This window comes from Anthonomus grandis, chromosome 4, assembly GCF_022605725.1.
Source record: "Anthonomus grandis grandis chromosome 4, icAntGran1.3, whole genome shotgun sequence".
In the NCBI taxonomy this organism is placed as follows: domain Eukaryota; kingdom Metazoa; phylum Arthropoda; class Insecta; order Coleoptera; family Curculionidae; genus Anthonomus; species Anthonomus grandis.
Window position 1 is genome coordinate 40,281,963 of NC_065549.1, and position 72,089 is coordinate 40,354,051.

At 31.1% G+C, this 72,089-nt stretch overlaps 1 protein-coding gene across 1 annotated transcript; it reads left to right on the plus strand.

Annotated features, from left to right (window-relative positions):
* Nucleotides 1–38,269: 38,269 nt before the first annotated feature.
* LOC126735690 (uncharacterized) lies at nt 38,270–44,920 on the plus strand. The gene is made up of 3 exons (XM_050439753.1): nt 38,270–38,775; nt 38,863–39,310; nt 44,910–44,920. Exons 1-3 carry the CDS (start codon nt 38,593–38,595, stop codon nt 44,918–44,920), a joined length of 642 nt encoding a protein of 213 aa, XP_050295710.1. The 5' UTR covers nt 38,270–38,592.
* The last annotated feature ends 27,169 nt before the right edge of the window (nt 44,921–72,089 follow it).

A 72,089-nucleotide genomic window follows, 5' to 3' on the forward strand; every position in this document is an offset into this window, starting at 1 on the left:
GGAATTACATAAAAGTTTTCATAAAGTTTTCAAAATAAATGTTACTTTTTTTGAATAGGTTTACGTTTGCGTGCGAACAATAGAAAATAAACTATGCTGATGGCATTAATTTATTAGTGGTAGTACAGTTCAAAACATAATACAATTAGACGTCAAAGGTCAGAGTCTATTGCATTTATAATAGTTTTTTTCATAAGGTATAAACTATTATTTAATTTTCAGTCCTAAGATTTATCACTTGAAAATATAAAAAAAATCCATTACTAAGAAATATTTTGAAATAATTCTGCATAACTTAAATGGATACTATTCTTACGTTACTTTTATAGTGTTTTCTCTTATATGTAATATATAAAGAAAAATAATTGGATTTATAATTAGTTTTAAGTTATTGAAATGTATAAATAACAACACACGGTAACTAAATTTAGAATAGGGAAAATGCATAGTAGTTGTTCGTAATAGATAAGTGAGAATATTAAACGAAGATAAACTAAATATCGCATAGATATCCCAAAGAAACCACAACAAGTAAGAATCTCTAGTTGCCTGTACTATGAAATACAAAGTCACCATCTATGGTGGATTATTACAAAAAATAAAACCCTAAGTTTAGTATTTATATGGGCCAGGTCTGGGAGTATTTTCCAGCAGATTCCAGTCTGAGCAAGGCCAATTTTAGATCTTAAATTAAAAAAAAATCATTCGTTAATTCTTTATTACATTAATCTTTAAAGTTTCTTAGTTGCTCAGATTGATTTTTGGCATTCATTTAAAAGATAATGATACGTTAGCCTTTATCTTTTATATTTTAATTTCAAATAAAGTAAAGTCGTACCTGTGACGCTTCAGAAGTGACTCTCTACAAAAAGTACATTTATTTTTGCTATATTATGTCATTTTATCTTTATGTCATTAAGCATCAATTGCGAAGCAATATATCGTATTAAAAATTGGCTTCATATGGGACAAAAACCCAGAACGAAATAGAATTATAAAGGAGTGGTTATTATGTCTTTTAAGTCAATAGGAATCTGGACTTAGACAAACAGACCTAAACACAGTTTGATGACCCAAAATAAATCCTCTTATATCGAGATACTGCCAAATTCACAAATCTAATCTAATCTGATGTTCTATTATTGGATTAAGATATACGGAAATGAAATTGGTTAGCAAGTTAAGATTTAAGCATCCTAAATGTGAAAAGTCTTGATCGATAGTAATGGAAGTCATGAAACATATTTAATGAATAATTCTTTCTAAGGATTATAATCTACAGTTCACCTTTAAAAGTAGTATTTCCTTTTAAAGCAGTTTAAAAATTAAAATAGCAAACCGCGTAAAAAGCATTATATTTAGTTAATATATTTTCTTAGAGAACCATATATGAGCCGTTCAGCGGAAAAGTGGTCTAACTCCCTTAAAGTAGAAATTTAGAAAATTGATATTTTGCATCTGGATGAATTAAAAAATCACAGTAACATATTCTTTACTTTTTTGTACATATTTATAATAACCCTGTACTAAAATTTCATATGGTAAACATTTTTACTGATTGCGCCCATTAATTACATTTTTGCCGCCCAATGTCATTCTTCCAGTAAGTTTTTTTCAAAAAAAGCGGAAAAGTGGTATAACTTGGAGAGTTATATCACTTTTCCTCGTAAAAGTTAACCAAATTTCACAAAACTGATGAACCAAAGAAAAATAATAGCTGTAGTATGTTTACTATGATATCTATTACTGATAAAAGTGTTCAAAAAATATAGAGCTTGAAGAGCAAAACATTACTACTACTTATCTTATATACTAAACTTACAGTAAGGAGAGTAAGAACAAGTTATTAAACAAATTAATCTTCATCAGAATCGGATAATGGACCACTGTCAACAGCATCTTCTTTTGACAGTAACTCCAGGAAGAACTGATGCTGAATCGGGGGAATCCACTGAAGAAGTTCTATCATATCTTTTTTCTTAGCTACAGTAACTGATCTACACATTACGTACCATAACACTAAAAAAACCTGACTAAACAAGAAAAAGCGAGTTTATTAGGACCTGGCGCGACATGGGAATAACGTGGTGTCTTGACTTAGACCACTATTCCAGCGAACGAATCTATTATGTTCAGAAGAATAACGTTAGGAAGCTCTTATCTTAGCTAAGTTAAAATTTTGACTTAAACCAGTTTTCGACTGAATATATTAGACCGGTAGAAACATAATTAATGGTAAAACTCAAAAATTAAAAAATACTGACATTTACCACTTTTCCTCTGAGCGGCTCATATTGTAAGTGTTCTTTTAAAAGTTTAAAACCAATTGTATAATTACCAATAAAATACTAAAGGACATACCGCTTTAAATTGAAAATCCACGTTGACAAGCTAAAAAATGGCATACAGGTGTTTTGCACCCTCGAGGTGGATCTTGCGAATAAATTCGCCCTTCTATAGGCTCTTGAAGGGACAATCGAGGGGACGATCCAGTTGATAAATTATTTTGAGAAATAAATAGCACCCCATAAAATGGCTTAAAATGAGGGGGGCCTTGGAAACTTTTTCCTTAAGTATTTTTTTCTAGTCTCAGGAAATTTAGAAAGGAAGTTTTGCTTTGGACGCTACGAGAATGAAAAAGTAACACTTTATTATTTTTTATACATTTTGCAGAGTATGTACATGATTACCAATATTTTGAGAAAAAATTGCATTATGCATGCAACATAGTCAATATCTTGATAAGACAGTTAGGAGCTGTTGGAATGCTACAGAATGGTATAAACAAAAAGAGCACTATAGCTAAAAAGGAATCTCTTAAAGAAACTCAAAATAATGTTTTACAAGCAGTTATTGAAAACCCCGAGATATCAACCAGGCAAATTGAAAATAATGTAGGAGTGGCCAAATCTACAGCTCAGTTTATTTTACGTAAAAACAGATATTACCCCTACAAATTTAGAATTTGATTAGATTAATATTATATACGTTTAATCTTTCATCGTAATTAACCTTTTGTGATATAAAAAACGTGTTATATATCTCATGCTTTAGATTCTTATGCTGAATCTCCTATACGATAAATTCTTACCCAATATCCTAAGCAATTATCAAATAATGTACGCCCCAAAAAGACATAAAGAAAACAAGGATCCCTCCGCAGCAAAAAGCCTTTTTCTCGGCTCATATCCACCACCTGGAAAACTAATGGATTGTGTCTCGAATAAAAGCAATTTATCACTTCGGTCTCCTTTGTGATTATCTTCATATTATTTCAAATAACATCGGCCTTCGGCCGGCTTGCCTTTATCATCAGCCGCATCATTTATGGTAGAGATCCAACAGGATGAAGCTAATGGACAATGGATATTGTGTCTGATATGATAAGGGATGCGGATGCGTGTGTATTGAAAAGGATGGAGAATTGGAAAAAATATAATAAACATATTTTTGTGTTGTTTGATGTTATTTTTCTACTATTTAGGCTTCGTTATTTAATTCGCTTAAGTTTCGATTCTTTATGTTACAGTTAATTAAAAAAAAAAGTGTTAGGGCCTTAACAAAATAAATATGACTAAATAATTATCGTCATTTTTAACGTATACACTTTGAAAATAAAAAGGTGTAAAGGTAGTAATTTATTATTATAAATAAATGAATAATGACTTTTATTAAAACAAAAGTCTACATAATGAATAAATGCTCGTACAATACCTCATTTCTGTTTTAATGCAGTTTAAGTCTGGCAACAACAAGTTTAGCTTAAAGCTACTCAACTGAACCAGACATAAACACTATAATAATATTTTATATATATCTATTAGCTAAACTTAAATATATTATTCCAGTAATCTTAATGTTAAAGAAATATTAATTTTATTATTAAATTTTGTTACTTTGATTAAATAAGTAAGTCTTGTACCTCCTCTTTAAAATTTTAGGGCTTAAAGTAAGATAACATTCCGGTATTGAATTGTATTGCTTCACAACTTTTGTAAAAATAATAATATTACTTTAATAAATAATAAAAAATGAAATATTTTTTTATCACTTAAAAACTTGTATTTTAAATTAAAGATTGTAGAAGTAAATGTTTAAATCCTCAATTACATTTTTATTAAATTGGGCTGGCTTTTGTACTAAATTAATTAATAAAAATGTTATTATTTATTATTAAAATTGCAATAAACTAAAAAAAAAACGAATAATTACTAGAATAAAGAAAGTTTAATCAAATCTGAGCAACATGTCCAAGGTTTTTAATTTTTTGTGCGAAAACCATGCATCTAACGGACAAAGTCCAAGGAATCAAAAATGTTGCAAATAAAACGGGAAATTTAAAAATGTTTTTTAATATGAGAAAAACCAGTGGCGTACCATTTTTCTTTATAAAAGTATTCAGCGGAAAACCCGCACACACGCCACTGGAGAACATAAAAATGTTAAAAGTATGTTGGTAAATAGCTCTGGATACACAGACCTTGCATACCAATTTTTGGACAAATATCTACAGGCGTATTTAAGTTATCAAAAAAAAATATATTTTTTTTAAGCTTTACCACCCTGTAGCTCAAAATCTAAAAGGTTTAGGACCTATGTTTATAGGAACTTTTTTGCGAATTTTTATCCAAAGAACACGTTCCTGAATTTTGTCGCATTATATAAAAAACACCCTGTATAAAAAGGATCGCCGGAAGATTGCAGTAGTATACAGCGCCATAGTTTACATTTCTAATTAAATATCAACACTATGAATGGTATTTCGAAATACTAAACGCTTTTTTATTGAATTGGGAGAAGACGGATTATTTAGCATCTTTAATAGGAAACAAGAAAAGTGCAAAATTCTACGATTATTCATCTTTAAGCACCCAAGGTCCTTATATAAGTGTAAAATATGATTAAATTTGCGCAAACCAGAGATAAACCTCAAGCAAGATTCTGCACATTCTGTATGCGATTCTTGCTCTCCAAATCCAAAGAAAAACCATAAACGTAATGACAGTATGTAAAATTAGATAACACGAGAGTTTCACATAAGCTTTTGTTAAGGGATTTACTTAATATGTGCCTATTAGTGTATAAAATTTTAAAGAAAAAACTGATTTTTGTATAAGTTTTCTTAAATTTTCTTGAAATCTTAGTTGAATCGATAATAACCCCCAAGTTTTTAGTACTGTCAATAAATAATAATTTGGAATTATTTATATATATATATTTGAGTTATTCTTTAAAAGCTCACAATTTTTAATTATACATATACAGGGTCCTGCAACAGTGCGTCGGTCTCCCATAAAGTCTGAAAAAATTAGGTTAAAAATTTCTAACCTCTTAAACAAATGTTGGGACCTGATAGCGCATATCTGGAAAATATATTGAAGTATACAGGGTGCTTCAAAAAAGTAGGGTGATATAAGCAGCATTTTTTTAAAATGGAATACCATTCTTTTTATTTTATTTTTAAGACCGCCTTAGGCTACCTAGTATACGCGCTAAATATGGATGCTTTGTCATGCGCAGTTTGACTGCAATAATTTTTTTTATAAAAAAAATCTAAAAATCATTACATCATTTAATTTCATCTTGATACTAGAAATGTTAATTCAATGTCAATATTGGACTTAATTGGGATTCTAGAAGAATGGAGAATTACTTTAACTTAAATTGTTTCTTTCTGTCATATACAGGGTGTTCGTAGTTAGCAATTATATTTTACGAATTTCAAAGCTACATTTCTCGTTTTTTTTAAAATGGAACACCCTGTATATTTTTTTATTCATTTAATGAAGATTTAATACATGAATGATATCTTTAGTCCTTTCTAAAATATTCACGATAATAATTAAACAAGCATATTAAAAATATTTATCATTTTATTATTATTACATTAAGTGTTCAATATGTCCTTCGTTTTATTCAAAACATACATTAATACGTTCCTGAAAACTTCTTTCTACTTCATGTAGCATTTGTGGAGTTACTTGAGCAAATGCATCCGGTATTCTTTGCTCCATATCTACTGCCGTTGTAGGTAGTGCCGTTCTACTATAAACAATTTCTTTTACAAAATCCCATAAAAAAATTTAATTTTGTTAGGTCAGGTGATCTGGCTGGCCAATTAATAGGTCCGTTCCTTCCAATCCATTTTTCTTCAAAGGTTACATTTAAATATTCAGTGACATTTCGAGAAAAATGTGGAGGAGCTTCGTCCTGTTGAAACCACATTCGGTTTCTAGTAATTAATGGAACATTTGCAAGTAGTCTAGGCAGTTCATTTTGTAAAAATTGAAGGTACATTTCTCCATTGAGATGACCATTAAAAAAATAGGGACCGATAATGGTGCTTCCAATAATTCCACCCCACACATTTAATGACCACCTATGCTGGTAGCCGATCTGCCGCATAAAATGGGGGTTTTCAGATGAATAATAATGAAAGTTATGTCTATTTACTGATCCGTTTTTATGAAATGTTGCCTCATCTGTAAATAGGACATTATTAAAAAACGGGGGGTCGTTTTGTAATTTATTTCTGCTCCAAGTACAAAATTTAGGTCGGTTTTGTATATCCCTATCAAAAAGTGCTTGATGTTCATGGATGTGGATTTCTTTTTAAAATTCGTTGCACTGATCTTTCACTTATTCCAATTGCTGCTCAGATATTTGATTGACTTAGGTAAGGATCTTCGGTTACCGTTAATAACACATCTAACTCTTGCTCCTGATTAGTAACAGGCTTCATTCTATCTTGCTTGGGGTAACAAACACTCCCTGTCTCCCCATATCTTGCTAGAAGGTTACTAAAAAGATTTTGCTTCTGGACATCTTCTATCAGAATAGCGCGCCCCATACATTCGAGAGGCTAAGAGGCAATTCTTTTCAGATTACCCCAATACAAATGTCAACAAGTTCGTCTTTGCTAAAATGCATTTTATAAGTATGCAATTTTCGTTCAGATTAGATTTCTGAAACAAAACTCCAAATTTCTTTTACAAACAAAGTTACGATAACTCAAATAACTAAATACTTACGCTGATAATACACATACAAAAATGATATTCTCACCAAAATGTCAAAAATTTATTTTGAGAAACAGGTGAAATATTTTATTAAAATACCTATTTTGCTAAGAAAGCAGATTTCCTGGTTCTTATTTAAACATTTTATTATCGTGAATATTTTAAAAACGACTAAAGATAGCTAATATGTTTACATAATAAAAAATTTCATGTATTAAATCTTCATTAAATGGATAAAAAATATACAGGGTGTTCCATTTAATAAAAAGCGAGAAATGGAGCTTTGAAATTCGTAAAATATGATTGCTAACTACAAACACCCTGTATATGACAGAAGGATACAATTTAGGTCAAAGTAATTCTCCATTTTTCTAGAATCCCAATTAAGTCCAATATTGACATTGAATTAACATTTCTAGTATCAAGATGAAATAAATGATGTAATGATTTTTAAATTTTTTTTATAAAAAAATTATTGCAGTCAAACTGCGCATGACAAAGCAGCCATATTTAGCGCGTATACTAGGTAGCCTAAGGCGGTCTTAAAAATAAAATAAAAAGAATGGCATTCCATTTTAAAAAAATGCTGCTTATATCGCCCTACTTTTTTGAAGCACCCTGTATACTTCAAAATATTTTCCAGATATGCGCTATCAGGTCCCAACATTTGTTTAAGAGGTTGGAAATTTTTAACCTAATTTTTTAGGCTTTATGGAAGACCGACGCACTGTTGCAGGACCCTGTATAATTAATACTTATAAATGAACATAAAATATTCGTCCTTAATAAATGTCAACAAGATTTTATTTCAAATGTGATACCTAGGAAAACCAGGGAATAGCGTTTTATATAATAAGTGTGTAAGCTTAAGTGCATAAGCTTTAGGTGAATATGACAATTCTTACCAGAAAAAGAAAAAAATTAAATAAAGACACACAGGAAAAATAAATAAAATAATTTTTTCAAAAAAAGAAAGAAATAATACTGAGAACCTCAAAAAATAGTTTTAGCATAATAACCTATTTTATTATTAAAAGAACTCGCTTATTATCTCAAAGAGACCTATGTAACTAGAGACAAAATAAAAACACTAAGTGACGGTCTCAAAATATTTTTATGTTTCGAAGATTACATGTTTCGCTTAAAATAAAGCATCATCAGACCTACAATAAACAGAAAAAGACACGTAATTACAATAAAAGCCCTACACAAAAACAAAATCAAAGTTAAAAAGTAGTTAAAATTACCTTTTACACTAGTAATATCTCTCACGAGATGACCTGATTTGTACTGACAAATAAAATTTAAAATCGGAGAATACAAACATATTTTATAATAAAAAACAATAACATGGCACAGAGATTTAACAAAAAAAAATGTTAAATCTCTATGCCATGTTTTTATTGTAGTTTTTCCGTTTGTTGTAAGTCTGATGATGCTTCATTTTAAGCGAAACATGTAACCTTCGAGACATACAAATATTTTGAGACTTTTATTTTGGTTTTGTATAAAACTCATATTCAACCCATAACTAATTTTCAAACATCCATAAAAATTAATTAATTAAAGTTATTTTTGTCAAATTTTATATATTATTGTAAATACTGACAACCCTTTAAAAAAATATAGTAAATATCTTTATCTATGAGTAAACTTAACATATTTTACCTTTTAAAGAAATCACTAATAAAAGAACAGGTTATATATTATTCATATAATATTTATATCGTTTTATAGAAATAAATTAATAAAAATTTATACATATAAAATATGATTTTGTTCAAAGTATATTAATTTATAATAATATATTTTAATATTTATAACTGGACATTAAACATTTTATTCAGTATTCAAACGGCGTATAAATAATTTAAAATTAAATTTTAATGTGCGTTTCCACTTTACAATGTAACGTGTTTAAATGATTGTAATTATGTAGCAAAATATTTGTTTGCTGTTTTTGAAATAACGTAGCGCTCTTTGGTTAATTGGCTTCGCATTTGGTTTTTATTATAAAATACCCATTTAAAATGGTACATGGTCGCTATAAAGCTTAATTAAAATTATGCTATATTGTCACACCGGGGGTTGGCCCGGTCTAGGACAAGGCCGTGTGACGGTTACATACATTGTATGTAACTGGGACCTTAAGGTACGCTTTAGCATTGAAACAAAATATAGTTTACTAAATACCTTGTATTGACAGCAAAATATAATTATAACGATTTAAGTAGAGTTACCCAAATAAAAGAGCTAATTTGACAAGAGATAAACTAAGATCGACATAACAGGATTAATAATTTAAGTACATGGGAATATGTAGCGAATTCTATAATTAAAGTGAAAGTAATGTTACGTAACTTAATAAAGTGACAATAATTGTGATCTTCTTCGATATGATAAAATGTTGTACTTACATTATTATTATTCTTGGAGCAAACATTTCACAAAGCTTTTCCGCACTGCTTTCGGTTACCTCTTCTTGATTTTTATATTAATAAAATAAAATTTAAAATGTTTTTTAATGAATTATCTTCGTTTGACATATCCCCCGGGCATAGAAAAGCTGGCCTCCAGCTTTATTGTTAACAATCGAAATCATGATCGAAGAAGACCCAGAAGAAAAAAAAATTTACAATTAGTAAGATCAGAACAACGATGTACCTAAATAACGTATAATTAATTAGAGCTGAACCCTTGTTATTCATTAAATTTTAACTACAATTAATGTAACTATCGCTTTTGATGTCCACATTTTTTAATACTACGTAGTCTCTGAACACAAAATGTCTTCAGCATCCGGGTCCGGTCGCCGGGTAAGGTGGCGACGTTCATAGCGTTGTCGCCTGCCCCTCGTCTGGGACGCCTACAGGTTTGACGCCTCCATGTGTCGTCCTAGGACACCTTCACCCATGTATGTCTGACTCCTCTTCTGGAACGCCTACGGGTTTGACGCCTCCATTCGTCCGTTGGCAACCCTTGCGACATCACATGACACCCCCTTGTATGCCTGACTTCTCCCTTGTTTTGTACCAGTCCTTCAACGCCGTCGGTTTCCTGGAACCTGTAGACAGAGACTCCTTCATTGCAACTGCTGTGGCGTGACAAAACTTTTGGTTTTTGTTTTGTCCCTTCTTGACCATTTCCAGTGAGCTATCCCATAAGCTTACTGTGTTTTATGGATGGCCCCTGCCGTATCTTCAGCTGAATCCATGATTCGTAATGTTGGCATCCCCTACTGGAGATCATAGGTTGAACACTTCAACCCGCTGCTGGTAGCGTCGTGAGTTCGGGCAAGTTTGGACTTTGACCATTGGCGCAGTGGTAACTTAGCTTGTCCTGGGATGGCCATGGCTCTGGCATCACCCTGTCTGCGATTGGGATGGTCAGGACTGACAACAAGGCAGTGCGCGGATGTGGGGTGTTCCTGTTTGGCTCTGGTTCTGGTTCCATCGGCTACTTTCTGTGGTTCTGGTAGGAGCGTACCCTTATTTTCTGTTCAGGTCGAATTTGTACGTGTGGCATCTCATGGTATGTTTATATGTAAAGAAAGAACAAAGTGTAAGTATGTGCTATTATATGGTGCTTAATGGTTTTATATTTAATCATTTTGATTTCATGTTAAATCTTTATATCATATCTTGAGAAATTGTTGACTTCCTCGCAGTTTTTGTATTATATATTTTAGGATAATTTGACTCATAATCAAATTTTATTAATTTTCCTTTGTCTCAGATCTTTTGAAGTTTCTTGTATTTCGAGTTTAGATAACAAAGTGTTTTATTTATAGAAAACCCAAAAAAAATATATTTTTTATTCATTAATTGTTTATCCCCTCTCTTCTAAATAACTTTTATTTATGTATGTCTTTTTAACTTTTATAGATTATTAATTAGACCCTTTCTTTTACATTATTTTTAATAATATGTTTTCTTTTTAGCTTCTACTTAAATATTTATGTGCCTTAGGCTCGCTGTCCCTCGCCTACCGGCGATATATTTATAATATTTCCCCATTATCATCTCATTTTAATATATTATTATTTCAATAAATTTCATTTCGAATATGTATATACGCGCGTAAATCAAAATTATTTATACGTTTTCTGATGTGATTTGCAAATTACTATGATATTTATCCTTAAATTGTTTAGATTGTCATGACTACAATTAAGGCTTAAATAACATGGTGAAATGTATCATCTTCAGAGGGGCCCCAGTATATACTAACTATATGCAAGCTTGCGTAAAATAATAAGTAATTATTCTATTTCGATGCGTTCTATACTAGCATCTACTTTTTTACCAGGGGACAGTGATAAAAGGCTAGCACTATTTTTTATATCTAGCCGGAACCTTGACATGGCGTTTGGTTCGACGCTCGGTTCGGGGTCATTGCCTGGGTCGGGGATTGGGTATAATATTGTTTCGTCAAATGTTTTTGCATTTCTAATGGACATGGGATTTTGGGTTGTAGTTGAATTTTTTGGAATTCTATAATTAAAGTGAAAGTAATGTTACGTAACTTAATAAAGTGACAATAATTGTGATCTTCTTCGATATGATAAAATGTTGTACTTACATTATTATTATTCTTGGAGCAAACATTTCACAAAGCTTTTCCGCACTGCTTTTGGTTACCTCTTCTTGATTTTTATATTAATAAAATAAAATTTAAAATGTTTTTTAATGAATTATCTTCGTTTGACAATATCAAGATTTTATTTATTTTTAATATTTTTTGGATTTTTCAGAAAAACTCAATCACGCGGCTCGAGTCTTAAATTAGTATAAGTCCGAAATTAAATATTAGTTTTTTTATTAATCACAACCGATACAATAAATCCCCCCTAACAAATAAGAGGTTTTCTGATTACCTATATATAAACATCTTTTTAAAAAGACAATATGGGCTTATACAGAGTATTTCAAAATTCACTACATATATTTTAAGGGCGTATTCCTGAGGTCAAAATAAGACTTTTTTCCTATAAACATGGGTCCTAAAATGCACCCCCCTTCAAGCTACGACCATCGAAAGAAGTGTAAAAAAAAATCGATTTTTTTAAACTGTGTCTACAGTTTTGCATCAAATTTAACGAAATTTGGAATACCCCCGTTATTTTAGGCGGTCTATTTACTCTTTATCTTAAAAAAGGCGTAAAACTAATTTTAAGGGGTAAATTGAGGGGTCCACACTTTTGACGGCCAAAATTTTATGTGTACATATATTTTCTTTTTAAATTAAGCTACACCAAAAACTAGACCATACAAAAATTTAAATTTTTGGCCTCTTGCATTTTTTTCATACGACTATTAGTTTTTGAGAAAATCGCCGGTGAATAAAAGGATAACATTATCGTAAATTAAAAATCAAAGATAAAATTTAGGAAGTAGGCAATTGTTGACGCAATTGTTGACATTTTTATTTTTGAGGTTTTATTATTTTAAACTGATTTTTTTTTTGCACCACAAGTAAAAATCGAAATTTTATTTGGATATCAAGATAGAATCTCGATTATGTTATTTTTTCAATCAAATTATATTACACCAATAACCGAACTATAAAAGGCAGCAGCTCCGACTTTCGAAAGTATAAAATTCGAGTTCGAGCGCCCGCTTTTCAATCGGTCGGTCGCCTCAAGAGCAATTCCGCCAACAATGATTGTAAGTTTACCTAACCGTCACAGTTTATTCTAACTCGATGGAAATCCGCGATGGAAAATCCAATAAATCGTATGAAAAATACATGACAATCTAGACGACGAGCCGGCCGCTGCCATAGCGCGCTTTTGCACAGTTACAATGGAATTTCTTCTCGAAAATGTGTATATACGCAGCTAAGCTTGGAATTTATTAAATTTGTCACCGTAAATTTGTGTTAAAGAACAATTGAAATTTTATTCTTTTTAAATTTGAATTTGGATATTTTATGATTTTGAAAGATTTGTCGCCGATTTCTATAAAGGAATAAGTTATTGCAAGTAAATTGAATATAGGCGGCGCCTATTAAGTGTATTGGCCCAGGTTTTATGCTTCAATATCTCATTCAACTGGCAAGAGAAAATAGATGAATTGAGACTATTGGAATTTTAATTAACAATATACGTACGCAGAAAATACAGTACACGTTTTGGTCTTAAAATCAAGGGTATCAAGACCAAACTTATGGTCATAGTTGGCAGGCCATAATCAATACTGCATTGATGGTCTATAAACATAATATAGAGCTTTTTAGAGAATTTCTTTATAGAGAATTTCACAGCCAGGATATTTCTGAAATCTCCAGAGCCAATAGCATTCAGGATATCATAGCTCATACAAGATGGAATGTTGAAAAAAGTCTGAGAGAACATTGGTGGAGAAAAAAAACAGATATTTGACAGCCCTTGCTTGAAAGTACATTTAAAAACAAAGTTCTTGAGACTGTTTATAGCCGTAATATTAGAGGATGTTTTGGATGTGGTAAAGCTTTAATAAAATTCAGAAAAAAGTTATATTGTTTGGTAATGCGGATGACGTAAGGATTTAATTTCATAACGGAACAATATAAAATTTAATTCCAACTACGTAAGCAAGTCTGACTTTTTATCACAATTCTATTAACAACACCTAGTTTTCGTAACATCATTAGTTCAAATGATGAATTTCTTATAGTTTATCTTATCATTAAATGGTTTGGTACTACGAAAAGTTCTCTTAGTGTAAGTTGTAACGTGGTTTTTTATGTAACGTGCAGCAAAAAGAAGTGATAGCTTAAAGAAATACCCCATAAAAAGTTGCGTTCAACTAATTCAATTCATTTAGGACTTTTTAATACATAACTTAAGTTGTTAAAAACTAAATGTAATGAGGATTATGATATTTACACAGAATTACGAATCTATAATAACTCCCAGGCTTTTAATTATTTAAAAAATCACATACAAGACCTTTATACCCACTGTGTTTAGATGTGGTGGAGTTGAAATATTAAATTAGAAAAAATGAAGCATTACCTCAATTTAGGTAAATCCCTTTCAGAAAAAAGCGATCATTTAGGAACCCCTATTTATTTTTCTAAGAACACCTATATATTACATCGGCCCATTAACATTCTTTGTAGCACTATTATAAAGCAGTAGATTAAAACTTTATTTGGATAAAATTGTTTTAAAAAAGTTGGTATCCAATTAGAATTTATCGGATAACAAATTGATATCATATACATGTAACAAGCCCTATAAAAAATATTTGTCTAAAGGTACTTGAAACCTACTAAGAGTTCTTACGGATCACTTACACCATAAAATAATAGCTTTTAAAGGAAAAAAACGCCTGTTGGTGCACCCTTTGATCGAATTGCTCTACTATTTTTCTTGTTCTATGGAAGTATTATTTTCTTATTTTAATCTTCATTCGTTTGTAGTATATTCCATCATTTTCATCTTATTACCTCAAAGTATCGTTCGACAACGAATCTTTGCATTCACGTCATCATTAAAACATGGCCGATATTCATCCGATACGATCAGCTGTCAATTCAGTGTCGTCGGTTTGAGGGATTCTACTTCAAATAAACTATTAATTAAGTTTTAAAAAAAGCTTTGTTTTTTACATTATCTAGTTAAAAAAGTTAAAGAATTCGACTATATTGATTTTAAATATACCTGCCTATTCGTTTATGATATTTGTTTACCAGATATGTTGTCAATGGTCTAAGCTAACCTCAAATCCAAAAATAGGCTCGTTGGTTCGTCGCATTAATTTTTTATTAAAGAGTAACTATATAGTATATATTGTTACTCTTTGCTTTTATTATAAAAATCATGAATATTCCTAACTATTTATAATTATAAAACATTTAAATTATAAAATATTTTCGTATGATTATATAAATGGTTTAATTGGTACTGCGAGGTTTTTCTTGATGATAACCAACCATTGAATCTATGCGTTACTTCTATTTTTAGTGATAAAACTGATAAACAGATACAGAATTTGATTTAATAAAGCTCTCATAATACCATATTTATCACCAGAGTAATTAAAAGTATAAAATCAAATAAAAAAATATTAATTTCTTTGGAAAGTTTTTTTTTAATAATTCTAAAATGAAATAATGAATCGTATGTAAAATATTTAATCACATACTTTAAAAATACACAGAACATTTCATTTTGGGTAAATCACTTATTAGGTTATTAATATTTTCTAGTAATGTTTAAATTTTATTTTACATTAAACTTCAACCATTTGCTTGTAATAATTGATCTATTTTATATTTTTTCAGTTTTTTGTGTAACTTTGCTAAGGTCAATAATTCTGTTTTAAACATCTGCTTATCAAATGGAATTTTATTCTTCTCGAGCCACTCAACAATTTTGCCTCTTTTCCAAGAACATGATGGTTGCTTTTCCAACTCAACTGAATGATATGGAGCATTATCCATTACAATTAAAGATGGTTCTTCTAAATTTGGAATTAATTAATTTTCACTCACCCAGTTTGGAAAGTTCTCACTATTCATTTCTCCATGATAATCCATCAGTTTCGATTTACTAGCAAAAACCAAACTGGCATTTTTTATAAAACCACCTTTGTGTTCACCATGTAATACAATGAAGCGTTTTCCATCAAATCCACCTGGTCTACAAATACTCTTTACATTATCATCTTGCCATGATTTTATTTTGTTGCCCTTTGAGAAAATCCATGTTTCATCGAGAAAAACTAGTTGAGGTGTAAATTCGAAATATTTATTTTCCATATATTTTTTGAAAACTGCTGCTCTCATTGAAGCTATATTAGGTGTCTCCGTTAGTGCTCTTCGGTTATCATCTTTCTTGCATTTAAACCCCAAATGACAAAGCAGGAGTCGTAAAGATCCATAGCTTATATCAATTATTTCTTTTTGGCATAGCTCTTCTTTAAGCCGTTGTATGGTTACATGTTTCTCTGAAAGTATAATGCCAACATACAATTTTTGCCATTTTTTAAAATATATAACTTACTTTGAGCATACATATTATGTAATACATTCCCAACCTCCATTTTAGTATCCTCATTCAGGCCGAGGGTTTTGGTTTTTCTTCGAGACCTATTTTTTCCATGTCTTGAAGGTATCGCATTTTGATCTTTGGATACTTTGATGCCGATTACAGTTCTTAAACTGATTTTCAGGGCATGAACAACTCTCTATAAAGTTTTTCAGTTAATTATATTATTAAATATTGAATAAAAATAGTATTATTTACTTCTCGGACTGCGTTTAGAGAAATAACCATTATTATCTCTTTCAGCCTTGAAATAATCAATGAGATTCCCAACAAGGACACGTGCTTGAGAATTCAATCTTATTTAAACACTAGTAAAAGTTATGAAAACAACTGCTTAAATATAATAATAAAAAGAAATAAAATTGTGACCGCAAATAAGCAAACAAACTGCTAAAAGCCTAAATATCAAAAAATAAAAATACAAAACAACAACACCAATGGTCTGTGTCAAATATTGAATGTCGGAAACATGAAATGAATTTTTCTTTGTTTAACATAAGGTGTTTGACACATGGTTTTTAGAATACGTATTTCTTTTCGACTTAAGACATACGTTCATTATTCTCTAAATTTTCGACGTATATTAAAGCTACTACAATAGTATACTGATTGTCTTGGATAGATATAAAGAATGATTACGTGAACGCAAAGATATATTAATCGAACTATATTTATAAATTTCTGTTTGGTCTGAAGGATTGAATCGTTATTGAATTACCGTTAAAAATGTAATTTTTGTCTGTTATTATATCTTAGACTTGTTTTTGGATTTTTTTCCGTAGTTTCATCATGGTTTAAGTCCCATCTTTTATTCTTTATCTGTCCCTCCCTTTCAATTTCTTCTGCTTCAGTGTCTGTTAAGTACTATCTGGTTGGGTTCTTTTGGGATAATAATTATTAAAAATAAATTTTCGTTTTATTACCAAGCTTTATTGATTAGTTGGTACGTAGGATTTAGGTTGTCCAGAGTTCATAAATCTGTTTAAGACAAGAAGCTCATGTTTTTAAGAATAATGTAATAATAGTAGGATATTATCTGCTTCTATTCGTCTATGGTTACGCTTTGTCTCTGCTCATCTTAGTTCATTGCGCTCTTCAATTGGTTGACAGTTTCTAGTGTGTGTTAGTGCTCGTTTTTTTAATTTCTTTAGGTTTTGAAGGTGGGTTATTGATTTCTCGTTGAGCGATAGAAGACAGACTTTCGGATAACTCATATCTGGTTAGTTTTGTGATTCTCTAACCTCTATCAACAATTCGTACTGTCCTGGTGAAGAGGAGTTTAATGGTTCTTGGGAGTATGTATTTGGAAGAGAATTGCTGCCTGACCTGTTTTTCAAATAGAGGGGAATTGTTTAATTGTGCCACTGGAGAGACAAAGACAGGTACTCCGTAGCTACATGTCAATATATCTCGAAAATTGGTTCATTTATCCTAAATATGCTTATTACAAATTCGCTAGAAAAGGAACCAATAAACAAGTTTACTTTTTAAAGATTTTATTGTGTGACCAACAAGACTCAAGATATTTGACAAAAAGGAGTCGGCTAGATCAAGAAAAGATGCTCCATGGCTTTATGTCAAGATATCTTAAAAACAGTTTGTTATATGATAAAAATGCTTGGAATAAATTCGTTAGGAAAAGGCTCAATCTACCAGTTAGCTTTCTAGAAATTTTCTGGTATGATGAAGACAAACTGAGATTTTTGCAAAAATGGAGTCGGCCAGATCAAAGAAAGGTGCTCCGCAGATATATGTTAAATTATCTCGAAAACAGATTATAGATTCGTTAGACAAAAGTCTAATTAGCAATCGGCTGGATCGAAAAAAGATGCACCATGGCTTTTTGTCTGGATATCTTAAAAACAGTTTGGTGTATGATGAAAATGCTTATAATGAATTCGTTAGAAAAAGGCCCGATCTACAAATTTACTCTGTATAAATTTTCTCGTATGATAAATGCAAACTGAGATTTTTCCAAAAATGAAGTCGACTGAATAAAAGAAAGGTGTTCCATGGCTTTATATTTAAATATCTTGAAAACCGTTTGGTGTATGATTAAGTGGCTTATAGTAAATGCATTAAGAGAAGATTCAGTCTATAAGTTTACTCTCTATAATTTTTTTTTTGCAAAAACGGAGTCGACCAGATCAAAGAAAGGTGCTCCGTGGCTATATGTCTATATATCTCGAAAATTGGTTAGGTTATCCTAAATATCGTAATAACAAATTCGTTAGAAAAGAGTCTAATAAACAAGTTTACTCCTTATAGATTTTCTTTTACGGCCAACAGGAATCAAGATATTTGACATACATAAATGAGTTGGCTAGATTACAAAAAGATACTCTATGGCTTTAGGTCTAGATATCTTGAAAACGGTTTGATGTATCATGAAAATAGTTATAATAAATTAATATAACTTTTCTTGTATCACAAAGACAAACTGAGATTTTTTCAAAAATTGAGTCGACCAGATCAAAGAAAAGTGCGGTGCTCCGCAGATATATATTAAATTATTTCGAAAATCGTTTGATTTATCCTAGAAATGTTTATTACAAATTCATTAGAAAAGAGTCTTATTAACAAGTTTACTCTTTAAAGATTTTCGTGTACGACCAACAGAAATAAAGATATGTGACAAAAATGAGACGTATGGATCAAAAAATTATGCACCATGGTTTTATGTCTAGATATCTTGAAAACAGTTTGGTGTACGATGAAAAAGCTTATAATAAGTTCGTTAGAAAAAGGCCCAATCTACAAGTTTGCTCTTTATAAATTTTCTTATATGACAAAAACAAACTGAGATTTTTGCAAGAATGGAGTCGGCTGAATCAAAGAAAGATGCTCCATGGCTGTATGTTATTATATCTTAAAAATCGTCTGGTTTATCCTAAAAATAATTATTATGATTTTGTAAGTTACCAGTGGACTGTACTTGTTTATTTTCTATATTTATCGAAAAAATTAAATAATTTTTTATAATCGATTATATATACGTATACAATATAGTTGACGACTGTAAGTCTCTGGATTGGGACTTCAAAGAGTGCTTCTCTATCTTCGACTGCATTAATGGAACTAAATTGGTCTTCGGACACCTGGTCTTCGTATTTGTTATAAATCCTTCTGTAGATGATCTTAGGAAATAATTCGTCGCAATTTTTTGCTCTATATTTTTTGGGAAACGCTATATATGCTGATTGCAGCCATTTTTAGTGATATTTCGGGAGTTATTCAAATTTAAAATTCAAAATAATTTTATTTATCGTTAAAGTTACAAACATAATTGTCAATTTACAATAAGTAAATCATTATGATAAATAGGACCATGCCTCGATTATAAAACCGTTAGCATAGGTGCAAACCTGTGTAGCAAGGCCCTTTTAAAAATAAGAATAATAAAAAAAGCACAAAGAATTATAATAACTATTAACCTAACCAATATAAATACTCTTCCTAATACAAATTTATGATAATACGGTTTTTTTTAACAGTAAAAAAAATACCAGAGAAAGGTAGGTAGATGGGCAAGGGCTGCAAAAGGAAACACGGTATGTAAACAAATACTACTTGTAAAGAAATTTTAGATGGAAGCGAGCGGATACCAAAGCCCTATAAAAAATATATACAGCCATTTTCATGGTTTTTAATATATTAGCCCTCGCCGCACAGTGTTGCGCCTAATGGACAAAAGTCCAAAAATAAAAGTCGGTCGATAATAAAATTAAGTACCGTACTATTTACAAAATAGCTGCAGACACTTATCACAAATATTTTTTTTTTTATAAAATGCGTGTAAACAACGCAACGGAGCTCCGAAACTTTATCATTTAATTTGTTTATTTTGTCGCCATATAAAATACCCACACTTTAAAATAAGTATTTCTCCGGTTCTGTGCGTATAAGTAGAAAATATTATATTGTGTTATAGTGACCAAAGGTGCTTAGTTACATATAGGTATGTACTGATTTATACTCACTTATTTAATATATTAAATACTAAATAAATGAAAAAATAGCAATATTTTAATATTAAGCTATCTTTGAGAAAACTTTTAAAAAAATGTCCGCATATGTCCTCGACAATTTTTTGTATATTAGTACCTCAACTAGTGTACTTTATTACACTATGTTGTTTTCCTGCCCCAAACTGCCCCTTTTTTAGTTCTTAATTTTTTTAGATATGGCTTACACTATACCAAAAAGAGTTTTATTTGAAGAATGGTTGGTAAGCAATCAAAATGATAAGGAAAAAAATATTTTTTTGAAAATCAAATCAATATTAAATCTTGATGAAGATATCTGCAGTGAAACAGAAAGCCATTTAATTGACCAAAGTCATTTGTTTTGTATAAAAATGAAGGATTTATGGCAGAAAAGTCATCGAACCCGCAGCCAGTTAGAAAAAAATCACAGCCAATGGCTAAGTGGATCTATCACTGTTGATATAACTGAAGTTAACCAAGGGCCTTCACTTAGTCATGTAGAAGAAAGAAACTTAGTCGGAAGGCCTCGAAAATCATTCGAAGACTCTTCTTTAAAAACAAAGAAACGGAGAGTAGAGCCTTTGCTAAAAAACTATACCGTTGAAGAATTGCGTTTCGCTACAGAACACTGTATGGATTCTTCTAATGAAAAATTTTCTTCTGAAAAAAAATGTTTGAGTACTAAGCAAGCACTGGCTCTTTTTTATGATATTGATCTGTCAGTTAGAAAATACAACACTTTACGTTCTGTTGTAAATGCGCTACATCCTGATTGCTTCCCGAGTTACCGTGCCTTACTGCAAACAAAAAAAAAATATTTACCTAATAATATTACCGTAACAGAAATATCTGCAGAAGTTGGTCTTCAAGAATTGTTACAAAAAACAACAGACAGTATCCTTAATATTTCAAATTTAAATATTTGTCAAGTGTTCAATCTAAAACTTATTTGTAAGTGGGGTTTCGATGGCAGCTCGGGACACAGTTTATATAAGCAAAAATTTGAATCGGCATCTAATACAGATGAATATATGTTTTTAACAGCATTGGTTCCAATAAAATTAGTTGATAGCTGCAATAATGTAATCTGGTCTAACCCAAAAACAAATTCTACGTTTTACTGCAGACCCATCAAGTTCGCTTTTATAAAAGAAAATCCTGAAGTTGTTCGTCAAGAAGAAAATGCCATGGTTATGTCTGTAAACGAGTTGAAAGTTTATACTACTTCAATTGAAAATAAAGATTTAAGTATTTCCTACGAGATGATTTTGACTATGTTTGATGGAAGTATAGCAAATATTTTGTCCGAAACAAACTCATGTTCAAAATGCATCATTTGTGGAGCCACTCCCAAAGAAATGAACTCTGATACGGTTTTAGATAAATCTCCAGTAACCCAAAACTATCGTTTTGGCATATCAACTCTCCATTGCTGGATCAGGTTCTTTGAGTGTTTGTTGCATATTGCATACCGGTTGCCAATTAAAACTTGGCAAGTGAAAGGCGCAGAAAATAAAGCAATTACAGAAAACACAAAAAGGACCATTCAGGAGAATTTTAAGAGCAAAATGGGTCTTATAGTTGATAAGCCAAAGCCAGGATATGGCTCCACAAATGATGGCAATACTGCCAGGCGTTTTTTTCAAAATCCTGTTTTAAGCTCTCAAATAACCGGAATCGATAAAGAACTAATTGAAAAATTTCATTTAATTTTAAGAATTTTGGCGTCTGGTTGTAACATCGGTATAACCAATTTTCGTATTTTGCTAAATGACACTCGTAGGTTATACTTACATTTATATAGCTGGTACTATATGCCAAGTTCGGTGCACAAAGTTCTTGTGCATGGCTGTGACATAATTGATTTTTTTGAATTGCCTATTGGGCAACTTGCAGAAGATGCTTTAGAAGCAAGGCACAAAGAATTCAGAAAAATCAGATTATGTAACAGCCGAAAAACTTCACGGGTAAATGCCAACATCGATATTATTTCAACTCTTTTACTGACCTCTGACCCAGAATTATCTTCTTATAGACAATCTACTAAAAAAAATAAAAATATTTTGTATGATAATAAAATAAAAGAGTATATAATTATTGAGAATTCTCAGAACACACTGGTAGAATCTGTTTTTGGCTTAGAGCTATCTAGTTCCTCAAGTAGTGATGATGATCAGTCTGACTAGATTTTTGACTTATTTTTCTGAACTTTTTGTCATTTATGAAAAATAGAGGTAATGTAATATTTAGTACACTGAAGACTTGTTTTATTTTCAATATTTTTAAGCAAATACTTTTGTTTAATTTGTAGTGTGTAATATTTAGCATATAATTATTGAAAGCTTGTTTTTTGAGCAAATACTTTTATTTTATTGTTTGTTATGAGACAAATATAAATTAATTCAGTTATTTTATTATTAATTGCTTTTCTAATTTGGGCGAGGAAAGTTGTGAGCAAACTCTTCTTGTTATATTTTTAACATTATTTTAGTAAAAAACTTCAAAAGAGTTAAAAAAAAATAAAATACAAAGTTTACTTTTTTATTTTAACAGCTTATTTTAATTTTGTCCAATTACCCCTATACCACGCAACACTGTGCGCCGTACCGAATATGGGTCTTCGATGACCCGAAACTTAAAAATCCTGAAATATCTTTTGTTTCCCTAATTTTTTCTCAGTGAGCGTCCATGAATTGTCAAATTTTATCATAACAATGCCTTATTTGGTAAAAATCTAAGAAAAAACTATTTTTTTTTCAAAAAATGATGGATGGGTCACCGACGACTCGGTTTTGGGATAAATAGATATATGCTAAAACTCCCTTTTTTACAGATCTAAACGAGATAAGTTGCGTATATTTCCAATTTATTGCATTGTTGTTCAGTTTACTGTCGAACGTTACTGTAAGAGGGTTATTTTATTTTTTAATCATAAATAGTAAAGTGCCATGTGGTCTAAAAATAAGGGTTTATCCGACGAGTCCGAAACCGAAATATCTTTGGAACAGGCATTTAGTGATTTCCCAGATGATGAGGACACCTCGGATGAAGAGCCTGAGATACATGACAGCAATCTTTCATTTCAGGAGTTAGAAGAAGAACAAATATATTTACCTGATCTATTAGAAGACGAAACAGTGAGTAATAAACAGTCGTTCGATGTTGATAATCGAACTTGGTATACTGTTGCACATAAAACAGGAAAATGCAGAACATGCAATATCTTACAAGAAAATAAAGGTCTTACAGATATAAATAAATATATAAATTCTATCATTGACTATTCTTTTCTAATGATTTATTAGATATTATTATAAAATACACAAACAAAAAAACTAAAGACTTTATAAACATCTATAATGAAAGTCATGAAGTCAAGATGGAATCATGGATTGAGGTAAACACTACAGAATTTCTCGCTTTCCTTGGAATTTTTTTCGATGATCAAGAGCTGAGAGAAAAAAGGAATATAAACTTGCTCCGATTCGTGAGATCACTATTTGCAGGAAATCTTACAATCCTTCAGCTTTTGGAACTATTAATGAGCAATTGGTAGCTTTCCGGGATCGTTGCTCATTCAAATTTTACATACCAAGCAAACCGGGCAAATATGGTATAAAAGTATTGGCCTTTTGTAATGCTGAAAATTTTTATTGCTGCAATTTTAAACTGTATTTAGAAAAATAAATAGAATAGTAGAAAAGAATCAAGGACCTGGAGTTGCTAAAACTTTAGCAAGCCACTGGTATCGTAGTGGACGAAATATAACCACTACTTTAGCAGAAGATCTTTTGTCCCAGAATCTAACAATTGTGGGGACGGTCCGTAAAACTCGCAAAGTCCTGCCAAAGTGCTTACTGGATGTTCGCGAAAGAGCAACGTATTCTTCACAGTTTGTTTTCACACGATATCTTACTTTAGTGTCCTATGTTACGAAACCCAAAAAATTTCTAGTACTGCTGTCTTCAATGCATCACCAACATGACAACATTGCGGGGGGAGGAGTTGAAATATAAACCTAATACAATAATCTCCTATAATGAGACAAAAAGTAGCGTCGATTGCTTGGATAAAATTGTACGTGAGTACTCTCCCAAAAGATGCACAAGAAGATGGCCTCTCTATTTATTTTTTAATTAGCTTGATGTCGCTTCATATAATGCCTTTGTCATCTGGATTACAAAAAACCCAGACTGAAAAAGTTCTAATAGTAACTTGAAAATAAGAAGGAAACTTTTTTAGAGGAACTAGGTGACATGTTGACCCATGATCATATTGTTCGGCGAGCAGAAAAAATTCATGAGGATGGTAGAGGGTTTTTCGCAGCTACGTGTTAAACTTTTGAAACTACGGGAGGTCCAGTAAAAAAAAAGCAGTCCAATCTCCACGCGGGCGCAAAAAGAAATAGATGTTTTCAGTGCCGGGGAAATGAAACCAAATATTCCACAAAATGTGACAAGTGTAAAATATGTTTGTCCTACACACTCGGTAGTATGCTCCTATTGTTTAAAAGACGAGGATGTAGAATAAGGACTAATGTGATTTTTTAGACAAATAAAAGTAAATATTTAGTTTGTTATTCTTTTTCGTAAGTTTTTTGGGTATATGTATTTAGAATAAAAACTTTTAGTTGTCTATTTTTGTAATAAATGTAAAGCAAAATATAGAAACATCTTTTATAATAAATAAATTTATAAATCTAGTATTATACATATGAAGATGATTTTTTAAATTATTTACTAAATATAGAGGCTCTCCAGTTTTTTAAATGTAAAAAAATAAATAAAGGTGTACAGTTATATATTCTGTTTAAGATGTCTGTAATCTAGGCTATTCTTTGATCATCCAACATCTTCCTAAATTCAGCCTTGTTGTCTAGTTCTATTGCTTTTATATTTTTGTGGGCCTGTAGCTTCTTCCAACAGTAAATAGGTAATTTCTAGTTTTTGACCCTCAAAAAGCTTTTTACAAAAATGACTTGTCACTTTTAAAAGGTTCCAGTTACCTTAGAATATAAATGCTTCGATGCAAATACGTCATTTGTTAATTATTAATTTCAATTCACTGTGCAACCTATACTTGATAGTTTTCTTTTAACAAAAATTAAATTAAAAATAGAAATCTAACATGCTCAGCTTACGTATGCACGCAAACATCATAAAAACCTTCTTATTAACGACATCTCTGTAGAATGACCCTACAAGCTGCGTATTTCTGCCTCTACAGACATCATCAGGCTGACTCACACACACTGTTTTACTCTAGGGATCCAACGTCTAATGGATCCGGCTCAAAGCAATCGACAGCAGGAAGCGTATATCGTATACGCAATTATAATGCAGCGGGATATCAATCCTGATACCATCTGTGGAAGGCCATATCATAGGGTAATTAGTTATTATGTTTAAAGAATTACGTCATTTCATGATTCAGATTGACTATGGTTAGTGTGTGAAACGTCATGTTAATGTCTATGAGGTAGAAACTTAGCTAAAGAGACCTATTTTAACCCTTTCCTAAAGATAAGTTTTAAATAAATCTTTATTGATAGCGTTTAGCATGCAATTGATTTAACAAGGGACGTTTACAGCTATTGACTTAGCTGCCATCCAAAGAAAAAGCGATTTGGCATCTATTTCTGAATATAACGAAAACTATAAAAACTTTTTTTTTGTATTTAGGAACAAATTATTTACTTCTTACGTATCTATTGGGAGTATATTTCTTGCAAGAAATTACCTTAAATATTTTCGGAACATCAACAAATATTACGCATTTTGACTGTGGTCGCTTGTTAGTTTTTTTTTGTGAACATAACACTTGAACTCAATGTATTCAAATTTGAAATATTTTAATATAATTCAGTAAAGCTTCTTTCATTTATTAAAGTCATCATCGTCATCGACTCAGCTTTTTAGATTCGCTGACCTTAATTCATGTTTTGAAGCATGACTTTTAGATAACGCCAGTGGTGCTCATTCCAAAGCAAGTGCAAAAATTATTGTTTATGCACTGATTACGAAATGAAACTATCCTTTAAGTAAAAACTATATGGGAATATTAAACGAAATTTAAAACAAAAACTATTTTTAATTAAAGCTACTTATAACCAAACTAAACCTAAAAAAATTATGACACAGTAAAATTTTGAAATAGTAAGAAAATATTATCAAATCAACCTTATTACCAACGATTTCCTAAAACCTTTGGGATATAATACCGAAACTCATATATCAGGGCAAACGTCTTGATTGCTGCAAACGACGTGGACATATGGCACCTATATCGCGCCCTTTTCACAAAATATATTCAATATGTATAGCCCCATCATATGCTTTTGAATCTCTCCCTTTATTCTTTGCTCCCATACATATCAAATTCAAACAAAAAAAAAAAATAGAAATCGAGATTTTCGTGACAATAAGATAAATTAAATGCTGATATACTTATAGAGTATTGTTGGACTGGCCCTAATAAGGATTGCTCAGTCTTAAACGCAGATTAATACAATTGCCCTACAGCCTATATTATTGAGCATTCATGCATTTACCGCCCGCATGCCGGCTCATTACTTAAGGCTTCCGGAGCACACAATTCTACCTGCGTCACAACTTCTTGCTCACTTCAGATCTTTGTGTCCTACTTGTACTTGATCTTTTTGGCCATAAGAAGACGCCTAAGGATAATTTTACTTAATGCAGAAATTCAGCTACACATTAGCGAGCACAAGGTTCCTGTCAGGGTTGAGGATCGATCGTATTAGAAACTTTGATAATCCTTTATCCTGCTGCAGTCGCATTAAGCTGATGGATCGTCTGTGAGTACATTCACCATTATTTTACAATAAGAGTAATGTAACAAAATAGGGTATTTAGTACGCCTTAAAGTCCTTTAAAAATTACCATTAGTATTTGCATGCATGCTGGTAATACTGCCTTGCCTGGATAGAGATTCGCAGTTGCTAATTTTCTCCACAAGACTGATATACTAGAAAGCAGTAAAAAAGCGAGAAAGCAGGCCAGTTTTACATTGAGTTTTACAAAGTAGTCTTCTAAATCAATTATTGATTGACACAAAACCAGATTTTCTACTTTTCTAGCATATAATCAATAATAACTGATCCGGATCCTTGCCCTAATCTCCTTAGAGTGATATAGTTTGGTTCGAAATTGCGTTGCCGCTACTTTATATCATTTTTTATTTATGAGCTGCTAGGTAATAACAAAATATTTAATTTTATCTTAAAATAATAACGTTAAGAAAAGGTAAGAGAGCTTTATTTAGTTAAGCATTTAAGCATGCACAATAAAACCTAAAATGTTGTTAAATATTTGCCTAAGCCATTACGTACATCCCTTTATAATAACATCCAGGATTACAAGGCTTTAGAGCAATATAGTATCACCCTAACATACCCATATGCTGCATCTGTGCGGTGTTAAAAATTTTCATTTATATCTCCCGTAATATGTTGCAACCCTTGCCTGTAATATTTTTAAAGTAAAAACCTTTATTGCCAGACATTTTCGCTATATACGGGAAGACAGGCCAAGAATTTTAATCTCTAACGAAAAACTGGTAGAAAGTTTAATTAAATAATTGTTTTATGACTCTAGATAAGCCATATATATGATTTATCTTTCAGTTTCATGGGTTTTCCTGAAACAAAAATAAAAGCGTTTTTTTTACTGGTTTTAAGGTCAATGAGATGCTTTACACTAGCTAGTAAATATAGTTAATCCATAGGTAATATTTTCGACGCTCTTACGTATGAAATAGTTCTATATTTTGAACTTAAAAGAAAATTATGCTCATATACATTTTGATTATGCATTGAACACTTTTACTGCAAACAATTTAATTATTTAAAATTTGCAATCAAACATTTATTCACGCTAAATCAAAGTATTTTTACAAACTAAAACCATTGATGTTACGTTGAGAATATAAACAACATAAGGCAAGCAAACTAAAAAAAGACTGATAATTCGGTATTTACATATAAAATCAGTTTTCTACGTTAGTAAAATTTCTTAATAAAACAATAAAAAAAAGCGTAGTTTTGTTAGAATGACTAGTATGTATTCTCATGTGAATAATATATTACCTTAAAGTAACTTGTGTTAAATATAAATTCTCTATCATATCTGTGTAACTTGGTTGGAACTAATCAAAATTCTAATAATTGGAGAAACACAATAATCCAGTCAATTTATATGCAGTTGTAGAGCCAGCGAAGGTCCAAATTGCCTAAGTCATTAAATCCGCTGCAAGAAAACTTGGAATTGCCTTTTGCCAGTTCACGAGAACTTTTTAAATGCACTCTATTAAAATCGAATCACCTCTCTTAATATAGCGCAGATCTGAAGGCGCCATCGAACTTTTTCTTGATAGCAGATTTTGCAAATTCGAATTTAATTTAGGAAATACTAGCACTACAGGTATATTTTAACTTAAAATAATTTAACTGCCACATCAAAAAATATGTTACTTTTATTAGTCAATCGCGAACATTCACATACTGATATAAGATCGATATATTTTTTACTACAAGCCTCTTATAGTAGACTAATCAACTAAGTATAACCCTAGAGCAGCCACTAGATAAATTAATTATTTTCTTAGTAACATTGCTCAGGACCTCTAAAATGCCCCTAGAAGTTGCTAAATCGTAATGCTGTTATCCTACTACTTTTACTACACTGTAGGCAGCAAAAATTGCTCTAATAATAGCCAAAACTGAATAAAAGCTTCTTATCCAATGAGAAATAAGAAATATCTTACTAGAGTGTAAAAACTAATGAGCCATTAATACTAATTAAATTCAGTACCCCTTGTCTAAATTAGGAAGCAATATCTAGTGAAGATAATCTGATTAGAAGGATATAAACTTACAATACTACATATTATTTTCAAATTTCCTACTTTATGTGTTTGCCAACTGACTCATCTATTAAAAAAAGAAAAACCCATTGGAACATGACAATATCCAAAAGCAAGGCCACCTCTCACAGAAGAACTTCTTTTTTAACAATTTTCTTCTCATAAGGCTTTGGTAAAAGATAAACTTCTTTACATCATACATATAACATAAGATGGAAAATATTTTTCTCATAGAGATTCTTACTAGCAGATAGCTTTATCTTTAACCCATTAATCATTGTAGATCAAATAACTATCGGTCAAGGTTCAAATAATAAATCAATTATTAAAATGTGTGAGTTTTGTGACAAAAGCATTTCCAAAAATGCATAATTATACTGGGTATAGAGCACAGAATATTAATAAATGTCCTAATACACTAAAAATTTAACAAAGTGAAGACGAACCCTGACTAATATCTTCTGAAGTAGCTAATATTTTTAATTTATTTATTGACATTGGTCGGCCAATTTCAGTAGAAACGGATTCACGACGGACTCGAGGCGTTTCTGTAGATTTTACAAAAATTTAAAAAAGCAATATGTTTAATTCTTGTTTTAGAGATAGAAATCACGCAGCCAAATTAAAAAATACTTTACTACTGTATTCGGGTATTCTTATCCTTTAATGGCGGCTGACGTTGTCGAACCTTACCCAGGTGCCACTATTACGGAAGTTAATATGACAAAAATCCACAATCTCTTATTAAAAAAATCCCGATTTAAGGTGTGCGAAATAGCTGAGATAGTAGGCTTCTCAAAAGACTGCAAGAATTATACCCTGCATTATAACTTGTGGATGAGAAGGCTGTCAGCCAATGAATGCCCGATGGCTCATTTCAGAAGAGTGTTTAATGCTGTTTTTCGGCATAATTTAAAAAGGTTTCTGCATCGTTTTAGGACCGTAAACACAACATGATTCAATAAGTAGACCACAAAGACCAAGGAACAGTTGAAACTGCAAACTTTGCGAAGCGAATATACTCAGAAGAAGGGAAAGTTATAATATTATTATAATACTAATAATCACCATTTTCTGGGATCTACAAGGTGTGATCTACACCAACTATACTTGGATTCGACGCCAAATTACAGTAAAATGGCCCCATTTCGCGAAGAAAAGTGTTCTACCGCTATGACCAAGCATCGGCTCACATCTCGTTCATAGACACGATCAAAGTGGGCAAATTGCGAAAAATAACCGAAAAATCACCTGCCTGAGAAGAAATTTTAGTCGATTTAGACAGTTATTTCCGCTACAGAGGGCCACTTTTAAGACCTCCAGAAAACGTATTTTTCCGATGGGGTTAAGGGCTGAAAGAAGTTGAAGTATTGCTAGGTCAAGTGTATCGAACTAAAAGAAGACTATGTTTGACCAATATGACCAAAATATTAATTTTTTTTGTAGACTTACACTGCTCTCTAGAACTATATGCCCTACTGGAACAATAGCTGTTGTGATTATGGAACACAAAAATCCTATAAATCACAATTTTCACTTTTTCTCAAAAACCTTTACTTTCTCAGATTTTTTTATAGATTCATACAATAGACATACACAGATATATACAGATACAGCGAGTAAACCTAAAAGTTCCTTTCCGCTAATACCAGAAACCTTCGTTTTTACTACTGACCGACCTCTACCCTGACCAGCCTTTATTAGGAATTTTTGCTCTCCTTTATTAGGAAAATGGGTCTTCACTTATTAGGAAGACTAATCTTGCTTTATCTAAGCTTTATCTAATCTTTCTTATGTAGCAGAATAGGATTATTGCTAGGTTTTCTTCTTTGCTCATGTCTCCCATTCGCATAAAAAATGATAAGTATTTTTCTTGGGCATACTGCAGCCTAGCTACAAGCAACTGCCAACCAAGGTGCCTACTAAGACTTCAGTGATCTGTAAGATTGGCCCCTTCTTATATTCCGAGTCAGAAGCTAAGCTGCTTCATCCTTCGGTGAATTTATCGGTATTTGCCGCTTTGTTCCTCATATAATTTTTCCTTGGATTTTTCACTTTTTTTTTGTACGGAATACACTGGTACAAAAGAAGAATGGTACTCGAGTATCACGAGTAGCGCCAGTACTACGAGGGCGTCTGTGATTATTTTAAAATCTGTAAGTTGTAATATTCGAGAAAGACCTGTTTAGCTGTGCATTTCAGAGACTTGCACTTCTTCATAAGTGAGTGGCATCTGCCTTTCGAGTAGATCTTATGTGTATGGCTCTAGGTGGGATGATGTGGACTCGTTTAAAAGAGCATTTACCGTGATGTTATCGATAAAACAAAGTCAGGTCTGCCACGTTCCTTTTATACGCCAGACTAACCAAGCTTCTAGTTATCTCTGGATCTCCTATAAGACGTATGGGATTTTCTGGATGAAATCATATGTCTACAAAGCACTACTTAAAAGATAGAAAAATCTGAGCCTTATAAAGCATTAAAAGCTGTTGCAATATATACAGTCATTTTAATTTAAGGAGAGCTCCAAGTTTTTGAAAAGCCGCTCTAGCTATTTCCGCTATTAGATGATACCAAGACATATTACTTCCAACCTTCACACCTAAGAAGCGAATTGACAAAGACAGTGGCATAGTAAGCTTGGTTATATTAAGGCTTCCGGCGACAAAGACAACCTTCTTTGTAAATACAGCAGCCAGAGTCTTAGCTGCGTTAAACTTAATCAGATTGCACTCACTCTAATACAAAATGATGCTAAAGAGTGAGCAATAATAGTTGTTATCTAGCAACGCCTATGGCACCAATTCTCAGCTGAAGTCATCTGGTTGGGCTACTTGGACATAAATGTGCTTCGTCAGCGAAGCTGTAAGTTGAATTGGAAATCTTATCGGAAAGGTCGTTGATATATAACAGGGTAGGAAGCAAGATGCCTCCCTGAGGAACACCAGAGTTAATTTGAAACCTCTGCGAGGTGTGTTCATTAACGAAAACCTGGATGGATCTATTCTCGAGGACGCTTCTAAGCCAAGCAACGAGAATTTATGGCAAACTATAAGAACACACTTCATATGAGAGGTTTTGCCTATTAAAGCCCTTTAAAATATCTAAAGCTATTGCATAAAATTCACCATATTTTTCAATAGCCTTGGTCCAAATATGTGTGACATAGCCAAGAGATCGCCAGTAGACCTGTGTTTTCGAAAACTATACTAACGATCGCTAATGATATTCGTGGACTACCAGTATTTAAAAATTTACTCGTTGAAGTTGAAGTTTTTCCATTACCTTGGCGATTACCGGTACTAATGTAATCGGACAGTAATTAATGGGCATCGGCTGTTTTCCTTTTTTAATTATTGGTTAATACTAGGAAACAGACATCTTCTCAAAGCAAAAAGTTTTTTCACACTCTTTTAATCCCATTGGCGGTATTTCATCTGTAACATGAGAAATAAAATTCTTTTAGTCTTCTATTCGGTGCAAGGTACGAACTCGTCCATCAATTTCTTTGAAAGCTTCCATTAGTTCGTAACTTGTTCTGGGTGCTTCGATGACCTTTAAGATAGTCAGAATGGATAACTATGATTCCACAAATCTCTTCTAAAGCCTTCCCTTGTAGCCATCTATAGAATGGAAAACATTTTCGTTTGAGAGACTATTGTGTATCCTTCTATTGGGAAAACTTAATTTCGATCGGTGTCACTGTGTTGTTCTAGAGCCGTCTGTGTATTATATAAGCTTGTGTATTATATCTGTATATTATTAAGCCATTGTTTCTACCAATCATTATTACAGTATCATTTTTTGGACTTTGTTTCTTTTGATTAAAGATGATATATAAGGCAGTTTCTCGCGACGAGTGAACAAATACAAACGTATTAATTTTGCTCCGTCTTTTCGTGAGCTTTCGGGTATTAATTTGGCGTTTTTGAACACTTTTTCTTCAAACATTATAACCGGTAAAATACCCCTTTTTATTTATTGTGGAAAAAAAAACCGTAAAATTTTCCCAGTTTAACCAGAAGCTTATTTTTGTTTGTTTCGAATATGCCTGCAGCCCAGTGTTCCATATGTGCTGGTAACGTCAGTCGGACAAACCCAGGCATCTCCTGCCAAGGTCAATGCGATCGACAATATCATCTTAAATGCGTGAAATTACCATCGGCTATCGGAGATTTACAACCAGACTCCGGCATCGTTTGGCGATGTAAAGACTGCACTACCAAAACTGACCTCTACGGGGGTCACCTCAAAAGTTTTGCGGGAGCTTGTTGAAAAGGTTAATACGGTAATGTCTGATTTGGCTGCCTTCAGATCCGTTCAGTCGGGATTTACTGAATCGCTTACTTTTTTTGGAGCAAAGATCGATGACTTTACCAGCCAAATGGAGAACGTAAAAAAATTATCTAAAACGATAAATGAAATGCAGCAGGAAATTTCCGAAATTCGTAAAGAGTCTTTGTACTTAAGAACGGAAATCGAAGTGCTACAACAAGAGAGTCGTAAAAATAAAATTGAACTCTGCGGCGTCCCAGAAAAAGGGAATGAGAATATAGTATCAATGGTAAAAAAAAAAGGCTCCATTGTTGGAACCATAATTCATGATGATGATATAGCCGCTTCTCATAGAGTTGCTCGTTTTAACAAGGGGTCGGATACCAGCAATAATTATCCTAAAAACGTTATAGTAAAGTTTTTCTCTGTGTCGAAGAGAAACGAATTTTTAAGTGCAGTTAAGTTAGGTCGAAACCGTGGTTTGAAGGCTTCTGACTTGGGATTTGAGCAGGAAACTAGGTTGTTTGTCAACGAACATCTCTCTCCACACTTCAAGCAGCTGCACAGAAGGGCTCGGGAGTTTTGCAAAATGTCAAACTATACATACTGCTGGATTAAGGATTCGAAGATCTTCATTAAAAAAGAGGATAATAGTAGGGCTTTTCATGTCTCCAATGAACAAGTTTTGTCGTCTTTGAGTACTTAATCCCTTTTCTTCTTATGTTTAAATACTTTAGTCTATCTCCTATGTATAATCTCTATTTAGATGTCTGTATGCACTGAATTTTCAATTAATTACCAAAATACCAGTGGACTTAGAACAAAAACTGTTGATTTTTACCAATCTATGTGTGCTGCTCAATTTGACTGTGTATCAATAACTGAATCCTGGCTGAAGCCTGATGTGCTGAGCTCGGAGTTATTTCCTCCTGGCTACAATGTTTTTAGATTGGACCGTAGTGCTCTAGTGAGTGGAAAAAGTGATGGTGGCGGAGTAATGCTAGTTGTGCGCGATATTCATTGTGCCGAACTCATACCAAGATTATGTAACACCAATAATATAATTGAAGATATATGGGTCAGTGTCGTCTTAAATGGAGGTAATAAATTGTTAATTTGTACTGTCTATGTCCCCCCTCACGCATCTTCGAATAACTATAAACATTTCATGTCAAAAGTAGAGCCTGTACTAAGTAACTAAATTAATGGGAAAGTTTTATTGCTAGGTGATTTTAACTTGCCTAATTTATCCTGGTCGCGTAATAACAAACTAAATTCTGATAACGCCACTGACTCATGTAGCAAATGCTTTACTGATTTTTACTTCCTTAATGGTTTAAAACAATTTAATTATATTTTGAATTCAAGGAATAGAATTTTAGATTTAGTTGTAAGTACTAATTTTTTAATAACCGAAGTACTTAAATGTAATTACCCAGTAGTGCCTGAGGACAGTCATCATATGTCGTTGGAGGTAAATATTAAGTTAAATTATGAAAAAAAAGTCGTGTGTAATTCTTATCAAAAGGTAAATTTCATTAGGGCAAATTATGCAGTTATTAATGAGAAAATGCGTTCTCTTCAGTGAAAGGATTTATTTTTATCTCGTGATGTAGATAACAACATCGAATGTTTTTACGCAGAACCGAGTAATATTGTGAATTCTGAAATATCAAAAATAAAAATTAAAAAGCGCCAATATCCTTTATGGTTTTCTAAGCATACTATTAATTTAATAAAGAATATAGTGCAGGTGCACAGAGACTGGAAAAAATACAAGCTACAGTCTGACTACGATATTTTCTCAAATTTACGTAAAACTGTAAAACTAAATATTAGTAAAGACTATAAAGTTTACATAACTAAAACAGAGGAAAATATTAAGCATGACACAAAGTACTTTTGGTCGTTTATTAATAATAAAAGGAATACAAAAAATTTGCCGTTAAAAATGACCTTTAATGATCAATATGCTACGAATAACTCTGACATTTGTGAACTTTTCTCAAAGTTTTTAGCAGTGTTTTTGAACCATCTAATACTCCATCATTAATTGATGTTGTCCAATCAAAAGAATGTTTTACTGTTGATCATGTTCGAGAAGACGATATTAGAGAAGCATTATGCTCTATGAATCCCAAAAAGGGTCCTGGGCCAGACGGATTTCCCTCAATATTTCTGAAATCATGTCCTAATCTTTGTGAGCCTCTATATTTATTGTATAATCAATGTATTTCAACTGGTAAATACCCTAAGCTTTGGAAAGTGGCCCAAATTGTGCCTATTTTTAAATCAGGAGATAAAAGCGCTATCAATAACTATAGACCGATTTCTCTCTTGAGCCATTTTGGGAAACTGTTTGAGTCTCTTATTTTGGATCAATTATTTTTTATTGTTAGGGGATCGATTGACTTAAACCAACACGGCTTTTTTAAAAAAAGATCGGCACTGACTAACCTTGTGCCTTACGTTCAACTCATACCTGAGAATATGGAGCGAGGTTCTGAGACTTGTACAGTGTACACCGATTTCTCTAAAGCTTTCGATAAGGTCCACCACCCAACTCTTTTAATAAAGCTTGAGAATTTCGGGGTACATGGGGCTTTGTTTGAAATTTTTAAAAGTTACTTAAGTGAAAGATCTCAGTATGTTGTTGTAAATGGCCAAAAATCGAAGAGTACAGCTGTGACTTCAGGTGTGCCTCAGGGGTCATACTTGGGTCCTCTGCTGGGTCCTTTATCATTTTCCTATATGATATAGAGCAATGTTTTTCACATAGTAGCTATGCTTTATATGCAGATGATCTTAAAATCTCAAAAACTATTAATTCGGCTGCTGATTACTTTACTTTACAGTACGATTTATCTAATTTTATGAATTACTGTACTTTGAATAGACTTTTTGTCAATTTGGATAAATGTAATTGTATTTTATTCTCTAAAAGGCCTGTTCCTCTGCAAGTTAAATGTGATCTTTACCTAAATAATGTTAAGCTTAAATATTTGGATTATATTAAAGATCTTGGGGTGACATTGGATCCTAGGCTTTTGTTTGAAAAGCCTCTTGAAAATATTGTATGAAAGGCTCTTAAAAATCTTGGATTTGTTTTTCGAGCAACAAAAGGATTTAGCAACATAAATTCCTTAACAATTTTATTCAATAGTATAGTAAGACCTGTACTGGAATACGCAACAACAGTTTGGAATCCAATGTACGCCAATTATATTGGCCGACTAGAGAGTGTGCAGCGCAAATTTGTTAACACTTTAAATTATAGGTTTAACAGAGGACGGCATTTCTTTAGTTATGATGATAATTTAAAATTTTATAATAGCAATCGTTGGAGGTCCGAAGAAGAAATTTTGATTTAATATTTATATACAAGGCCGTAAACAACTTTATTGATTCTTCATCTGTTTTAGAAAAACTCAATTTTAACATCAATCCTTACATCCTTCGTAATAGACAAACTTTTGTAGTGTCCAGGTATTTTTCCAATTACTTATCGAATTCTCCAATTATTAGATGTACCCGTATGTATAACAGTTTGGAGTTAAACCATCCTAATATTGACTTATTTTTTTTGAGCTTTGATGCCTTTAAACGACACCTAAGACGGCTTCCTGATTAAACTACATAAGTAATTCTTTCTAGATTATGATGTAATTTTAAGAATTAATTCTCTGTAGTTGTAATTATTATTATATAGAACTTGTTTACTAATTTGTATTTGTGATATAACGTGCTTTCTTATTATTGGACAGCTGTGTCTGTCTGTTAGAAAGCCTTAACTGTAAATAAATAAATAAATAAATAAATATATGAATCATTTGCCTATTAACAGACAATATTCTTAATTAGCTTAAAGGAAAGTTCATTTATATAATACATAGCAAAAATGATAGAGGTCCAAGAGTTATTCCTGTAGCACTCCTTAATATATTGAATATAATATTTTGTTTGCTAGAATAATACGTTTTACCTTCTTTACTGAATTAGATTATATGTATTTTGTTGTTTAAGAATAATCGAGTAAGTCATAGCATTTCTTTCTCAAACCATTATAATGAGAAAATAAATATATGATCCCGATTATGCAAAGCTGTTGAGAGATTAAAATACAAAGTCATCATATTACATTTTTAAAATACTAATATATAAAATGTGTATTATAAATGTACAGTGGCATATTGTGGTCCGGAACCAAATTCTTTGTCTTTGTTTGCGATTGTCGTTTTAAATAGATTTATTAAGAATTTCTAGATATATAGATTATTATAACTTAAAATAATATTTAATTTATTGAATTTACTTAGTATATAAATACTCTTCATATATTAATAATATTATGTACTGACAAATAACCGAAAGGAAACATATAAAAATATATAGGTCCTTAAAATGAAGACCACTCAATAATATTACTATTAATAGTTCAAAAAAGCATGATGTAAGTTGTGCATAACTTAAATGGATACGGCTTTCTACTTTTCATACTTTTAACCTATTTTGCATTATACGAAAAGCAAGCCGAACTCTAATTAAACTGAGATATTAATTATTGTTGAGGTTTTTTGAAAAGGTAAATATAATTATCAAAATCATATTCAGAATGCTATTTTTTAACTTGTTTCTTTTAATCAAATTCCTTTGGTTAAGGAAGAAGTCCATTTTAAAGTGGAGTTAATATAAAATTGAAATGAAGACATGAGTTGATAAAGGTGCTATGTCCATTTTTTTCAAAAAATAACTTATTTGTATATTTGGTTATCTAAAGTCGTAATACAACCCCTGAATAACTCAAGATTCTTAAATTGTTAATAATAAGGATTATTTTAATTGATAAAGGTACTATGTCCTATGACTAAGTACCCTTTTTAATTAGATAAAGGTGCTATTTCCATATTTAAGGACATAGCACCTTTATCCACTAGAGAGTGGGAAAGTTTTATTTACATGGTAGGTGCCATGTGACATTTTAAGGTTATGTTTGTTGTTTATCACATCGTTCAACATGGGTTCGAGAAGTAAAAGAATGTTAGAATTAGTAAAAAACAAGAAACTATGTGTTTTAAATAAAGGTAAGTCCGAATAGAGAATTTTTTTGTAGATAGAAACTGTATTTTGTACTTCCTTAGAGGTCAATACCAATGCGGTGATTTTGGAGCAGCCAAGCACTAGTGGGCTTCAAAAGAAGGTTAACTCTAAAGCAGGTAAGCATATTAAAACATTTTTTACTACCTTTATGAATTAATGATCTCTTTTTAATAACAATTTACCCCCTCGATGCGATTCAATTTTTTATTTAAAAAAATACATATATAATATACATTACTTGAGTTATTATTACATACATACCTACCCATGTACATAAATTAAATTTTTAGACTATATGGATAATTGTACTGATGAAAGTGTTATATCAGGCAGCGAATATTCCCCTTCCAGTGAAGAAGATTCAGAAGAGGATTCTGATAACTCAAATATTTCTTATTCGACGAGTCTCATAAACAAATATCCGGATGTTGATAGAGTCAAACGTAAAATGTTTCCGGATAACCAAAAAATTAAAAAGGTAAAGCTAAAAAATGTTAAGATTAAGAAATAAAAATAGAAATTAGAAATAAGTATAAATTTAATAAATAACTAAGATATTTTTAAGGTTCCGACAAGCAGCAGGGAAACCCCGGATAGGATTGACGTCATTGGCGAAGTGCAGGAGGAAATACCTCGGGAAATACGTATAGAAGACCATAACCAGCAATTCGATGTTACTGCCGATGAAATAAGTAAAAGAGAAATTGTTAAACCAGTTTTAAAAATAACTAAAAAAAGAGTCCGGAAACCTGATAATTGGAAACGAAATAAAGCGGCAAAGTTAAGACAACAAGGTAAAGAATATATTTCTCAAAAGACTGGTAAAGTGATGGAAGCAAAAACAATTAAAAGAGATTTTCTGTGTAAAGAAAAATGTAGAATAAACTGTACTGAGAAATTTAGTATTGCAAGCAGAGAAGAAATTCTAAGAAAATTTTATAAGCTAGATACAAATTCCAATATTTTAATTTTTAAAAGTATTAAGATGCAGGAAGTTAATCGTCACCGCCCTCGTAAAAATATAAAAATGAAAGCTTACAGCTTTAAATATTTTATTACGTGTGATAAAGAAAATACACTAGTGTGTAAAGATGCTTTCTGCTCTTTATACCGAATTGGACGAAAAAAAGTCTTTAAAGCTCAAAATGACTTAAAATCTGGCCAGGTAATGCTCTCACCACATAAGCAAGGGCATCACAAAAATCCAAAAAAAATATCCGATGAAGTAATAAACTGCATTGAAAATCATATCAAGCAGTTTCCTTCAGAAGAATCACATTATTCTAGGACTAAAAACCCACATAAAAAATACCTTTCCCCTTTACTAAATATTAACCGACTTCATCAACTGTATATAGAGGATTGTCAAACAAAAAAGCTCGAAACTAAATATTTCGTAAAGGCCTCTTTTTACAGACATATATTTGAAACAAGGTTTAACTTATTTTTTGGTGTACCAAAAACTGATACTTGCAGTTTATGCGATGCTGGAGAGAACTCTTTAGAGCACTCGAATAATTTTCAACTTGCTTTTGCGCAGCAGAAAGTTGACCGCGAAGCAGTAAAAATGTCCAAAGAAAAATGTTACATAACAATGGATCTTCAACAAACGATGCCTTTGACAAAGCTATCAACGTCAAAATCTTTTTATTTAAGACAAATGTGGCTATACAACTTTGGAGTCCACTGTTTAACCAGTTCTGGTCATAAGTCCTATTTTTTTACATGGACTGAGGATATTGCCAATAGGGGAAGTAATGAAATAGCAAGTTGTTTGCTACGATTTTGTCTGCTTCTTAAAGAAGAAAATCCCCAAATTGATCATTTAATAATTTGGTCAGATCAATGTGGGGGACAAAACAAAAACTTCTCCATTATTAACCTTTTTCAATACCTAATATTAAATAAAATATTTAAGATCATTGACCATAAATTTCCCGAAGTTGGTCACAGTTACCTTGACTCTGACAGAGACTTTGGAAGAATAGAAAAGGTTCTTAGAAAACATCAGAATATTTATATACCAGACCAATATCGGGAAATTATTAGATCTGCGAGTACCAAACAAAGTGTATGCCTTAACATGGAACATTTTTTTTATTGCTTTGAAACTCTACCTGCAAAACTTCATTTAAACAAAAGACTCACTAATAGTCTTGACCAAAAAATAAATTTTCGAGATAAAGTGAAGTGGCTAAAAGTAAGTTGTTTTAAATAATACTTTTACAAAACTAGTTTAGATCCGTTTACCCCATTTATGGAAGTTGACTTACAAAAAAAAGAGAACTGATAGTACAAAGTAATCAAGTTGTTTTACAAAAGTTACCTAAATGCGGTGGTTTGACTTCTGAAAAAATTTCAAATCTACAAGATCAACTTAAGTTTATTCCAGCAGAGTATAAATGGTATTATGATATTGTTTTAGAAGAATGTTTGAAAAACCCTAAGAAAAAACGTAATTCATGTTAAATTTAAATGTTTCTGTGTCTTTGTTTATAAATTTTTAATATATCTTACTTTGCTTTTGTTAATCTGCAAATAAAATTTAATTTCCAGATTATTTAATAGTTTTTTTTATTATTTTTTAAAAATTTAAATACAACATAGGTGACATAAAACCTTTCTCCACTCAAGTTTATACCAACATTTGCATAAAATGTTGGTTGATTAAGGTGCTATGTCCATTAAAATTAAAATTACTAAAAAAGTATAAATTCTAGAAAAACAAAAAATATTATATAAAAAAGTACAAAACGATTCTAATCTAATAAGATATTGGTAATTTTTATAAAATTTATTAAAAAAAATATATAAGTGAAAACGCGTTTCCTTCAATTACTCAATATCTGAAAAAGTGGACATAGCACCTTTATCAACTCATGTCTTCAAATGTTAGTAGGGGAAATCTTCTCTTCTCAAATAAAACGCTAATCCTCTAATTTCAGAAGTGATGCATTTCGGCAAGTGTTCTTGCCATTATCAGACTCTAAAAGATATTTCAAACAGTTCAAAAACATATACGAACATTTTTTTTTCTTGTCAGGTGACATAAAAAATACAGATAAAATTATGATATTGTAAAATGCTTAGTGAGTTACTTAACACATACACAAATTCTAAACAATACTTGAATAGTACATTGCACGACATCTAGTGAACAGTTAAAATTATAATATAATTGAACAATATGTGATTAGCAGATTTCTACTGAGTACTGGCAGCGAGTAAGAGAGAACCATCGGCCTGTAGTGTTATAGGGTGTGAACAAATAAACAATCAAATGTGTGTTAATGAGTCAGATCAAATCAAATGTCAGTGTTACTGTTAGGACCCAAGGAATTAAAGAAAGTGTTGCTCTCAAATTAAGTTTGCTCATTATTACAAGTGTAAACCGGTGATTTGATGGCTTTATTTAATTCCAGGATTTCCAAAAGATCCAACTTTAACCCCTTCTGACAAAAATGAGCACCCATGTCCGGTCTCAATAATATGATTGGCGAAAGGAGAAGAGGTATTGGTTATAAATTGGTTTCTATTCCTTTCAATGAGTTTATTATATTCTTTGATGATTATATTATATTCTTAGACTTATTCTCGTCTCGATTCTCCTTCCGCTTTGTCCGATGTAGCACACATTGCAATCAGGATGAGAACATTTTAGTCTGTAAACACCAGATCTGTGTGTGACAGGAATTTTATCTTTGGTGTTCTGTCACACAAGTCCTGAAACAAACACGCAACCACTCATCAGAGTCCCTCGACAAACTCTTGGCAACCTGACGGGATATGTTTCCAAAATATGATATGCTTCTGTACATACCATCGGTTTTGTATATATGTGGCTTATTTAATTGCTTGTAAAGATGTTTAAAATAAAGAGAATTTATAATCTTGTCAGGATAACCATTGTTCCGAGCAATTTAAAAAATTATATTGAGTTCCTTTTTAAAATGTTTTTGAGAAAGAGGGATATAAAAAAGACGGTGGAGAAGTGAGTTAAATTCGGAAAGCTTTTGATTAACTGGATGGTTTGAAAAAAAGGGTATAACGTTATCCGCAGCAGTTGGTTTTCTATAAATTTCAAATTTGAGTTTTATGTTGTTTGTTCTTTTAATTAAGAGGTTTAAAAAAGGTAGATTGCCTGATTGTTCCTGTTCGATAGTGACATGAACAGTAGGATTGATAGAGTTTAGAAATGCCTGAAATTCCAGTAAGTCCTCCGTAGAATCAGTGAAAACTGTAAATATGTCATCGACGTACCTATACCAACATCTTATATGTTTTTTATAAATCCCGCAATTTGAGATTTCTCTTTCAAGAAAAAACATAAACACTTCTGCCAGAAAATGTGACAAGTTGGAACCCATTGCAAGACCAGACTTTTGACAATATAATTTATTATCAACTTAAAAGAAGTTTTGCTTCAGAATACTGTCGATAAGAGAACAAATTTCTAATATGATATGAGTAGGTAGATTGATTTGTGAAAAGAGAAGTTCTCGGGTGTATAATAAACAATCTTCTGATGGGATGTTTGAAAATAGGTTAGAAACATCAAAGGAAACAAGAAATGAGTTAGGGGGTATTTCTGTTTTTATTAAATTTTTGGTTCATATGATTTTTTTTATTGAGAGTGGGTTAGAGAAATTGGTGAGTTGAGGGAGGATAGACGTTAACCAGGAGGAAAGTTTTGAGGCGGGAGAATCGATATAGGAAACTACAGATCTTACAGGAACACTTACCGAAATGCATCTCTTCTGAAATTAGAGGATTAGCGTTTTATTTGTGGAGAAAAGACTTCCCCTACTAACTTTTCAAAATTCATTGGAATAAATTGATCAAAGCTGATGTATAAATGACAAAATATTTTGAAATCTATAAAGGCAGTTTTTATTTAGTATAGATACGATAGGGTTGTTAGGATAGGTATGTTTTTATTTACTATAGGACGAAAAAACAGAAAAAAAAACAAAAATAGGCAATAAAAAAGTTGTTTAAAATTAAAAATAAATGTTTTTTGTTATAGGCAAGAACTAAAATATCCAAAATTAAACAAAAAAAATATTTTTTCTAAATACGATGATTTTTAAAGGAAATTAAACAACAACAAGTAGGTGTCCAATTTTATCTTTTTCTGTACCCTTTTCCAGCAAACGCTCGTAAAATATATTAACAAATATTGCAAAAAGATCGCTGCAGGCAAAATTGCGTTGTAGCCAGCATGAATTTTGTTTGTCGTTTAAAATCTAGATTTGTTAGGGATTTCTGCAGAATAATCACTGGGCAAATTTCCCGGCGGGATTCGGCGAAGAGCGGCAAAAGTGAAACTAAAGCAATTTGTAATTTTGTGGGTTCGGATGGGAGGTATATCTATTTTCTTCGGGCTTTCATTTTATATAATACACGGTTTTATCAAGTTAGGAAATCACATACGTAACTATTATTTATTTAAAGTTCATTGTACTGGGTAAGTAAATAAGCGGAATATGCAGCTTTATGCAATAAAAATAACTATTTGCCAATTGTCAACATTTAGTTCCAATATTTATTAAATTGAAAAAAGAATAAAGCACTTTTTATTATATGACCGTTCGCTTACTAGAAAAGCAAATATGCTTTTATTATTTCATATATAATTAATGATTATAGCACAAAAAACTCTTTATCTGTTTTCATCTAATAAAGTAAAAAATAAGGCAATCGTCCCCATAATGCGATGGGCAAAAGCAAACGTAAAGTCGACAGAGCAAATATTGACACAAAGTGCCGTTCTACTTGGCCTTAAGATGTTTACATTCGTTATATCCGCTGGAACAACACGAGTTCACTTATAGTTATGAGCTACAAAGAGAAAAATTGCTTGAAACACTGTTTTGGGCCATTTATGGGTAAGAATGGTCTAAATTTTCTTTTTAAAGAGTTTTGTCAATTTAATAATAACAAATTATTTATTAAATAATATGAATAAAAGGTAAACTAGCTATAAATACTTAAGTGTTCCTAGCTTTTAAAATTTCCAAGAAATTATGAACGTTAATTGTATTTTTTTACTTTAACTAAAGTAACCCTGTATAAAAAGGATTAGGTCTTAAATCTACAGGGTATATTAAATATCCGTCCCAGTAATTACTTTTCACATTCTTGTACTCAACTATGAGTTTGTTACCCATAGCAATATCGTATACTAACTAGAGTCAACCCAAATTTTCCCTCTCAATAGCTAGTGTAAATAAAGAATTAGGTAATCGGTGAATCATTGTCATTTTTTTTTCTACCATAACACTTTGCTAATGATTTTTTATTTTATTGCTTCAAAAAAAAAATTACCAGGCGTGTATATCAAAATGATTAATATATGTTAGTCAGATAGAAATTTGCATTGAATTAATTAGTAATAATTAAATATATTCATTAGTCAGGATTTAGGTCTGGTCATAGTACTACTACTACTCTTAACTTAACTGACAACATAATAAGAGTATTAGACAAAAACATTGCGGTTCTTTTAGTCTCCCTGGACTACTCTAGGGTTTTTGATCTGTTAGACCATGACTTACTGTGTGCTAAACTAAAATACCTGGGCTTTGATAACATTTCTGTCTCCTTTTTCAGGTTTTACCTGACAGATGGACGACAGTGCGTACAAATTGGTAACAATTTTTCTTCTGCTGAGACAGTAATATCTGGTATAATTGGACCACTTTTGTTTCTTATATAAATTTTTGACATATTCCAAGTAATGAAAAATTCGGATTCTCAGTCCTATGCAGATGATTTTGCATTATTTTGACCCCAATGAACCAGCAGCGGCTGAAGCATCTTTTAATCAGGATCTTAAATCTATACTTAACTACTTAACTACTACTTGACTACTTAACTGGACATAACTTAAAAATAAATCCTGACAAAACAGAGGTACTTCTATTTTGCGCAGAAAAACGACGAAAACTGCTAGAAGGTAGGCTGCACTTAAAACTAGGTGATACAAACTTGGGATTTTCTGGATATGCGAAGAGCTTAGGGCTTGTTATTGATACTGACTTAAGGTTTAGGGATCATGTGAGGTTAGTTCAAAAAAGTTATGTCAAAATAAAAGTACTTTATGCTAACAGATTTATTTTAGACTTTAGGATCAGGAAAAAACTATGTGAATCTCTAATTTTGCCAATTTTTTATTATTGTAATATAGTATACTACTCCTGTTTAGATCTAGTTACAAAAAATCGATTGCAAGTTATACAAAATAACTGTTGTCGCTTCATATTTGGTCTGAGGAGATATGATCGTGTGTCAGCAGAATTTAAACAATTAAAGTGGGTTAATATGTCGAAATGGTAAGACATCTATATGCTACTTTTTTAATAAGGCTGTTAATCTCAAATATTCCTATATATTTGAGAGAAAAGTTAAGTTTTCGAACGTCCATTCATAACCGTGACCTTTGTTATGAAAATCATCTTACTATGCCGCAACATCATACAGCACTATTTCAGAGATGTTTTACCTATAATGCGATAACTTTATATAATGCCTTGGATCCCCATTTTAGAAATATCAGTTCAAGAGTATTTAGGTCTGAGTTTAAAACTTATTTGCTTAATTTGCAAAATGCTTAGTAGAATACTTCTATCATTGTATAGAAATATAATTTGTCTTTTGTTTAGAATAGAAATTGTTAAGTATAGGAGTAGCCTAAGGCTAAAATTCGCCATTTGTATTCTTTAACCTTTATGTATACACCTATCTAAACAGATTTATATATCTCTGTAATGTATATGCATGTTTATTAATTGCATGATTATTAATTACAAACAAAAATGATCTGATATGGCAACAGACATAGCCCTTATAATGTGATTATTAATCAAACAGATTATTTAAAAAATATATCAACATCTTTAAAACTACGTAGCATAATCGTACGGCCTTATCGTCGCCTTACTGTGAAAAGTGCATAAGTCCAAAATGAGTAATTTTACAGGAGAAGAAAAAAACTGTATTTTCGGGGTTATATTTTAAAAAAGATGCAATTTTGTTAATGAAATTTATTTATTTATTTTAAAAATAGTAAACATTTTGATTTTTAATCTTTTTTTGAATACTACTATGTAGTAAGGAAGACTACCATCCATTTTTCATACTCTAATTTGCGAACAAAAATGGACTTATGCATTTTAAGAAAAACACTAATCATAGAACAGAAACATTTATTAAACAAAAACAAATTAAAATCTTTTTATTAAATAAAAGGTTATTCGTGCTTCAAGTTATCCTAGAAAGGATGATAATCTGCCTCCATTGTTTTCTTCAAAAACATTAAATTACTAAATTTTTTCTTATTTATTTTTAAGGAATCTTTATAAAGCAGTGGTAACGAATTAAAGGGTACAGAGACTCTACTTTTACTTTGCCTAATAGGTAATTCCTTAAAATTGTGCTTGTGTCTAATTTTGTAATCAATTTTTCCATTTACATTATATCTTAATGCCCGTATATCATTCAGAGTGGGATCACCTGCTTTAAATCCTGGTCGAATGGACTTCACTAACTTAATTTCGTCAAAATTCTTGAAATGTTCATGACTTAAATATTTAACTTTATAGGGCTTCGGCAATTTTCTCGCATATTTACAGGCAGCAATAATATCAGCGGGCACATTGATATTTCGTCCTTTTAAATAACGTTCTATGGTGGAATGTATCGAGTCACATTCCATTTGGATGTGACCGTTTTCCAAATATTTTTGTTCAATACACACCTGGTTTGTTACAGAAAGATTAAGAAGAGCATTTGATAATGTGACATTCCTATTCTGTGCTGCACATCCGTTGCTAATTAAAATGATCTTTTGGTTAGGGGTAAAGTTTGGAATAATATCAGTCATGAGAAATTAGGAAATAATAGAGGAAAAACAATTTGCGGTTAGTTCTACTTCAGCCTCATGTCATACAAAGCAATGCCCTTCTTTGGTATGGAGATCAAAAATCGTAAAATTATGGACTACTAATTTTGTTCGATAATACAAAGCCGAAGTGTTCAACTTCGGGCAAAGGAGAACTGATTGCAGATCCATTGTGAATACTTTGTCGTCAGAAAGTTGATCAGATTCTTTTTCACTTCTTACTTCATTTTTCTTTTCGATGTAAATTTGCTCTTCTATACTTTTTGTTTTATATCCCACGCATACATCACATTCATCTTTTTTTGGAGCATATAGTGCCAAGTTAAGTTCGTCAAAAACTTCGTGAAAAGTCTTTATACTTAGAGCTTTTATTTTGTTTTTAGCACACCAATCTTCTTTATAAATATGCTACACTTCGGCTTTTGATCTAAATGTGGTTCAAGATACAGTCTCGATGTTGTTTTGCGGCAGTAATGAGATACAAGCTTAGGCAGCGTATGACAAACAGATTTTAGGTTTTCCTTTTCTTTGATGAATCTTAAGTTTTTCTTTCTTGGAGTATTATTATCATGATTTTCGCTCGAGCTGGCATCACTTTTATTAGGACTTTTGATGTCACTTTCAATCCATGTAGATATTGTTCTTACTGAAACTCCCAAAGTGTTGCAAAAATTTGCGAATTGTTCGTTTTTTTTGTATGTAGAAAGTATTAATACGAAATGAATCTTTGGCTTTTGTCGTCTTCTTTTCTATTTCTTGTTCGAGCTGTCGGCAGCGCTAATACCCTAGATGACACATAAATTCTTTTCTCTTGCCATTTTAACTTCCAAAACTTCTGAAACATCTTGTCTCGTTCTTGGTCACTTATTTTAAAGCACTGAATTTTTGTATTTACTCTAACTCATTTACACCTTTCCTTTAGAGTTTTCTTTCCTTTGTTTATTTTAAACTCATTACCTTTCCTGCCTGTGTAGTCTAAACCATGTTCTCGTCTTTTTTTTATTCCATTATACTTCCACTGTTCAGGATTTATAAATTTTCTTTTTTTTTTCGTTTTCGGTTTAAGTCTTGGTTATCAATATCTTCACGTGAAGAAATTTTTCTTATTCTTCCTTCTCCAGTAGTAGACCCTGAACACTCACTTCACCATCGGTCGCTTCATTTTCTTCTTCCTGTTCCATTTCAAAACTGGAATCATGATCTTCAACTATTTTAACAACTTCATGCTCTAAGACATTTAGCTCGTTTAAGGTTTTCGTTATATTTTGGTTATGTTCTTTTCTTTGGTCTGATTCTAATAAATTTGTACTTTTAAGTTCTTTTTTATCGGTTTTACTTATATTCTCCCCTACTGACTAATACAACAAGTCAATTGTTGTATTAAGGTTCCAATGATTATCTTTATCTTCATTAATATTATTAACAAAACTAGTTGATATCACCACAGAACTATCAAATAATATATTTTCATCATTTAAAATTTCTTCTGCCAGTCGGCATTCCTCTAACAAATCATATGTTTTGCTAGCTCTGATTATCAATCGAGATTTTAATGTCTTGTACGCCAATAGACCGTTGGAGTAGTTTATAGCCTCTTTTTGATTTATCCATATCTGAAAAAATACATTTTTTAAATTAATAAGTGGTGATAGAAATTGCTAAATATTGTTTATAATTATTAAAAAGTTGTGATGTTGTAAAGATTTGTGTTGGCACTACAGAAAAATAAGCATTTTTCCCGTTTAAGGATGCCAACAAGAGTTACTTATTATTCTGAAACCAAGAGGAGATCTAGAATGTAAAGCGGTTTAAATACTTGTGAATCTGGGATCTGGGAACCAAACTTAAATTAAAGTATTTATATAGTTGTCCATTAACGATAAAATTTTTTTAAATTGTTACTACCTACATTTAAAAAATTGGAAAAATTACCTATTTCTCAACATATTCAACTGTGCATAACTCTGCCCGTATGTTAAATAAAAATATATAGTTAAATTTGTTATTTAAGTGTTATAATTTTATTTTAAATAAAAGGAAAATATGGCAATATAATACGTATTTACCTTTATAAATAAAAATTACAATTTTGTATACAAGAAACTTTCATAAGCATAAAAATTAGATCAATAAGTTGAAAACGTAAATTCAATACCGTTTAACCACAAACACTGACGGACTTATGCAGGTTTCATAGAGTTGTCAAAATAGTTAGGCTTATGGAGATTTCATTTCTATAATTTTAGCGACATCTACTGAAAATTTCGCGATCTAAAGTAGGTCCCCGGATAGCTTTAAAAATCAGCTAATAGGCGCCACGAAATGTCTGAAATTGAATTTTTTGGACTTATGCATTTTTCACAGTAAGGCGACGTTATGTTACAATCCTGCCATGAGAATGGTTTTTTGTGTGTGTCTTTACAAAAAAAAATAAAATAAATAATTCTACACTAAACAGCAGTCGATAAAACGACTCGAGTCTATTATAATTGAGAAAGAAGAAGAAACGTAGATATTATTAACAGTAACTCAATAAAATGAGGATATGTGCGATCACATAAGTCTAAAATTTTTTAACTGCAGCTCGGAACAATTCAATTGAAGCAATATTGGTCCATTATCATAAATGTTTCATCCATGAATTCCTTTATCTGCACGGCCCCATTTTTTCGTCTATTTTTCCTTTAATTATGAATTGTAGCGTTCTATATTTTTCACTTATTTGTATGTGTCCAAAATAACTTGCTTTTTTTATTTGACAGTATTCATTATTTCAATTTGTTTCACTATTGGGTTTATGACCTCGGTGTTGGTAGTATAGCTTGTTTAAGAAATTTTCAACATTCTGCAGTAGCACTACACTTCCAAAGCCTCCATTCTCTTTTGTGTTGTTTCTGTTAACTTCCATGTCATTGATACACATCTTAAAGCAATATATTAAAAACATAACATTTTAGAACAAGAAGTATGGGTTTTAGGTTAAGCCTGAAATTACATAATATCTTACGCATGTTATTGAATATTACGTTTACGTTTTCTATTTTAGCCTTTATTTCAACCAAATGATCCCAAATATCCTTAAGTACGCAGCCTAAATACCTCATTTTTCGTAATCTTTCTAGGGTACTTCTGTTTATGGATATTTCAACTCTAGCATTTGTTTTTTACCGATTACTTTTGTTTTAGCTTTATTTATAGTAAGTTTCATGTCATATTCTTCGCAGATGGTAATTACTCGACACATAAGTCGCTGCAATCCTGTTTTTGCTTATGACCACCGTATCATCCGCATATCGCAGATAATTCAGACATTCGCTAATGGTAATAACGCCATCTATATGCTTTTCTAAATATACCCTCCGAATATACATTATACACCAGAGATGACAGTATACACTTTTGTCTTACTATTTTTTTATTACTGACGTTGTCAGTTCTATTATTTTTAATTCTTACTTTAGCAGTTTTATTCCAATATAAGTTTGAAATAAAAAAAAAAAATTCTATATCACTATACGCCAATACCTCAATAAGTTTGTTATGGTTCATGAGGTCAAACGCTTTGCTAAAGTCTATGAAATAGCTATACAAATTCATTATAATAATTCCTATAATAGAAAATTGATAGAAAATTCGATAAAAAAGATACACTTACATTTTGATAAATAAAAGATTTACTCAACCTTTTTAATATTCTGGTCCGGAAAAGTCGGCCAGCAATCCAGGTTAATCATCCGGAAACGACTGAAAGAACGGGTCTAAAGCTAATTAAGTTCTCTTTACAGGAAACAATCTTTGTTTGTCGTAAACTCTCGTTTAAAGAGGGATAGCACTTTTTGTTAAGTGTTTACTTGCCTGGTATGCCTATCGCATACTGTCAGTACTCACACTATTGTAATAATTTTTATTTGTTCTAGAAGTAACGTTAGATTATTATTAAGAGTATAAGCCATGCTCGTTTGTTAAAAACTTAAATTTGGATGCTGGATATGGCGTTGTTAATTTTTTCCACTAATAACCCGTCATTAAACACTGCTAATCTACCTAAAAAAAACGAAAATTTCAGCATTTAATCTGTTATATTTGAAGTATCGTTAGCTTAAACCTTAAAAACCTTCACTTTGAAGTCATGATATATCTCCGTCGTTTTTTATAATAATGATCAAGATAGACGATAGTAATGACGCAAATAAGTTGGCAGAAAAAGAAACGCAAAAAATAAAAGAGAAATTGCAGAAAGAAGCAAGTGCAAGCACTGAAAGAGAACTACCAAAATCTCTAGTCTTCTCTCTAGATCTAGACCAAAGTCTCGTTAATGTGATCAATTTTATCATTTTACTTGCCTAATACTGGCTGCAATTCAATAGATTGCCAAGTATCGCCATGTTCTGATATATGCAATCAAAGATGCTTAGAGCGGCGTATGCTAGAAAAGAAAAATAGTTTTTTAGCAAGAAACAATCATCTTCTTAGTGAGGAAGTAAGAAAACTCGAGGAAAACCTCAAAAACTCTAAAATAACGTATTGTAGTATTTAATTTTAAAATTTGAGTTTCGCGCCTTTAGATATAACGTCATATGTGTTGACAGTTATTACGTTTTGTTAGGTTGGCAGAAGTGATTGACAAGAAGAGATTATGACGTGACTTGATTATGACGAGACGTATTATATTATGTATTTCAAATTATGCAGTCAGTATAGTCAAATTATGGACTTATGAGTTATGAGTTATAATTTGTATATTTGTTTAACCGAATAAAAGGCCATTCTACAGTATAAAGGTTATAAAATTCCAGACCTTACCGCTAAAAAAGATAAGCAAAAGGAGGTCAACTTTAGATGTCGATATCAGCTTTCGACCCCAACTCTCAACTTCAATTTTTGATCACGGCTTTATCATTGACAGCGTTGCCCCAATGAACACTAATGTAAACAAACCAAAAATGCTGAATATTTGACAGGTCCAGGTACAGGTCCCAAAAAAGTGGTAGTAGCCACAGCAAAATCAAAACAAACCCAAAATTGTTAAATCAAAGAAAATATGACAATGAGCAGATAATCGACCAGAGCCAATAATTGAGTCTAACAAAGAGGCAGTTATCCTAGAGCCTGCAAAAAAAAACTTCACCGGATCTTTATATCGGTGTTCTCAAAAAGGATGGAAACAGGACATATCCTCAAGTCTTGCAAGATAAATAACTTGGATGCTAAATGTAGCTGTGAAGAAATAAATTAAATAAATAACGCCTTTATTCAAGTATTTCTTTGTACATACAAAACAAAAACATATGAAAATGTACACACAGATTAGCACCCACAGAAGTTTAGCCTTCTGGTTATTCTTTCACTCAACCAATTTGCCGGATATTAACTTCACCATCTTTAAATGTTAACAGAGAAAGTCCAATAAAATGCTTTTAAGAGATAACACTAAGGATAAAATATAACAATATAACAATGCAGTACGTATATACATACAATATACCTGTCACTAAAAAATTCCTAAAAATCTACTTCACATCTTATAAATACCTCTTGTACTTAGACCTTAAATAACCAGTATAGCATACCTTAAATTGAAGAGGTAAATTATTATTTATAAGTGAATAATTATAACTGAAACTCTTTTTAAAAAAAGAAGTTCTATGTTGTGGCATTGTTAAATCATTTTTGTCTCGTAAAGAGCGATTATACAAATTAGTTTTTTAAACAAATATACTGGTTGTTGACATATATTTAGTTTTCTAGAAAATAGAGTCAAGTTAAAATTATACCAGTATTCACAATTAAGCCAACCCAACTCTTTTAAGTTTTCTGAGACATGATCAAATTTTCTTAATTTATAAACAAATCTACAGCATGTATTTTAAACGTATTGTATCCGTTTTTCATTTACAACATGTAAGAATGCATAATATGCTATAAAACAATATAAATAAATAGACATAATAAGTGACTCACATAGTTTTTTTCTGGTTTTAACATTTATAAGATGTCTGCTAGCATATAAAAGCTACATTCTCACATAACTTCTTTTTAGTAAAGATTTTAAATGTTGTTCAAATTTAAGCGGTACATCTATACACAAACCGTAATTTCTACCGAAGTTAGCAAAAGTCAACCGAGTATTTTCAAATTGAATAAATAATCAAATAATAAAATTTCAAGTTGATTCATAAGTATGCCCCGTTTCTTTTCAGAACAAAGTAACTTTGTAGTTTTTGCAGAATTAATTGTCAGATTATGTTTTGTTGAGTATTGCAAAATATTAGATAAATCTGAACTCATCTGCACCTATCCTAACTGTCTGCCTTCGACCTTTAAATATGACCTAAAGAACAGTATTTTAACCTCCCCAAAACCATAATATGATAGCCTGGCTCACATCAACTCAAAATCAACAACATCAAAGGCTTTAGAATAGTCTATCAAAATTAATATAGCAGCCATTTGCCTATCTTGAATTTTTACAATGTCGTCAGTAATATTTAGAAGTGCAGCTGTTGTACTATGACTAGCTTTAAAGCCTGATTAATGCACAGGAAAAAAGCCATTTGTATTAAAGTAATCAGTGATCTGAACATGAACCACTCTTTCCAGAACCTTTGATATTACAGGAAGCAGACTAACAAGCCTTAAATCTGTAAAACTGACAGGATCATGTTTTTTAGGCAGTGGGATTAACAAGAGAATCTTTCCAGCAATTTAGGAAATGACCATGTTCGAGACAACTATTGACAATATAAGTTATATGTAATATTATTACATGCAAACACAGTTTCACCATCTGAAGTGTTATGCCATCAATGCCTGCAGCATTTGACACAATACTCTGCACATAGTTAAACACATCAGAGGGATCGACCAATTTAAAAGTAAATTGTATGCCTTCTCTTATTTTATTATTATTATAATATGCCACTTTATTATCACAGTTATTTGATTTTCTAAAAACGCTGCAGAAATATGTGTTTATCTCTTCCACATTCAACAATTCAGGACGAATCTGAATAACTGTATTTGTAGAAACATAAACATTGAGGTCTCTTAAAGTTTGCCAAACTTTTCGTAGATCCTTTTGGGTCTCCAAATATTACAAATAAGCCAACTTTTCCTTACGTATAGAAGTTTTAATAAGATTTCAAAGTATTCTATATTGTTCAAAATTTTCTGTAGAGTTGTTTAATTTACATTTCAGTCTAGCCTTGTCCCCTTCCCTCATTAAACCTCTTATTGCATAAGTAAACCATGATGCATAAGGCTTAGTCACTGTAATGGACCTTACGGGAGCATGCTTATTAAATAAATATATTATAGATAACAAAACAAATAAATATAGTCAGATACTTAACTTTACTATCTATATCATGAAGGTGGAAGAATTCTTCTTACCATACTTCAGACTGAAGGTCAAATAAAAATTCAGGTTCATCGAAATGCTTAAAATCCCTTAAAGTCAAAAATTTTTAAGTTTTCACAATACATGTTCTGTTTATGCAGCAAAATGTTAAAAGGTGAACACTTCACATCCTATTTGAATCTAATCCTACTCTGAGTTACAATATTTTTATTGTTAATAAAAATTGGATCTAGTAAAGTGGCTGTTGTATCAGTCAGACGAGTTGGTTCATCATATACCTGAAAAAAGTCATAGCTATAAAATAATTTGCTGACCGGGTTTTGAATATTATATATGAGGCCATTATTTGCAAAACTCGTCCTATGCTTTAAAGCAAATTGTTCAGGAAATGAAAAAAATGCTCACAGAACTACTAATGCATTATAATTTAGCTGTTTTTTTTTACTGGTAGCTTCGTGGCTACAGAAAAGCAAAACCACTAATTAGAAATCTAAAACGCTAAAAATGTTGCTAAAAATAAATAAATAAAGTGCATAGAGAGAGTTTTGCAAATAAAATTAAAAAAATATATATCTTCTAGTTCTTCCCTTTATTAATCAAACATGATAATAATATTAAAACTAGGGTGAAAGCATAAACAAATCCTAATTGCGTTTATTTAACTGCATAAAAAACAAAGAAACATTTTTTCTAACAAAAATAAATGTTGGAAATTCAGTCAAAACAAAATTAAAATATAAATTATTCAAACAGGAAAATCCTCAGTTTGATTTTGGCATCCCTCCAACTTATCGTCTTCTTCGCGTGCAGCGGCAGGCTTTGTGAGATGACTTTTATAGAAAGTTAATTGTGGAAGACTCCTCCAATCGTTTCCGTAATGTTGAGCCAGCAACTTGTCAATTGTACTTTTGTCACCCTTCAATTGATTGCCTAATGGTATCTCTTTAGGCGATAGCGAGGAAACTTGCAATTTTTTTTGCAAATACCTTTAGGTTGCCCAATATTAGTGCGATAATTAGGTTCGCCTTGCACCAGAACAGTACCATTATTCCTGATGAAAATGAAACGTTTTGCTTTATTGAAGGCAAAATGCCACGATGAGGGATTCTTCACTACTCTTTTGGTCTCTGCTCTCCAGTCGAATAGTCTCCAGTCAACCCCTAACTTTCGAACAGTGGCATGTTTTTTAATTATGTCATCATATTGACAAGGTTCGACAATTACTGGTGTCTTCTTTATGTCCTTTTCGACCAAACCAAAAACCCTGTCGGGAGGGATGAAGGAATGTCCAACCATCGGAAAAATCAGTTCCAGACATTTAATGTTTTTTGGCGCCCCTTCTTGAAGCCAGTGGGCCAGCATTGCCATCATTATAGTATTTTTATTTTGGCCGCCACACCCGTCGGCAAATAAATTTATTTTTGTTACGGAATTTTCAAAATTGAAGTTAATCAAAACATCTTGAACAGCCGATGTTATAGCATTAGAATGTTTCGGAGATTGAATTTCGGTCCATAAGTATGAAAAGACATTTGTGACTCTTAATTGAGTCTGGGAGCTACCACATACGACTGTGAAATTATGGTAATTAATTTGCTGGCTAAAGTAGGCAGATTGGTCAGGCAACCGTGGTAAGGCCAGATTCTTTTGACAATCAAAAGAAAAGGTAACTGTTGTTGGTTTAGTGTATTTAAGTAATTTGAAAAAGGTTTTTGCCTTCAATACGTGGATGCGATGTTCCACAATTAATTGATGCCTACCACTCGCGGATGTCATTGATTTAATCTGTTCTTTCGTCCTCAGGCAGAAAGAACAACAGTCAGTCTGTGGGGTCCCAAATGCAATATTGTAATTAGCATTTACATATTTTCTGAAATAACTTATTTTTACATGCATACCTTCCGGGGTTTTTGCCAGATATTGATTGTAGAGCTTTTTAAAAGAAAGGTCACAAGGTAAATACATCCGGACACTTGACTTGCTTCGGCAATAGTGCGATTCAACACACTGAATTGATTCAATGAATTGCTTTATGCTTTTTTGCTTGTCAATATTTTTTACACCTACTCGATCGCCACCTCTGCGTTCCTTTGGAAGAGCCCCGAAAAGCACAAAATTTCGCATTACCCTTTGAATTCTATCTTTACTAAAATTTGATATTTCCAAAAAGGCATTTCGGCATACCCTTATCAAGTGTCCATCCTTCAAACGGATATTGTATTGTATAAAAACCTGAGCGTGGTCTGTTTTACCTCTTTTGGGTTTGTTTCCCGTGCAGCAAGCCAGTATTCGCCTATCTTGTTCTATCTTGTCTTTAGATTCGTACAAGTACGCGTGACACTCCTTGACCTGCGCCATCGTTAGTGTCGTGCAATAATAAGGTTGTCCTGGTCGACCATCATGCTTGCAGGTCGGATACGTTGCCAGAGTCTGTGATAAATGTCTAGAATAGAACAGCAGGGATTAATTAAAAGATTCTATGACACATTAAAAAATGATATACCTACCGCATACGCTTGGCAACATTTCTTTTATAGTTTTCTGGCTGACGTTCTTTCTTACGTCCTTTCCCAGCAGGGCTAGGTAAAACACTTGAACTAGCATGTAGTATTTCCATAGCAAATAAGACGTTAAAATAATAATTGAACACTGAACAATATTAACAATCGTTGAAATAAGACGGACGATAACAACTAATATGACACACGCTGCGACTGCAAATAAGACGTAAAAACACATAAACAGCTGCAAAAAGTCACGTGAATATTCTAACGCGCGCTATTGGTTCAAACGCATTCAGCGAGTTTTGCAACTAATTTCGCGAAGCATAGAGCCAGTTTTGCAAATTACAAGCCTTTTTGATATGATATTTAGGTATCAAAGAGCCTGTTTAGCGCGGAACTGACTCGACCAAACTATTAGCCTTATAAAAATGAACATTTCTGACACAAAAAACAATTTTCGGTAAAAATGTCGATTAGCGAGTTTTGCAAATAATGGCCTCATATATAATATACCCAATATCTTCTGCATTATTATAATGTTGGCTTATTATAATATTAACGAGTGATATTTCCAAGTTAAATATTTTGTAGAAAATTTTTTCTCTGCGACTTAAATTCATGAATATTTTGATTTATCAATAAAACTTAATTTCTTTAAGGCATTTTCGTTAGCGATCAAAAAGCTCATATTGCACCATAATTATTAAAAAATAAAATAAAAATATTTTTAAATTTATTTATCAAAATCTATGTATAGCTTTCTCATGAAATAAAGGAAATTACTTATAAATTCTAATGCACTAATTTAATCTTCTTTCTTATAACTAAATTTATGTTTGAACAAAAAAAATTAGATAAAACACAACAAGTTCTGACTCTAATAAAGTATTGCTCGATGTTTTATGTAATGAAATAACCTTCTAAAAAATTAAAGTGTTTTTCGAAACTTCGAAATAAACTTCCGAACCCTACTAGTTTAAAGCCTACTTATTATTTTCCTCGCTTGAAAATAATTCGTTCCCCAAAACACATTTTCTGGTTTACCGCTTTGCTATCGGATCCAATCAATAAGGGCACAGCAAGGGCCCTGTTTTATAACACCCATGCTATTACCAGCAAAGGCAGAAGCCAAAGAGATAAATTGAATAATAAACCCTAACGTAGCCACGTAATAAATTTGTTTATTACACCTCTATTTTATCTGGCAGTATACTTATGAAACCTGCCCTAAAATTAGTTTTATACTTTAGGCCATAAAAATTAACACGAGCTTTTTTGAATAAAGGGGTCAGGCAACCCTAACGGAAGGAAAATTATGCTTTAGGAGGAAAGTTATTGCTTGAAGTTTTAGGAAGTTAAAAGAGGCATAGGAGGGACAAGATAATAAGGCTTTTATATCCAACAGTCACCCACTTACAGGAAATACAGAAAAAATTATGTACAACAAGTTTAAGGTTTAAAATTAAATAATACAATATAATATTAAGCTAAAGGAAAATGTACGGAAGAGGCTTATAGGCTAATAAAAGTTTTAGAAAACATACATTTTCTTAAAGCATTACCTACCTACAAAATCTCTAAGAGAAATTTAAGATTATTGATTAAAAAATCTTACTAAGAAAGACATTGAAGCAACAAAGAGGTCTAAGTTGTGGTTACAAAGAGTATTAAATAAGTTACACATATAATAAATCGGCGACCTTTTAAAAATGTTATTTATTGCTCTATTACACTCGAGAGTTTCTAGAGTTTAATCTGGGAACAACAAAGTAAATTTGATTTAACAATGAGCTACAGTCGATTTTATAATTAACTAACTTATATAAAAAGACCACGGCCGCTACCACACGGCGGTCGGCTAAGGCTTTCATGTTAAAACGTGCAAGCATTATATCTTGACATGTTCCTCTTGCTGGATAAACACCATCGGTCTTGTACATTAAACATTTTAAAAATCTATGCTGAATTGACTCAATTTTATCAATTTTCACCTGATATACTGAATGCCATATAATTGAAGCGTACTCAAGCTTGGAGCGAACAAATGAGCAGTATAAGAACTGCACCATCCTAGCTTCATCAAAATTGCGACAATTTCTAATTATAAAACCCAGAGACATGGATGCTGCTATAACTGTATTATGGATATGATTTTTAAAGTTGAAATTTCGGTCAAAAGTAACACCCAAGTCTTCAATTTCAAGACACCCAGTCAAAGAAAAATTTTGTATTTCATAATTATGCTGAAAAAAAATTTTGTTTCTACAAAAAGTTACCTGAAAAAACTTTGACACATTAAGAAAAAGTCTGTTACTCTGACACCAGTCATATATATTATTTAATTCAGATTGAAGCAGTTGGCAATCAGATATGGTTTCTATTTTTTTATAAATTTTTAAATCGTCTGCAAAAAGCAGTTTAAGACATAAAATAGTTAGTGCAAGGTTATTGATAAACAACAAAAAAAGAAGCGGTCCCAAGATTGCACCCTGTGGGACACCAGATCTTACGATCTATTGATTGGAGTGAAAACCATCCATTTTGATAAACTGCATTCGGTCTAGAAGGTACGAAGAAAATAATTTTAATACATTTTCAGAGCAACCCAGATAATAAAGTTTTATCAATAAAATAGTGATATCTACTTGAAAGCCTTCTGAAAATCTATGTACCGAACATCCACTTGATTTCTGTTGTTTAGGGCTTGACATATGTATTAGGAAAGACAACATAAATTAGTAATACATGATCTTCATTCCATAAGTCCATGTTGATCGGGCGATATTAGTGTGCTTACTTGTGCGTGTAATTGTTTCTGTATACAAATTTCAAAAAGCTTAGAAAAATTGCATAGAATTGATATCGGTCTATAGTTTCTAAGTTCTGACTTGTCGCCCTTTTTAAAAACTGGAATAACTTGCGTGATCTTCCAACAAGACGGAAACGAACCTGTTTGAATGGATATGTTAAAAATGTGAGCTAATGATTTTGCTAAAGGTGTAACGCAGTCTTTAGCTAAAAAGCTTGGAATAGAATCGGTACCACATGTTAATTTGTTTTTGAGTTTTTTGGATGCTTCGATTATATCGAACTCTTGAACGGGATTAATTAAAACTGTCTTTTGATTATGCAGTAAAGTATGAGGAACAAAGTTGCTTGCATCTGAATCAATGAAAATGCTCTGAAAGAAATTAGCAAAAGCTTCGACTATTGACTTGGGATCCGAGAACTCATTAGTGCCATCTTTCACGACACCTGGTATTCTAAAGTCGCCTTTCTTCATCTGTATGTATGTCCAAAACTGAGAACTGTCAGCATGGATATTATTTTGTAATTGACGTAAATAATTTAGAAATATACTATCAAGTAGTGTTTTAAGAATTAGTCTAGCATTTCGAAATATTTTATAGTAATAATTAGTTTTGTATTTTTTATATTTTTTGTAAGCTAATTCTTTATTTTGAATTAAGCGAATGATCTTAGAAGTGTACCAAGGGGGATATCTTCGTTTCCGATTTATTTTTAATGCTACGGTGGTTTTAAAAACATTATTAATTAAGTTATACAAAATGTCCAGGCTTTGTTAACGTCTGTGCATTCAAACAATTGCTTCAAATCCATATTCAAGATTAACTTATATAGAAGAGGAAAATTTGCCTTACAAATGTTAAATGCCTTAGGAGCAGTTTTGCATAACTCAAAAGGAGACGATTTTTCCATAATTAAATTGTCAATATTGATAAGTAAGGGGGAGTGATAATGATCGATTTTTGATAAGGGTCTGCTTGTTTCAGAGATTTCGCAATTGATATTTTAAATTACCAAGTCCAATGTACGCCCCATAACATTTTTTACAATGTTTAATTGTTTTAGGCCCAGAATATTTAAAAAAGAGTCAATCAGAGCAGCGTTGGTGTCAAATTCATTTATACCATATAGAGGAACATTAAAGTCACCCATAATAATAAGTTTTTGATTAAGAATTGCATCATTCAATCATATTGTTTCTATAAACTGCTCAAGGTAGTCGTGATAATTTATATTTATTAAACGACTACTTATAGTTGTACCATAGATCTAAAAAAGTGATTATAAATGCTAATCCCTTATCTAAATAACGATCTATTATAAAAAGTGTGAAATCCTCACTCCGTCTGGAGAGTTTAGGTACGGACCTGACTACAATAACATAATCAAATTATACCTATAGTTTTTATTTTTTCTTATTTTAGTTACGTTTAATATTATTTCATTTATCGGTATATAATTTTTAGAGTAATTTTCTTAGAGTGTTAAGTAGCGGCATAAGTTCAGGTTAAGGATCTAAAACCTACAGTTATTTTTGTTTTGTATTACACTAAATATTGTTTATTTTATACATAATTTTCAAAAATCTTCGGCGCTCGGTATAAGTAGGTAAAAAAATTACTAGACGCCTATTATGCTTATTAGAATTGTAGAATAGATGAGACTAAAAATATGGAGATGATATATAATACCTGACGTATACCTATAGTATGGAAGAAATGTAAGCTAGGTAGATTCATTGGGCAAGGTCACTTTATTTATTTATGTATTAAAATCTTTAAGTAGTTTGTATATTATACATTGTATACCATTGTATTTTATTAAAATAAACTTTGTACTTTATCTGTTCATTTTACATTTTTTTCAATGAAATATTTTACATTCTTTTTATTAAATCTATTACCAACGATAACAACAAACAATCCATTCCTGCCACCATTTTGCCGAAGCAAGCCTAATCTTATCCTTACTGAATATTAATGACTTTAGATCTATGGTACGACTATACTTTGGACGTTATAATATGGGTTGCGCCAAACATCTAATTCTGTGATTCTGTGAAAGTAGATTTAGATTAACTACATGGTAAACCAGCATTCTGGCTTACAAAAAGTCGCTGCAAAAAATGCTTCGATGCTAAATGTATTTTATTTATGAAGAAGCATGACTTGCAATATTGAAATTTGTCTGATGGTACAAAACTATTAATAAACCAAACAATAAATCGAAATGTAAGGCCAGGCTTTATGCAAATTTAAGTGGAAAAATGAACATTTTCCTACTTAACATTGCGTGCTAAAATATGGGATGCTCTGGTACCTTAGTGTAGTATGGAGGCGGCAAAGAATTGAGAGCAAATTGCTTAGTAACTTATGCATCTGGATCCGTGTGGATTACTGTGATTTAAGTTCTACCTTTAAAAGAAAAGTTAATTTTTTATTTATAAAAGGACTAAATCGTTTATAATTATTAATACAGGGTGTTTATACAAAATCAAGTACCAATATTTTAAAAGCATATTGCTGCAGTTAAAAATAAGACCTTTTTTTCCTATAAACATGTGTTCTTAAATGCACTATATTCTAAAATGCACCCCATCAGAGCTACAGCCCACGTAAATTGCTTAAAGAAATCTATTATTTGAAACACTGGCTATAGTTATATGTCAAATATTTTGGAAAAGTAAGAGTCCTAGGTCTTCTTGACATTTTCTGTCCCAAAAATGGTGTAAACCCAATTTTAGGAAAGGAATCAGGAGGACTTACTTTTATGATGGCTCATATCTTATGTTTCCAATAAGATACTTGAAAATGTAGAACACCATCTAATTAGCCATAAAAAAGTCTAAAATTATCGTTTTTAGCATTAGTCATTAGTCATAGCCCACTTCGTTTTTTATAATTTAAGGACCCTTTGGTTTATCAGCGATTTTCTCGAAAACGTTTAATTATACGGAAAAATGTAAGAAACAAAAAATTTACACTTTTGATGGTGTTGCTTCATTTTTAAATTTCTTATAGGAAACATAAGATACCGTCCATCAGAAGAGTGAGCTTTCCTGAATCCTCTCCTAAAATTGGATTTACACCATTTTTGAAACGGAAAATATAAATAGCACCCAAAAAACGGGGACATGCAACATTTTAGAAAAACTGATGCATAATTGAGGCTATGAGTGCAAAAACGGACTAACCCCAACATTATTAAGTGCTAAAAAATAGGTTTAAAAAAGTACGAAAATGTACGTGCGCAAAACCCTTTTAAAAGAACATTTCTGTAGTTCGAATTAATTGAATGTTCTTGAGTGTTACTTAAATTTGCGGAATTTGTTTTAAATTTTTGGATATGGCTAATATTCGATTTTTCTATGTGGATTAGTCCACTCTACATTTAAAATAGATTAGGTTTTTAATGGGTTATTATAACTTAAGCTATTATAAGTATTACGTCAAAAACTGTATTACTCGTATTGTTACGAGAATAAATAAAAAAATATAGAAACTTTATTTTTTTATTAAATAGGTAGTTATTAAATACGTAAAGTTTCTTCTTCTTCAATTGGGCTACTTCACATCCAGTTGCTTGAGCGGATGACCTTAGATTTTTATAAAAATCTTGGTATATAGGAGGGATGAATTCCATTAACTCCAGGAGATCTTTATTTTAGCTTCATTAATGGCATTACCATTTGGGTATAAAAGGCGCAGATCCTTAATTTCCTTGAAAAAAGATTTCCTTTTATTAAGATCTACTGTGTTAAAATAAACCTCTTCATTATTCGAGTACTTATACTGAATAGTATTGGGAAAATCTTTTCCATTGGATTTTGAGCCACTCCACCTTTGTTTTTTTTTCAGATACTTTTCTGTTTATTATGTTACTTTCATTAGTTCCTTAGAGGAAAAAAATCTTGACTTATCCATTTCTATTATGGTAAAGGGATTTTTTTCTAGCATGTCTTATGACTGTCTGCCAGTCTTGAGGTATAAAGATATGCGGATGGAATTTCTTTTCTTTTTCTATGATTCCGGAATCTTGGTCGCATGGTAAATAGGAATGACCACTTACAAGAAATTTATGATCTATTTCTTCCATAGTAAATAATGGAGATGCAGTAATATAGTTACATATCAATGACATTTTTATATTACGATTCTGACCACCACATTGGTCAGAATACATAATAAGTCTTTTCGAGGTAACAAAGTATTTTATGTAATATAAAATACATGATCCCACCTCTTGCGGCCCCCTGGAAGCAATACTTTCATCCCATACAAACATGAACGAATTATTGGTTCCCATTTCATATATATTAAAGCAGTAAGTCCATAACTGCCTTTTATAGTAACAAATGCCTGTGGTAAGTACAGATGTAGGAAGAGTCTTCATTAAATCGAAACAGATGACCGCTGCGTTTCTCCACTTTTTGTCAGTTCAGTGTCTTTTCTTAAGGTTTCTCTAGCACATAAACTTCTTACTTTTAGCAACACAGTGGACTAACTGAGGATAGTCCACTTTGCTTCTTTAAACTTTTATCAATAATAATGTTCAATCACTATTTTAGTGCGGCCATCTCGTAACGAAAAGGAATAGGTCGTTTGATCCACTGTGCATTAAATAGATTTTAACTTGACGGATAATGTTCTACAATAAAGTCGATTTTGAATTTTTGTGAGTTAGTCCGATATTGCACTCATAGCCTCAATTGTAGTTACGATTGTAAGTAATTAATTTTTTTCAAGTAATTTGCGTGGGCTGTAGCTCTAAGGGGGTGCATTTTAGGACACATGTTTATAGGAAAAAAACTTTTATTTTAACTCCAACAATACACTCTTAAAATATTTGCACAAAATTTTGTAACAACCTGTATATAAATAAAAACCTGTAATAAACCCAAAAAAAATAGGGATGAAAAAATCAATCATAAGACCATAAATGTTGGAACAACTGGAAACAGAATATTTCTAAAAAATAAAAGAACAGCAGCATTTTTTTTTAATAAATATATTTTTCCTAAAAAATATTGCAGATATAAGTTTGATTCAATATTGAACTCAATTTTGTAATTTTTTTCAAACGATCTTTTGCTAAAGATATCAGAACTAATGCACGTTAGTATTTGCCTAAAAACTAGGACAAGACCGTAGGGTCTGAAAACAAATCACCTTACAGACTCAGTTCATCATTGTTATCATCAGAGAGTTCCTCTCTTTTTCTTGGGAACTTAGAAGTCTGAATTTTGGATCAACCACTCAGGTATAACTACAATCAACAGTAAAACTGCAATCTGACTTTGCAGTTATACAACTTAATTAAAACTAATTTGGATGTCACTTAATAAAAATAATTAGAGACCTAACATACTAAGATGGAAAAAAAAGAACAGTCATTTCCACACGCTAATATTGAATAAGTGGATGAAAAGTAAAATTGGCCTATGGGATCCAATGAAACGCAATCCCTTAGCGTTCTTAAAATTGCAAATCTTTTATCCAGGAATCATAAATTTAAATATTTAATTTTTAAATTTATGATTCTTGGGCTAGGGGTGAGTCCAGTCTCACAAATCTAACTGGGTTTGATAGGAACCGACTGGGTCTTATTAATATTGAGAATTTATTGGTTTCTGTTCTTGAGAAGTACAGCAATCAGTTTTTCTATAGTTCATATTTAGAAGATACTTTCCACACAAACTTACTATTCTAGTACTAACCACAGACAACATATGTCATTCGCATATTAATATAATAGACGGGACCCTTAGTAAGCTTGAAGGCAAGCTCATGAACATGCGTTATTTTTGTAGGATTTTTTGTGTTATATTGTGTTTGCTAAATAATGTTTTACTTTCTTTGAATGAGAGTTTTGATCTTTAAGTATGAATTGAATAGTTCAAGGTATTTCTTCCTCAAACCATAATAAGAAAAAGAAAAGAGTTAAGAAGAATAAGTGGTTTAGAATACGCAAAGCTATTAAGAGATCAAAAAACAAACCCATCATATTACTTTTCTGATCCTAATACTTATATCTTAAATCGAATTATATGTCTGTATCTATTATAAATCTGTATCTGAATATTGTGGTCTGGAACCATATTTTTTGGCTATATTTATTTTTGCTTTAAGTACATTCTACAATCTATAACTTGTACTCAATTTTCTTTAACCTACTCAATATATAAATACCAGTTATATAAAAACACACACACACACAATATTTGTCATATTTAGAATAAAATGTAAATATACCGCGTGACACAGGAAAAAGGGAACACTTAATAACTTTTTTACTTTTCAAGATAAACAAATAAAATTTAATATTTCAATAGAATAGTCATAAGAGCATCTTTTGACATATTCGATTATTTTTTGTTGTTCCGGTTTAACAGGAAGTGACACTAACTTTTTTATTTTAAATGGGACATATGGTGTATTTTGATGGAAAATTATATTCTGAGAATAATTATACCGCACTTGCCACTTTTTACTTTACACTTATAAAAAGAATAATTTTTTTTAATTTAAGAATAAGTTGTCATAAATGCATTGAAAATTTTAATTTTTAATCAAGTCATCACGGAAAAAATAATCATTTACATGGTGTTTTATCACTTAAATCAGTTTTTTAGAAATACAGTCAGCAAATATTTCTAATATTAGTAAACATTGAAATTCTTTGAAAAACTACGGCCAATTTATTTTAATAACAAATAGTAATTGAACTTGACAAGATGTCACGTATTATATCGAATAAAAAATAACTCAAGAATGCGTCAAAATGCAGCCTCCTAGTCAAAAAATTAAAGCCTTCTGTGCTATTTCTATGAATTAAACACGTTTTTTTATATGACTTAATTTTTTTCTTCTTATGGACTTATTTATTAACCGATTTTAAAAATATTTAGGTCAAATTATTGGGAAAAAGAAACCGCATTTTATAAGTGGTTGTTTCCAATAATGCGCTATTTACAAAATTAAAGTAAATGCCAAAAAAAAATTAAAACTTTCAACGCATTCTTAAATTTTCAACGTATTCTTAAAATTTTAAAAAAATATTTTTTCTATGAGTATAAAACAAAAAGTAGCAAATGCAGTAACATTATCTTCTAATAATATACCAAGTGTCCCATTCAAAATAAGAAAATTAGTGTCACTTAACTCCACTTAACTGGAAGTAACTGAATATATCAAAATATGCTCTTATAATAATTATATTGATATTCCAAATTTCATTTGCTTATCTTAAATAGTAAAATAGTTATTTAGGGTTCCCTTTTTCCTGTGTCACCCGGTATATGGGTCCTGAAAATTGAAATACTTAATATTTTATTAATAATAATTTAAAAAATATCATGGTAATTGTGCATAACTTAAATGGATATGCCTTTTTAATTATCGTACCTTATTTTGATTATATTTGAAAAGCAAGCCGGGTTGTATTTAAACTGAGATATTAAATATAGCCCAGGTTCTTTTAAAAGGTAAATATAATTGATCTACAAATAATATATATTTACTAATTCTAATTTTGCCGAAATACAGTGTAATAATTAATTTGAATTAACTGAGTTATAACACCTAACAGGCCTAATTCTTGCTTTTGTTTAATATACGTAAAAAAAAATTACCATAGATTACCGATTATATATTCTGTCAACGTTTCGATCTCTATTAGATCATCTTCAGGACTAGATATTGTAGATCGTCCTCGTTAATACTAACTGAAATATGACAATCAATTCAAAAAGTTATTTAGTTTTTTCCGTGCTCTAGATGTTACAGGAGATGAATTGCTGTGGTAAAGCTTAATAAATATTTACATTATTTACATTATTAAATGGTATCTTTCTAATTTAAATGTACTTTTCAACATTTTTTCAAATATTATACGCTCAAAATTCAATTACATAAGAGACGACTAATGTATAGTTAGGTCACCCTAGATTCTATTTTTAAAATAAATTAACTTAACAGTTTTTATTCAGGGTGATTAGTTAATTAATTTTTTTAAGTACCCGTTAGAAACATTAAACGGTCATCACAAGTAATGGTAATAATAACTTAAGAAGAAATATAATTATTAAGAACAAAAAATGATTAAAGAAGGATAAAAATATAAATACTTAACCTAACCTAAGCCATAATACAAATTGATACCTTTTTCTATTCACAGTATTCTTAGTTGTTATAAAGATTTAATAAAAAATTTCGATTCATCTGAATATGTGATTGCAGATTATTAAAATTCTCTTTAGCATTTAAGATTTTTACATTTAAAAATTCATTGCAGTCTACCGGGTGATTATTAATGTATGACAATTTAAAAAAGTAAAATATAAAAAATTTCAAAAAACAAAAGCTAAAGAAAAAGTTAAAAGGAAAGAGAAAGTCTCTTTTAATAAAGTGTATATCGATCCCTGTTGTTTATAAGAGCTTGACATCTGTAGGATAGGATATATAATAATAGGATTTAAGTCAGAAAACTGTGCATGCCATAGCAACTTTGAAATTTTATGCTACTGCAAAGTTTTTAGCAGCTCTTCCAACATACGGTCATGCATTGTCTTGCAGGATTAGAAAATATTTACAAAATTCTGCAGCGCATGTGTGAACAATATGTTCCATCATTTAATCCCGATATTCGTTTGCTGTTGATAGTCAAAAAGAGTGTCAATCTTCCCCAAGCTGTTTCCATATTTAAAGCTTTAAAAAAAAAAAATAATTTATTGCAAGCACTAAAAGACTGCCATGCACAACTATGTATTTTTATGAGAAACAGAGTTAATTGTTTACAATTGCTTTTAAAAACTAGAACCTAATATTCTACAAGCGACTTTTCATTCCAGCTGATTTAGCATTCAATTTAGCTCTTCTAAGCGTGAATGTATTCAGAATCTGCATTATAATCAACTTACTTATTGAAATTCGATTTCTTTACTTACACGATTAAATAGATAAATAATTTACTTCGTTATTAACCTAGATGTATAATATACCTATAGTGGTATTTTTAACTGCAATTTCATTACACTAGACATTTTAAATGTTTTTTTTATCAATAAAAAGCGTTATTGTTCATTGCACTGGAAGTAAGGCTGTGGAGCATTTGTTGTCTAAAATAATTAAATAAATATAAACATAATTTAGGTTTTCTTTTTATTACTTAATTTTACCAATTATTATTCTTTACTGTGAAACCCACAAGTAAACAAATTTTAATTACTAATTTAGGTCCTTAAGTAAAATTTTTCTATTTGAATATTTTTTTTATAAAGCCAAAAAAGTTCCACTTTAAAAGCCAGAAGTCGACCACCTGGACCTTTTAACAGCCAATTTAAATAACAAATATCACCAATTGGCCGAGAACGTGCCATTTTTCGATCGTTTAGGCAGATCTTCGTCTAATCCGAGAGCCATTATTAAAATTGAACCGTTTAATATAAATGCAAATAGGGAGTTGGGACGCTGTAGAACAATAAGACCCAATCGCTAACAATTTGGCTTGCTTCTGTTGGTAGTTTGACCTATTTTAGTTAATTTTCTAAATAGTTTTCCGCTACACAGTTCATCATTTCTCATAACGTATGCAGGACATAAATAAGTCATGACGTTTTTCAACGAATCTGAAATAAACTGCTTAAACAAAATTTAAATTATTTATGCTGCATTAATTAATGTCGAAAGTAGAAATTCCTGTACGGCATATGAGTTTTTTATGCTTTTTGTTTTATACAGTTTCTATTTTATTTGAATCAGTAACTACTCTTAATAATGTAATGTCTTTGCTGAATCATTCAGCCTTCTATTCATGCCTTCTTGACATTTCTCCATCAAACCATAAAAAGAAAAAGAAAAGCGATAATAATAAAAGAAATAAGTGGTTCAGAGTACGCAAAGCCATTAAGAGATCAAAATACAAATCCATCATATTACCTTTCTGATCCTAATCCCTATATCTTAAATCTGTATTATATATCTGTATCTATTATAAACCTGTGTCTGAATATTGTGGTCTGGAATCATATTCTTAGTTTGCAATTGTTGTTTTAAGTACATTTATAAAAAATATCTAGATATATAAATTATGACAATCTATAACTTGTATCCAATTTTTTTTAACCTACTCTAAATAAAAACCTACTATAGTTAAAATAACCTACTTTAAATACCCGTTTTATAAACAGACACACACACAATATTTGTCATATTCAGAATCAAACATATAAATAAATATGGGTCATGAAAAATAGGAATACTTAATAATTCATTAATAATAATTTATAAAATATCATGATAATTGTGCATAACTTAAATGGATATGACATTTTACTCTTCATACCTTATTTTGTATTATTTGAAAAGCAAGCCGTATTGTATATAAACTAAGATATTAAATATAGCTGAGGTTCTTTTGAAAGGTAACTATAATTGTACTATATAATAAACTGCTAAAACAGAATTTAAATTGTCATGAGTTTTCAATACTTTTTGTTTATACAGTTTCTATTTTATTTGAATTAGTATCTACTCTTATTAATGTATAAATCTTTAAACATACATGTGAAAGAAAATTGATTGAATTCCGAAAATAATTTACTAATTCACGATTTTAATATAGCTAGTAATTATATTTAATAAAACATTATATTTTATATTTTTATATTTAATAAAAAATAATTTATATTTAATTATTCTTATCATATAATAATTCCATAATAAATTAACTTTAATTATTACGAAATACCAAATATTTTTTACTTTATAAATATTATACCTAAAAAATTCCAACATTGGCCCTTAAAAAAAATATTTCATATGAGAATAAAAAAGATATGTAACGAAAGTGAAATATTTACACCAAAATAATTTAAGTTTTAAAGGAAAAATCATTCATTTAAGTATTTCAATAGTAAGGAATAAAGAGCAATTGCCTGCCAGGGCCCTCCATTATCCAATATAACTTTAAAGATTACGGAAACAAAAAGCAAAATCGGGGAAAAACTTTCATTAGTCTGGAAGAAAGTTTCTTAAAACTACCGTTGCGAGAAAAAAATAGGACTGCTTTAATCCGAGTAAGAATACCAGGCAAAGAAACAAGAAAAATTACTTTGCCTTGATAGAGGCAAGTTTAAGCACTATTCTTTTTGTAATTCTTTTTTTAGTCTTCGTAATGCCAGCATTAGAAATTAATCAAATTGAGTGATACTTAATCGATAGCGGACGGTGAAGAAGAGACTGTAAAAATAAATTCAAGACCCTTCTTAGTAGTTTTTCTACTAAATATAAAGAAGACAATAATTTGTTAAAGCTTTGTTTTAACTGAATATTTGATGTATTACGATTTCAGTAATAATTCTATGGGTAAAATGTATTTAAAGACTGTTGAATTCGTTTCGACCATTTGAAATTGCTAAATATTAAGTACGCATTCTGCCTTTAAGTTAAGAACCTAAAAGCCAAATTAGTGAAAAAGGAAAGTATTAGGACTGGAAGAGGATAGTTACCATTTTTAGTATTTTTGTTTTTGGGATTTCTGGTTTTAGCCTTAGTAAAACCAAGAAATTTCTTCTGGATCCTTGAAGATCTTTGCTATCTATCTTCTAAAGAAACTTGATACTCACTTCAAAGCGTAATATCTCAAAAATTAATGGACGCATTTACGTTAAATAAAAAGTATCGAAATAAGGAAGGTATTCCAAAGCAGTTCTAAAATATACATCCACAATATATAAATATTATTTATAATCTTCTTCTACTTCTTCTTCCTTAATTACAATAGACTCGCGTCGTATTTCGACGGCTGCCTAATTTTGTTGTTTATTATGAACCTACAGTTTAATGTGGGTTCCGAACCACAAGTGCTTTGTTTTTATAAGACAAATACAAGCAACCATGCCCATGCCAGGATTCGAACCTGAGACCACACATCATCCTGAGATCACATCGTGAACACTTTGCTCACGGTGCTACCGAGGTCGGCTATTTATATTCTGTGGATGTGTCTGCTCAGAACTATGTAAATTAGTTTTCTGGATAATTGAGAAAAGAAAAAAACATAATTGAATAAAAAATATGAATCATAAAAATCATTGCAATTTGATAATGTAAATCATCAAATCCTTCTCAAAAAACTAGAAAATTGAAGTTTTTATCTTCACAGTATCACTTTTATCCGATCTTACTTACGAGACACTTCATAGGTGACACTGGTTGCTG

Excerpts from the sequence above, each read along its gene's own strand:
- LOC126735690 (XM_050439753.1), top strand. The coding sequence starts at position 38,593 with ATGGATAATTGTACTGATGAAAGTGTTATATCAGGCAGCGAATATTCC. Across the intron at positions 38,776-38,862 it reads ATAACCAAAAAATTAAAAAG|GTTCCGACAAGCAGCAGGGA; the intron begins GTAAAGCTAAAA and ends GATATTTTTAAG.